The sequence below is a fragment of the Gorilla gorilla genome, chromosome 14, assembly GCF_029281585.2.
Source record: "Gorilla gorilla gorilla isolate KB3781 chromosome 14, NHGRI_mGorGor1-v2.1_pri, whole genome shotgun sequence".
Classification (NCBI taxonomy): Eukaryota; Metazoa; Chordata; class Mammalia; order Primates; family Hominidae; genus Gorilla; species Gorilla gorilla.
Window position 1 is genome coordinate 30,080,004 of NC_073238.2, and position 72,089 is coordinate 30,152,092.

At 41.0% G+C, this 72,089-nt stretch overlaps 3 protein-coding genes across 3 annotated transcripts; all 3 read left to right on the forward strand.

Annotated features, from left to right (window-relative positions):
* Positions 1-9,431: 9,431 nt before the first annotated feature.
* On the forward strand, positions 9,432-40,199 carry LOC134756975 (protein fem-1 homolog A-like). The gene is given in 5 exon segments (XM_063697290.1): positions 9,432-9,459; positions 14,944-15,060; positions 35,744-36,112; positions 36,115-36,645; positions 36,648-40,199. Coding segments are annotated over 5 exon segments (2,241 nt in total). The 3' UTR covers positions 37,844-40,199.
* Positions 40,200-49,020: 8,821 nt separating this feature from the next.
* LOC129527234 (telomeric repeat-binding factor 1-like) lies at positions 49,021-51,042 on the forward strand. The gene has a single exon (XM_055364149.2). It carries the CDS (start codon positions 49,539-49,541, stop codon positions 50,748-50,750), a length of 1,212 nt encoding a protein of 403 aa, XP_055220124.2. The 5' UTR covers positions 49,021-49,538; the 3' UTR covers positions 50,751-51,042.
* Positions 51,043-66,218: 15,176 nt separating this feature from the next.
* LOC134756976 (ribosome biogenesis protein SLX9 homolog) lies at positions 66,219-66,955 on the forward strand. Its single transcript, XM_063697291.1, has one exon. The coding sequence runs from the start codon at positions 66,219-66,221 to the stop codon at positions 66,828-66,830; it is 612 nt and encodes a 203-aa protein (XP_063553361.1). The 3' UTR covers positions 66,831-66,955.
* The last annotated feature ends 5,134 nt before the right edge of the window (positions 66,956-72,089 follow it).

Consider the following 72,089-nt stretch of genomic DNA (forward strand, 5'->3'; position numbering starts at 1 on the left):
GTGTGGCTTGGCTTTTCACTCTCTAAATGGTGTCTTTTGATGAACAGAAATTGTTAATTGTATGAAAGTTTATTTTATCAATTATGGTTAGTTATGGTTATGTACAATTTGGAAAATCATTGCCTATCCCAACATTATAAAAATAATGTCCTACATTCTTTTTTAAGAGGTTACATTATTTTACATGTCTCAGCAGGGTCTCAGATCTAGTTGATGTGATTTTTTTCAAATCACAAACTCACTTTTGTATAGGGTTTGAGGAGGGGTCAAAATAAATTTTTCCTCATAGATATCCAGTTGATCCAGCACCTTTTATTGAAAAGGCCATTCCTCACACTAAATTGTAGTAGTGCTTTTGTCAAAAATCAGGTGACTGTATATAGAAAGGTCTGTTTCTGATCTGTTTTCTTATTCTAGGCGTCCATGCTTGTTCTAATACCTTACTATTTGATTTACTTTAGCTTTATACCAAGTTTTGATATTTAATCATGTAAATCCTCAACCTTTGTTCTTTTTCAAAGTTATCTTGGCTATTAAATTCTTGGTATTTCTAAATATAGTTTTAAAACAGTGTCAGACAATGCTTTTTTATTATTTAAAGATGAGATACTCAGTGCCTGAACACAATGACAAATTCTATGATCTTCTGAAACTAACCTCTGGGTGTGGGAATTTGAAGGTTAGTGGATAGAAGATGGCCAAATAGGAACAGCTCCGATCTGCAGCTCCCAGTGAGACCAACACAGAAAACAGGTGATTTCTGCATTTCCAAATGAGGTACCTGGTTCATCATCATTGGCACTGGTTGGACAGTGGGTGCAGCCCACAGAGGGCGAGTTGAAGCAGGGCAGTGTGTCACCTCATCCAGAAAATGCAATGGGTCAGGAGATTTCCTTTACCTATCCAAGGGAAGCTGTTACAGACTGTACCTGGAAAAATGGTACACTTCTGCCCAAATACTGTGCTTTTCCCATGGTCTTAGCAACCAGCCAACCAGGAGATTCCCTCCCATGTCTGGCTCAGTGGATCCCATGCCCATGGAGCCTTGCTCACTGCTAGTACAGCAATCTGAGATTGACCTGAGAGGCTGCAGCCTGGTGGAGGGAGGGGGGTCTGCTATTGCTGAGGCTTTAGTGGGTAAAGAAAGCAGCCAGAAAGCTTGAACTGGGTGGAGCCCACCACACCTCAACAATGCCTACTGCCTCTATAGGCTCCACCTCTTTGGACACGGCATAGCTGAACAAAAGGCAGCAGACAACTTCTGCAGACTTAAACATCCCTGTCTGACAGCTCTGAAGAGAGAAGTGGTTCTCCCAGCATGGTGTTGGAACTCTGAGAATGGACAGACTGCCTCCTTAAGGGGGCCCCGAACCCCGTGTATCCTGACTGGGAGACATCTCCCAGTAGGGGCCTACAGACACCTCATAGAGGTGGGTGCCCCTCTGTGATGAAGCTTCCAGAGGAAGGATCAGGCAGCAATACTTGCTGTTCTGCAGCCTCTGTTGGTGATACCCAGGCAAACAGGGTCTGGAGTGGACCTCCAGCAAACTCCAACAGACATGCAGCTGAGAGGCCTGTTAGAAGGAAAACTAACAAACAGAAAGGAATAGCATCAACATCAACAAAAAGACATCCACATCAAAACCCCATCTGTAGGTCGCCAACATCAAAGACCAAAGGTAGATAAAATCACAAAGATGGGGAGAAACCAGAGCAGAAAAGATGAAAATTCCAAAAACCTAAGCACTTCTTCTTGTCCAAAGGATCGCAGCTCCTCACCAGCAACAGAACAAAACTGGACAGAGAATGACTTTGATGAGTTGACAGAAGTAGGCTTCAGAAGGTCAGTAATAACAAACTTCTCTGAGCTAAAGGAGCATGTTCTAACCCAGTGGAAGGAAGCTAAAACTCTTGAAAACAGGTTAGATGAATGGCTAACTAGAATAAATAGTGTAAAGAAGACCTTAAATGACCTGATGGAGATGAAAACCACAGCATGAGAACTTTATGATGCATGCACAAGCTTCAATAGCTGATTCAATCAAGTGGAAGAAAGGATATCAGTGATTGAAGATCAAATTAATGAAATAAAGTGAGAAGACAAGATTAGAGAAAAAAGAGTAAAAAGAAATGAACAAAGCCTCCAAAAAATATGGGGCTATGTGAATAGACCAAATCTACATTTGATTGGTGTACCTGAAAGTGACAGGGAGAATGGAACCAAGTTAGAAAACATTCTTCAGGATGTTATCCAGGAGAATTTCCCCAACCTGGCAAGGCAGGCCAACATCCAAATTCAGGAAATACAGAGAATACAACAAAGATACTCCACGAGAAGAGCAACTCCAAGACATGTAATTGTCAGATTCACCAAGGTTGAAATGAAGGAAAAAATGTTAAGGGCAGCCAGAGAGAAAGGTCGGGTTACCCACAAAGAGAAAACCATCAGACTAACGGCGGATCTCTCAGCAGAAACCCTACAGGCCAGAAAAGAGTGGGGGCCAATATTCAACATTCTTAAAGAAAAGAATTTCCAACCCGGAATTTCATATCCAGCCAAACTACGCATCATAAGTGAAGGAGAAATAAAATCCTTTACATACAAGCAAATGCTGAGAGATTTTGTCACCATCAGGCCTGCCTTACAAGAGCTCCTGAAGGAAGCAATAAACATGGAAATGAACAACCGGTACCAGCCACTGCAAAAACATGCCAAATTGCAAAGGCCATCGACACTATGAAGAAATTACATCAACTAAGGGGCAAAGTAACCAGCAAACATAATAATGACAGGATCAAATTCACACATAACACTATTAAATGTAAATGGGCAAAATGCCCCAATTAAAAGACATAGACTTGCAAATTGGATGAACAGTCAAAACCATCAGTGTGCTGTATTCAGGAGGCCCATCTCCCAGGCAGAGACACACATAGGCTCAAAATAAAGGGATGGAGGAAGATCTACCAAGCAAATGGAAAGCAAAAAAAGCAGGGGTTGCCATCCTAATCTCTGATAAAACAGACTTTAAACCAACAAAGATCAAAAGAGACAAAGAAGGTCATTACATAATGGTAAAGGGATCAATTGAACGAGAAGAGCTAACTATTCTAAATATATATGCACCTAATACAGGAGAACCCAGATTCATAAAGCAAGTCCTTAGAGACCTACAAAGAGACTTAGACTCCGATGCAATAATAGTGGGAGACTTCAACACCCCACTCTCAATAGTAGATCAATGAGACAGAAGCTTAGCAAGGATATCCAGGACGTGAACTCAGCTCTGCACCACATGGACCTAAATAGATATCTACAGAATTCTCCACCCCAACTCAGTAGAATATATATTCTTCTCAGCACCACGTCACACTTATTCTAAAATTGACCACATAATTGGAGGTGAAACATTCATCAGCAAATGTAAAAGTACAGAATTCACAACAAACTGTCTCTCAGACCACAGTGCCATCAAATTAGAACGCAGGATTAAGGAACTCACTCAAAACTGCACAATGACATGGAAACTGAAGAACCTGTTCCTTAGTGACTACTGGATAAAAAATGAAATGAAGGCAGAAATAAAGATGTTCTTTGAAACAACATACCAGAATCTCTGGGACACATGTAAAGCACTGTGTAGAGGGAAATTTATAGTAGTAAATGCCCACAAGAGAAAGCAGGAAAGATCTAAAATCAACAGCCTAACATCAAAATTAAAAGAACTGGAGAAGCCAGAGTAAACAAATTCAAAAGCTAGCAGAAGCCAAGAAATAACTAAGATCAGAGCAGAACTGAAGGAGATGGAGACACAAAAAACCATTCCAAAAATCAATGAATCCAGGAGGTGATTTTATGAAAAGATCAACAAAATAGATAGACTGCTAGCAAGACTAATGAAGAAAAGAGAGAAGAATCAAATATGCTCAATAAAAATGATAAAGGGGATATCACCACCAATCTCACAGAAATATAAACTACCATCAGAGAATACTACAAACACCTCTATGCAAATAAACTAGAAAATCTAGAAGAAATGGATACATTCCTGGACATACACACCCTCCCAAGACAGAACTAGGAAGAAGTTGAATCTCTGAATGGACCAATAACAGGTTCTGAAATTGAGGCAATAATTAATAGCATACAAACCAAAAAAAGTCCGGGACCAGATGGATTCACAGCCGAATTCTACCAGAGGTACAAAGAGGAGCTGGTACCATGCCTTCTGAAACTATTCCAATCAACAGAAAAAGAGGGAATCCTCCCTAACTCATTTTATGAGGCCAACATCATCCTGATACCAAAGCCTGGCAGAGACACAACAAAAAAGAGAAATTTAGACCAATATCCCTGATGAACATCAATGCAAAAATCCTCAATAAAATACCGGCAAACCAAATCCAGCAGCACATCAAAAAGCTTATCCACCATGATCAAGTGGGCTTCATCCCTGGGATGCAAGGCTGGTTCAACATACACAAATTAATAAATGTAATCCAGCATATAAACAGAACCAATGACAAAAACCACATGATTATCTCAATAGATGCAGAAAAGGCCTTCGACAAAATTCAACAGCACTTCATGCTAAAAACTCTCAGTGAACTAGGTACTGATGGAATGTATCTCAAAATAATAAGAGATATTTAAAACAAACCCACAGCCAACACCATATCGAATGGGCAAAAACTGGAAGCATTCCCTTTGAAAACCACCACAAGACAGGGATGCCCTCTCTCACCACTCCTGTTCAACATAGTGTTGGAAGTTCTGGCCAGGGCAATCAGGCAAGAGAAAGAAATAAAGGGTATTCAATTAGGAAATGAGGAAGTCCAATTGTCCCTATTTGCAGATGACATGATTGTATATTTAGAAAACTCCATTGTCTCAGTCCAAAATCTCCTTAAGCTGATAAGCAACTTCAGCAAAGTCTCAGGATACAAAATCAATGTGCTAAAATCATAAGCATTCCTATAATGTTGCCAGAAGTCAGGGACTCCAAACAGAGGGACCAGCTGGAGCCGCAGCAGAGGAACATAAATTGTGAAGATTTCATGGACATTTATCAGTTCCCAAAATTAATACTTTTATAATTTCTAACACCTGTCTATACTGCAATCTCTGAACATAAATTGTGATAATTTCAGGGACATTTATCAGTTCCCATATATACTCTTTGAATTTCTTATGCCTGTCTTTACTTTAATCTCTTAATCCTGTTATCTTCCTAAGCTGAAAATGTACGTCACCTCAGGACCACTGTTGTACAAATTGATTGTAGAACATGTGTGTTTGAACAATATGAAATCTGACTGTAAAACTTGGGTGTTTGAACAACATGAAATCAGTGCACCTTGAAAACGAACAGAATAACAGCGATTTTAGGGAACAAGGGAAGACAACCAAAGGTCTGACTGCCTGCGGGGTCAGGAAGAATAGAGCCATATTTTTCTTCTTGCAGAGAGCCTATAAACAGATGTGTGAGTAGGAGAGAGATCGCTGAATTCTTTTCCCAGCAAGGAATATTAATAATTGATACCCTGGGGAAGGAATGGATTCCTGGGGGGAGGTATATGAACAGCCGCTCTGGGAGTGTCTGTCTTATGCGGTTGAGATAAGGACTGAAATACGCCCTGGTCTCCTGCAATACCCTCAGGCTTATTAGGGTGGGGAAAAGATCCCGCCCTGGTAAGTTTGAGGTCAGACCGGTTTTCTGCTCTCAAACCCTGTTTTCTGTTGTTTAAGATGTTTATCAAGACAATATGTGCACAGCTGAACATAGACCCTCATCAGTTACTCTAATTTTGCCCTTTGCCTTGTGATCTTTATTGCCCTTTAAAGCATGTGATCTTTGTGACATACTCCCTGTTCATACACACCCTCCCCTTTTAAAGTCCTTAATAAAAACCTGCTGGTTTTGTGGCTCAGGGGGACATCATGGACCTATTGTTATGTGATGTCACCCCCAGAGGCCCAGCTGTAAAATTCCTCTCTTTGTACTCTTTTTCTTTATTTCTCAGGCCAGCCGACACTTAGGGAAAATAGAACCTACATTGAAATATTGGGGGCTGGTTCCCCTGATACTATAAACCAGTAACAGACAAACAGCCAAATCATGAGTGAACTCCCATTCACAATTGTTACAAAGAGAATAAAACACCTAGGAATCCAACTTACAAGGGATGTGAAGGACCTCTTCAAGGAGAACTACAAACCACTGCTCAATGAAATAAAAGAGGACAAAAGCAAATGGAAGAACATTCCATGCTCATGGATAGGAAGAATCAATATCATGAAAATGGCCATACTGCCCAAGGTAATTTACAGATTCAATGCCATCCCCATCAAGCTACCAATGTCTTTTTTCACAGCATTGGAAAAACTACTTTAAAGTTCATATGGAACCAAAAAAGAGCCCACCTAGCCAAGACAATCCTAAGCAAACAGAACAAAGCTGGAGGCCTCACGCTACCTGACTTCAAACTATACTACAAGGCTACCGTAACCAAAACAGCATGGTACTGGTAACAAAGCAGGTATATAGACCAATGGAACAGAAAAGAGGCCTCATAAGTAACACCACACATCTACAACCATCTGATCATGGCAAACCTGACAAAAACAAGCAACAGGGAAAAGATTCCCTATTTAATAAATGGTGTTAGGAAAACTGGCTAGCCATATATAGAAAGCTGAAACTGGGTCCCTTTCTTACACCTTATACAAAAATTAACTCAAGATGGATTAAAAACTTAAATGTTAGACCTAAAAACCATAAAAACCCTAGAAGAAAACCTAGACAATACCATTCAGGACATAGGCAAGGGCAAAGACTTCATGACTAAAACACCAAAAGCAATGGCAACAAAAGCCAAAATAGACAAATGGGATCTAATTAAACTAAAGAGCTTCTACACAGCAAAAGAAACTATCATCAGAGTGAACAGGCAACCTACAGATTGGGTGAAAATTTTGCAATCTACCTGTCTGACAAAGGGCTAACATCCAGAATCTACAAAGAACTCAAACAAATTTACAAGAAAAAAACAAACCCATCAAAAAGTGGGCAAAGGATATGAACAGACACTTCTTAAAAGAAGACATTTATGCAGCCAACAGACACATGAAAAAATGCTCATCATTACTGGTCATCAGAGAAATGCAAATCAAAACCACAATGAGATACCATCTCATGCCAGTTAGAATGGCGACCATTAAAAAGTTAGGAAACAACAGATGCTGGAGAGGATGTGGAGAAATAGGAACACTTTTACACTGTTGGTGGGAGTGTAAATGAGTTTAACCATTGGGGAAGACAGTGTGGTGATTCCTCAAGGATCCAGAACTAGAAATACCATTTGACCCAGCAATCCCATTACTGGGTATATACCCAAAGGATTATAAATCATGCTACTGTAAAGACACATACACATGTATGTTTATTGCGGCACTCTTCACAATAGCAAAGACTTGGAACCAACCCAAATGTCCATCAGTGGTAGACTGGATTAAGAAAGTGTGGCACATATACACCATGGAATACTATGTAGTCATAAAAAAGGATGAGTTCATGTTCTTTGTAGGGACATGGATGAAGCTGGAAACCATCATTCTCAGCAAACTATCACAAGGACAGAAAACCAAACACTGCATGTTCTCACTCATAGGTGGTAATTGAACAATGAGAACACATGGACATAGGGTGGGGAACATCACACACCGGGGCCTGTTAGGGGGTGGGCAGCTGGGGGAGGGATAGCATTAGGAGAAATACCTAATGTAAATGGTGAGTTGATGGGTGCAGCAAACCAACGTGGCACATGTATACCTATTTAACAAACCTGCACATTGTGCAAATGTACCCTAGAACTTAAAGTCTAATAATAAAAAAAAGAAATTTAGTGGACAAAGTGAGTAGCTATTTTTTCTGCTTTCATCTCACTAAATCTAGTTTAATAATCAGATTGCAATAACATAATAAATTTTATAGTAAGATTGTATATAATTACCTATATATTGGAAGACAAGGGAAAAGTTATAACTGTGAGTGCTGATGAAGCTAACATTTTACCTGCATTTTGAAGTGTGAATGAACATTCAACAGGAAAAAAGGGCAGAAAAAAATGCACTTATTTCATGGAATAAGATGTAAGATATATGAAAGAAAAATGTGAGTAATGTAATAAGTAATGCTTTAAAAAAAAAGTAGGGAAGCCATTAATGTACTGTGACTGTTACATTATGTTCAAAGTGAGAACTAAAGCCATATTCAACAGAAGCCTCCCTCACTTTTATCATACTCTTCTTATATCTGTACTTTTTTTTTTTTTTTGAGACAGAGTCTCTCTCTGTCACCAAGGCTGGAGTGCGATGGCATGATCTCAGCTCACTGCAACCTCCGCCTCCTGGGGTCAAGCGATTCTCCTGCCTCAGCCTCTCGAGTAGCTGGGATTACACGCATGTGCCACCATGCCCAGCTAATTTTTTGTATTTTTAGTAGAGATGGGGTTTCACCGTGCTGGCCAGGCTGGTCTCAAATTCCTGACCTCATGACCCACCCGCCTCAGCCTCCCAAAGTGCTGGGATTACAGGCATGAGCCACCATGCCTGGTCTTAGATCTGTACTTTCTAACAGAGCAACACAACTAGCATTTCTAACAAATGCTGCAAATCTTAAAGACGATGGTGTTCAGCATAATCTAAGAATACAGAGCATAAAAACCTATTTTAGAAAAAATATTAAAAGCATAATGGTAAAATTCAACACTTATTTTTAGAACCTACTGTGTGCCAGGCACTTTAAAAAATGTTTTTAATACAAGGATGAGCAAAATTGGTGAAATCTCTGCCCCTGTGGAGTGTCCAGTCTAATGAAAAAACAGTAAGCAAGTTAAGCAAATGCATAATATAGTGTTAGGTTGTGATAAGGGCTATGTGGAAAAAATAAAGGGTGGTTGAATATAGAATGACACAATGTGTGTGTGTAGAGAGTATTGTTGGGGAGAAGGCTCAGAAGTGAAAGAAATGATGAAAGAACCACACCAATATCTGATGCAAGAGGGAGTAGCCAATCAGAAGCCTTAAGGCTGCAAGAGCTGGGAGGTTTAATAAACAGCAAGAAAAATAGTGCCAAAGTGATATAGAGTGGCAGAGGGAAAAGTAGTAAGAGATACAAAAGATAAGCAGGGCCTAGATTCCCTGTGGCCTGGGAGATAATGGTGAAGACTTATGGATTTGTTTCATGTGATGAAAATCTGTTGTAGAATTTGAGCAGGAAATGATGTGATCTGATCTACATTTTTGAAAGAATCATTCTGGCTCCTGTTTGGAAAATAGCTGGGATTGGGTTGGAAAAAAAAAAAAGTAATGGAAGTAGAGGGAACAGTCAGAAGTGACTGCAGTAATTTAGAAGAGAGATAACGGAACCATGGCCTCGGGTAGTATCTACAAAAAAGGTGAGAACTCGATTTAGGATGTGTTGTGAAGGTAAAGTTGACAGGCTTTGCCAATGGAATGGATGTGGAGTGTGTAAAACATAGGGAATCCAGGCTGATTTTTAAGTTGAGGGCCAGAGCCACTGGATAGTTAAAGATGATATTTCCACTAAGACTGGAAGTGAGGCGGAGCATCATATTTGGGGCAGGGTGGAATCAAAGTTTCTGTTTTGAGTGGTTAAATTCAGAATGCTTCTCAGATATCCCAGAGGAGGTGTTAATTTGGCAGTCAGGTATCTGAATCTGGACACAGAGGGGGAGGTCAAGGCTGGATGTGTTAGTTTAGAAATAACCAGCATTTAGGTAAGATTAAAACCTATGATATAGGATAAAATTATCTAAAGAGAGCATTTACTCAGAGAACTCTCAATATTCAGGAACACAAGCCTATCCAGACTGGCTCAGGATAAATAAAGTTTTATGTAGAAGACAAATATTTGCCCATGTAGAATCAAAGAAAAGGCACAAATAAATACAAGCCCATCATCTGTCTTGGTTACGCAGAATACATGAGGCAGTAAAGGATAAGGATTAAACTTTCAAGATGTGAATGTCTTGAATTCAGATGTCAAACAGAACTGAATTTGAATCTGTTTCTCACCAGCCAAATGAGTGTTTGGTGAAGATGACCATGATGATGATAATGACTTACATTTCTTAATGTTTCCCCTATGTGTGTAGGACTTTTAAGCTTGTTCCAGTACAGGTAGGGAAAGGAAATTCACATTAGTTTATTCACACACATAGAGAGAGGGTTGGGGTCTCTGTGTGCTGCCCAGGCTGGTCTCAAATTCCTGGGCTCAAATAATCCTCCTGCCTAGGTCTCCCAAAGTGCTGGGATTACAGGCATGATCCACTGTGCCCTGCCCTAAATATATTTTATATATAGCAGGTAATAAAACAAGAACATGAGGATTACAATTTTTAATCACAGAGGGAAAGATTTTGTGAGAATAACATAATTTCATATTCAAACAGCAAGTCTTTAACTAATTCTTTGATTAAAGTATTGACAAAACCATTTTGAAAAATGTTTCTGTGGCACTTTTACCCGTGAAGTTTTGAAAGATCTACACTTGGTAAATTTAGCATCTTTTAATTTTTCTTTCCCCTACAGTAATTACAAAATTCTGGAGGGGGAAAAAATGTAATATTCTCCAGGAATGAGAATGGAAGATAATACTTTGAGCTATACTAGACATAATCATTTTTGTACATGCACTTTCAGAAGAGGTCCCATGCTGTGGACTGAACTTCAAATGAAATACAGTAATTGTCTCTGGCATTCAATACCCATAGGCATATTTTTACAAGAACATACATTAGTATACGCCTGCTAGATACATAACAATGTGTGAGTATATTTTAAGAGAATCTTAATGTGACTAACAAATAGCAATCAAATTGTTCGCAATTTCAGGCTCAAAATTGAAAAGAAGAGGAATTTTTTTTACTAAAAAATTATATACACAGAAATAGTGATGCAGAGTTGAGCATTAATGCAAATTAGGATGAAATACAAGAAGTAATCCTTGCCAACCATCTGCCTAGCTTCTCCCCACATCTACCCTTCCCTAGCAGGGGTGAGCTATTTTACCTCCTGGGGAGATGGGAAATGACAGAGAGTGAGAGGCTAATCAGAAGTTTCAAGCACCCCCTTCTCTAAAAGCAGGAGGCTGTTGGTGAGTACTGGAATTTTGTTTTTCTAATTTGGTCTTGAGGTCTCTGTAAAATGGCTATGAATTCTAACCCTGCACTGAAAGGGCTCCAGTATTTGGGTCATGGATGTCTACAGTGACTTCTTTATCCTGGTGGATGGCCTAATGCCTAAGTGTTGCCTAGTGCCTAAGCGTCCAACCCATGACCAGGTGTCCCACTCACGGGAAACATGCTTATACCAGCAGGCACTCTCATGGCTCTTGTCTGACCTATGTCCAGTTTATTTCTACTAAGATATCCATTGTCTAGGAGAGCTTTCCCTTGGAAAGAAGCTAGGTTCAGGTATGTCAGTCAGGTGAGATGCAGAGGAGGCGATGCAACAAAAACCACACAATAATAGGAGGAGTTTATTACTTACAGATTAGAGAAAAGGGCAGCACTCCTTGCAGAGCTGATGGGAAAGCGGAGCCATTCGAGACATACATGCTCTACCAGAACCACAAAGTGCAGAGCAAAAGAGAGAGTGAGGGACCTGTGTGCTAAAGCTTTTATTGGAGTCCAGGGTATTATTAGGTGGGTTTCCATGGGAGTTCTAATTTGCAAGTTTAAAGCAAGCTGTTGCAAGTCCTATGTGGCCATGCTGTTACTGAGAGGTTGTTGCTGCAGCATATCTGTACAGTCTATGGGGGATGGAGGAGTCAGTGGGGTAAGCCAATAGGTGGTACCTAACTGTCCCTTAGGGAAGGTGGTCAACAGCAGACAACTGTATAAGGGAGATATCTGGATTGACCATATTAAGGAACTGGGATGAAATAGAGAACTGGAAATTGTGCCAAGGGTGACTAAACCATGTTTCTTGTATGAGAAAGTCCAACTTATATTCAAAATGAATGCCAAGGCGATATAAAATTACAGGAATTCACTACCATGCACCCCCATGCTCCTGAATTTTCAAGTCCAGACTCCCTATATGTAGCTGATAATATGGGTGCCAAGTAATCTGGAAATTCCTGGAATTTCTGCAGCTAATTGGAAATCCCAGCCCATTTCATTCAAGGTAATCTGTCTTTGGGTCCAAAGTCAGTATTTTATGACACTTAGGTGCTCTTATCAAAGATGTGTGTATGAAATGGCTTAAGGAGAAAATAGACACACAACAGTTTGCCTTTGCCCTGTAGAGCTCTCAGGTAGGTCCAGCCCATCCTGGGACTTGGAGTGATTTCAGATACTCTGAATGCCTCTGGTTCCCAAACTGCCATGGGCTTGCTGGTGGAACAAAAACAGACCTTGATACCCTTACTATGAATTATATGTATGATTGGCTAACTGAAAGCAAAACCATAATGGAACATGACTGCAGACACGTATATATTCTCCAGGGGGTCCATGTTTTGTTGGGGCAAACATATCTCACCAGGTGAATGGCCTCAATGGCTGAAGGCAGCATGAACCCTAAACTCTTAGATACTTGGATAATTCATTGGGAACAACAACAGACAGAGTTGAAGCTAGTCTTTAAGAATATTCCCTACAAGCCAGCACAGACAAAAATCTTTCAGGTATAAAATTCTCTTCTTTCTTACTGTAGTGTATCTTTGGCAACATGGGTACACAGACTATGGAAAGCTTTAGAATGTAAGTTACATTTTAGTAGCTCTGTTGGTGGAATATATATGTGTCCAAAGAGCTTTCTTAATTGGATGTGGGCTTACCCTGTTCTACTTTAGTCCACATTCCTTGTTATTAAACTTTTTATTGCTGCAGCATATTCTCTAAATATAATTTACTCCTGATAATAATTAACATTACAGAAGAAAGCTATAAATATAAGGTGATAATATAACATAAAATATATATTTATATGTCATATATTACATAGTAAATAAAATACATGTTAAATCAAAATAAAATAGTATTATAGGCTAAAATATATATGTACACATAAACATTTAGTGTAAATGTGCATATAAAAGGAGAAAAAACGAAATACATTAAGGTGATAATACTGTAGGTAGGTAGGGAGATTGTGGTAGTTTACTTTTTCACATATTCCAAAATATTTAATTACTATTTTATAACTTACATAAATTGTAGAATAACTTCTCTTGTTTAGTAACAGCATAGAGAGGGGTAAAACTGGCAGAAATGGATATGTTTGATCAATGTTGATCCTTCAAACTACAGTGATCCACTTCTGAGAACAGGGACTCACATTTAATGAGGGAGTAAGCCACCTTCTTACAGAGCATGAGATTCAGCTTCTCCTGTCATGAGATGGGGTCAGGCTCTGGGCCAGGAGAGCAATGGCCAGCTTTGGAAGCTATATCTCAGGTCACATTCAAAAGCACACATTTCCAATTCTTTTCCCAACGCTGCTTTTGTCACATTAGAATGAAATTTGCCCTCTGTGTTGAAATATTCTATAAAAAACACAGTCTTGCCTAAGTTAAAATTTAAAGTTAGCTTGTCTGACAGCTGGGATGTAAAGAGACAGTGAAAGGATTCTGACTTTTGGCATTGTCAGCAGTTTCCCTTGAGAATGGAGCCATGTCTTTCTGCAACCTGCAGCTCTCGCTTTCCTGCTGTGACTGAGCCAGTGGGATCGTCGGCCAGGAGAGGGCGCCTCACTCAGTGAGACATAAATCCAACAGCACCCTATGAGGGCACTAGGAAGGTGAAACTCAATCCTCACCTACACTTGCTCTGCTCTCTGCCGTTTCAGCATTCCACCTTAGGGCGTCAGGCTTAACTTTGCAGGTGTTAAATCTCCGTGTGTCCATGAAACACTTGAAGTACTATTTCAGCAGCTTGGAGAAATCCCAAACACAAGTCAGGAAGTTATCTCCGTCAGAGGCTTGCCGCCTCACCCCTGCATGGCTCTCAGAGAAAGCTTCCATTCTGTGAGACACATTCCAATCATCGCACTGTGGCTAAAAGGCTAAATATAGGAGAGACATTTGCCCAGATATAGCAAAGCCGATGTTGGTTTGCCTAGGCAATTTGATAAATGATGATTGTGTGCAAGTGTTGGCTAAATAGACCATAGACTACATATTAAGATAACTTATGACGTCTGCTGGAGAGAATGGGAAAGTGGGTGTGTGTGGATGTTTGGCACTGCCTGGGGCTATGGCTATAAGAACCTGAGTCTAGGATTTGCCATAGAATATTCTGTGAGCAAAAAAGACACCTACTTCTCAGTTATAATCCTCATAAGAATTTTTATATTTTTTAAGCTGTGCAATCCACAGCTGTGTAACTGAGAAAAATCACTTAACCTGTCTGAACCTAGGTTTCCTCAAATATATTCAGTCTGCACTCCCAGGACCTCACTTTAAGAGAAACCTGAATCTCTTGAGCACGAGCATTTGGATGGGTGTTATTCCCTTCCTGCACACCTTCTGTGCTTCAAAGAGAGAACTTATGTAACCTTTTTCCTCATGTATCCCTGCTTTGAAACCTGTAAATTTCTATCTTTCTCTGCCCCTTTCTGACTTCTTTTATTATTATTTTCAACCTCATCGATTTCTTCAAACTACTTTCCATCCACTAAATATTTCTAATGAGCCCTGTACATTTTTCTGTACCACTGTGGAAAAAAAGTAAAATAATTTCTGTCTTAACAAAGGATTGCTGCACCCATCTAGCATTAAAAGGAAGAAGAAAAAGCGGGACACATTGAAAACAATAAGCATTGATTTCTCTGGCTCTACCTACAGACCTGCTACTGTGAGGCTTTTAATCCATCTTCACCGCTGCTTTCTTCCCTTGCTTTGTCTTTTAAAGTTTCAGGGGACTGTCACAAACAGGGTCTTACTGAGGGCCTCCTGCTGCTGCTCTGTGGCCTTGATGAGCCCGTGGGGCTGGTTCCTGCGGCTCCTCCTGGCCAGTTGTCCACTGCAGGTGCCATGGATCCAAGAATTACCTCTGCTGGGCACCTCCCTCCCACACAATGACACCCTGCTTCCAGGACATGCTGAGTCCTATCTCAAGGCATTCTTGGTCTTCCCTCAATGTTCCAGAGTAATATTATTTTATCTAGAACATTCCTGTGTTGAAGCTCAGTAAATGTAAGCACAAGTAGGCAAAAGTGTATTGCTTTGGGTGGTAAACTTTCTCCATGCTCTCCCTGGACCCCTTCTTATCCACTTTACCAGCCATGTGAATGCATCCTATAGCTTCTCTGTGCTTTGTTCCAAATGGCCTGCCCCTGTGACCTTCTTCAGAGGCTGACCATGGGCCAGTCCATCCCTCCCAGAGAGAGCCTGGAATGCCTGGTAGTGTAGTTCTAGGGAAGCCTATAGCCAATGACTGTGCAAGATTCTGAAAGCCTGACTCCCTTTCCTCAAAATGGGGCAAATTCTGACATAATTTATGGTCTAGAGCTCCCCAAAGATCTGGCTAAGGCCAAGGAGTTGGCTAAAATTGTGCCTTTCTCTGTTCTTCATTTCCTTTTCTCTTGCATTCTTCTCCTGGCCCTTAATAAATACCTTGTTCATGATCTGTGTCTCAGAGTCGGCTTCTGGAGGTCCAGCCTTAGGTATTTGGTTAGGAGTGCAAGGATGATTTTTGGAGGCAGATTCTGAGGGTGGGATTCTAGAGTTAAGTCACCAGCTAAGTGGCAATAAATACCCCATCACAGGGGGTATGTGGAACCCAGAGGGGCCCTGACACACTAGAGCATTGCAGTTGCTAAAACTTTTACCTGGAGCGAATTAAGATGATGTTATGGGTTGAATTATGTAACCTCAAAAGATGTTGAATTTCACCCCCAGTACCTGGGAATGTGATATTACTGGGAAATAAGATATTTTCAGATAATCCAACTAGAATGAGATCATTAGGGTGGGCCCTAATTCAATATCACTGTTGACCTCACAAAAAAAGTGAAATTTGAACATGGAGACATACATGCTTAGAGGAAATATGGTGTGAAGACACAGGGCATCCATAAGAACAATTTGAGGCCAACAGGGAGGTCATGGAACAGATTCTTCCCTACGGTTCTCAGAACCAACCTTGCCGACACCTTGATTTTGGACTTCTAGTCTCCAGAACTGTGAGACAATAAATTCCTCATGTTCTATGCCACCCAATTTATTGTATTTTGTTATAGAAGCCCTAGGAAACTAATACAGAAGGGATTCTGACAGAACAGGTATGCTAGATTGTGCAATTTTCTTTGGCTTTTGATGGTACAAGGTAAATGGTCATTACAAAGGCTGTGGATGGGTTCCATGATAAATAGGCTCCAGTTGGTCAGCATAAGGCAAAGTGAGAAAGTCAGAAAGTCCCTTGGCAGCTCTTAAACAAACCCCCTTTTTCTATAGCCAAGGGAGACCATGCTGAAGACCAGGCCAGGACCAACTATAAGAACAGTGGACCTTTGGTGGCTCATGCCTGTAATCCCGGCACTTTGGGAGGCCGAGGCAGATGGATCACCTGAGGTCGGGAGTTCGAGACCAGCCTGAGCAACATGGAGAAACCCCATCTCTACTAAAAATACAAAATTAGCCAGGCATGGTGGCATGTGCCTGTAATCCCAGTTACTCAGGAGGCTGAGGCAGGAGAATCACTTGAACCCGGGAGGCAGAGGTTGCAGAGAGCTGAGATCATGCCATTGCACTCCAGCCTGGGCAACAAGAGCAAGACTCCATCTCAAAACAAACAAACAAAATGAAACAAAACAAAAACAAAACAGTGGACCTTCAGGGACGCCCAGTTTACATCCTCAGCAATCCCATGCAACAGTCAGGACCTTGGTAAGGAAGAAATGGCTTCTTAAGACTTGGAATCAGAAAATGTGAATAGATGTCATTGATAAATGTGAAACTGCAGCTGTCGCTGAATCCTCTGGTCCTGCAGGATGGGCCCACATCTTCTTTCTAGAGGGCAGAACTCTCTTGCTTGAAGATTGGAAGCAAGTGTACAAATGTAAGCAGAGAAGCCTAACAAGAGATTAATTTTATGGCTTATATCTTTATTACAACTTAAATCCAATATGTTTATTAGACCTTACAGTTCTGTCTGAGAGAAAAGAGGGATATGTTAAAGTCCTCACTCCACAAGATTTGTAACCATAGGCATAAAACCTTTAAAGGATATACTTTATGGCGGTGCATTCCAAATTTACACATAAAACAGATTTCTGCTATTGCATTCCAAATTCAGACATAAAACAGATTTCCAACTTCTTTCACCTGTTGGGCTGGTCCCATGTCATATACTCAATGTGCAGTACTCACTTCTTTGAGCCTCAGTAACATGTGAGTAGAAATGGGATCATTGTAATAAATCTACTTGCATCAATATATGTTCCTTGTCTCATAACAGCCATTTCTCCCCAACCTTAATTAAATATTTCTGAGGGGTAACTAAAGAATACTGGATTGCTGTTGGTTTCAGATGAAATCTGTGCAGAGTCTGTGCCATGAAGGGCTCTGTCTATATTTTGGTTACAAAAGTTATCTTATTTTGGCAGGGTGCGATGGCTCATACTTATAATCCCAGCATTTTGGGAGGCAGAGGTAGGAGAACTGCTTGAGCCCAAGAGTTTGAGACCAGCCTAGGTAACATAGCGAGATCCCATTTCTACAAAAAAAAAATTAATTAAAAAATTTTATAAATTTGTAAAGCTCTTTGTGCATATATTGTCTGATGTCATATTCTCCTCAAGCAGCCCCTGAGATGAGGAGTCATGTGGGAGTAATTTATTGAGAAGGTGATCTCCAAGGAAGACAGGGAAGGAGAAGGGAAAGAAGGATATGGAAAAGAGAACCCAAGAAAGTGTGTGATTTTGTCAAAGTCCAGCTTCAGCCTCATCCAACTTGAGGCCAGGGAGTCAGATTGTCAGACACTTGGACCAGTCAGTCAGTCATTGCCTAAGAACTGCACAGAGGGTTAAAACTCCCCATTCTCCCAGCTCCATGCAGAGATCCTTAAAGACAGTCCCAGTTGCGGCCGGGTGTGGTGGCTCATGCCTGTTATCCCAGCACTTTGGAAGGCTGAGGCAGGCGGATCAAGAGGTCAGGAGTTTGAGACCAGCCTGGCCAATATAGTGAAACCTCATCTCTACTAAAAATACAAAAATTAGCCAGGTTCGGTGGCAGGTGCCTGTAATCCCAGCTACCCAGGAGGCTGAAGCAGGAGGATTGCTTGAACCCAGGAGGCAGAGGTTGCAGTAAGCTGAGATCATGCCACTGCATTCCAGCTTGGGTGACAGAGGAAGACTCAGTCTCAAAAAAAAAAAAGCCTCAGTTGCAGGCCTTCGGAAGCAAAGCACAAAGCAGCTGGAATAGGCTTACAGAAAGAGCACAAGAATGCGGGGTATCTGTGTGTGCTGTCAACAGTGCTCACTATTACTGTGAATGAATATCTGTGTCCCCCCAAAATTCATATATTGAAGCCTAACCCCCAAGTTGATGATATTTGGAGGTGGGGCCTTGGGGAGGTGATTAGGTCATGAGTGTGAAGCCCTCATAGGTGTGATTCCTGCCCTTGTAAGAAAAGATGATCTCTCTCTCCACCATCTAAGGATACAAGAAGACAGCATCTGCAAACCAGGAAGGCGGTCTTCACCAGTCACAGAGTCTGCTGACACCCTGACCCTGGACTATCCTAGGCTCCAGAACTCCAGAAATCAATCTCTGTTGTTTAAATCACTCAGTCTTTGGTATCTTGTTATAGCAGCCCAAACTGACTAAGACAATTATACATGTCAAAATCCTTTCTAATCTGTGGATCTGGGCTTTGCAATTTTGCATGTCTCACAGCCAGCAGAGGATTCTATTATTAATGGTAATCCATGTCAAATTTAATACTATAAGAATTTTTCATAAAATCAATTTGTTTTTAACCTTTTGGCTATCAAACTAGTTGTGATTTGAAATCCAAGACAATTAAATCTTTGTAAAATGTGGGTCTTTTTGTAAGATGACTTTAGCCACAGAGAAAATGTAAAATTTTAGGAAGCGTAAGACATGTAGTTAGCACCGAGATTACTATGTGAGGCCTAATGTCATCTATGTGTAAGGCAATCATCAGTGTTACATTTCATTAGAAAGATGGCTTTTAAAAAACAACTAGCACCAAGGTGGGCAGATCACCTGAGGTCAGGAGTTCGAGACCAGCTTGCCCAACATGGTGAAACCCCATCTCTATTAAAAATATAAAAAATTAGCCAGGTGTGGTGGCAGATGCCTGTAATCCCAGCTACTTGGGAGGCTGAGGCAGGAGACTCGCTTGAACCCAGAAGGCAGAGGTTGCAGTGAGCCGAGATTGCTCAACTGTACTCCAGCCTGGGTGACAAGAGTGAAACTCCGTTAAAAAAAAGAAAAAAGAAAAAAGAAAACTAGCCAGCTTCACAATGGAGGCAGTTCCATAATTTGTTGGGATTTTGGAATGGCAGTGAGCTACATATCTTTTCTTTCATGTTCTAACATATAGAAAACAAACTAAGTCTTTGTATATTAGCTAACTCAGCAGAACAGTCTGTGGGAGATTATATTGATCTTGAATACACAGTGCACACGTATTGGATATTGATGCATAATTTGGGTCTAATTTCATCTCGTATCTAAATACCTGTAAACATTTAGAATGGTTTAAATGTACAGGCTCAGAATGACTTTAATAGGGCCTTTAAAATTTATATTTATATATTTAAATAAGTGCTGATGGCACTGTTGTTTATAATATTAGGTTTCTTGCTGACCTCTCAGAATTTTCCTTAGAGCCTGAGACAGGCTGACTGGTTGGTTCCCTATCTTAAGATTGTCTGAAGGAAAAGGATAAAAGCCCCTCAACTCAAGCTTTAGCTTGTCTAACTCTCAGCCAATCAGCAATAAAAGACCAAGGAAGCTATTAATTGCAAATTTCTATTTCAGGGGGCTAGGGGCTTTCCCAGAGTCCCATACATGGAGTCAGATTTAAACTCCAACCTAAAGTTATCTTTTCCTCATTTTAACACTAAAGTTCATGCCCAGGGGTGGAGACTTAAAATGCTAATGCTACATGAAATGTATGAAGAAACATGTTGAGCCATTGTGCAGGTGCTAGCAAAACTCCCCCTATACATTCCCTGAGGGAACCCTTCCCTATGGAAAGACCCTATACCTAACCAAACCACACAGTATCTTCAGGGAACAGCCCACTCCTTTTTGCTCTCTCATGGCTGGCTCCCTGAGAGGTAATAAACTCTCTTCATTGCTGCCTCTGGTGAACTCTCTTGATTTCTATCCTGGGAAATCACAAGATCCCAGGGCACTGGTAAGAAGCTTATCACAGATTCTTTGAATTTCTTCAATGGTTCTGAAACAGGAGTGTTCCCTTGACCCCTTTGCGGGACTTGTGACATGAGCGACTTGTTTACTTGTTTACCATGCTTGAATCCCTTATGGAAGGAAGCACATGAGTGGATGGGTGTGGGAACCAGAGCAAATGAATGTGGAACTGGCCTGTGGCTCCTCTCCGGTGGGAGCAAGCTTTGTGTGGGTTCTGCAGCAGTGTCAAAGTGTGTTACAATGGTCTTTTAGCTCTGCGGTCTGGGAGGGGCTGTCTGTGACCCCCAGAGCCCCAGAGGGCATGTGTTACAATCAGTGCTCCTTTAACATTTGCTGTCTGTGGATGGCTAAGTGTTAACCAGCTCAGTGGATGGTCAGGGTGACAGCCTTTTACACTTTGCTGTCTTGGTACCTGAGTTCTGATCCAGCGTCCAGGAAGAATCAGGTCACATGAACAAATTGAAGGTGGTGAATGTGGAGGACTTTATTGAGTGGTAAAAGTGGGCCTCAGTGGGAAAGGGAGCTGGAAAGGGGATGGAGCGGGAAGATAAGCTTCCCCTGGAGCCTGGGTGTCTCCAGCTGAACTCCTCTCTGACCATAGTCCCTGACCTCCAGCTGCTGCTTCTCATCTCAATATCCAGACACTTCTCTCTTCTGTGTGTGTGTCCACTGAGTCTGGGGCTTGGGGTTCTTATGGGCACAGGATAGGGGGTGGTGTGGGGTGGGCCAAAAGGCAACAATCAGGTGGGAAACAGGGATAGTTCTCACTTTGGGCTGCGGGTCCAGGCATGTGGGTGGAGCCCTTGCCAAAGATCCTGCCCTCTTCTACCAGTATTTGCCTGCCTTCTGTCCATTTCAGTTCGAGACAGTTTGTGCAATTTGGAAACAGCCAGATCTAAACAGTGTAAAATCTGGATAGTCAGGCAGAATAAGGCTGGAAAAAATATATAATTATATAGAATAAAGCTGAAAAAATTCACTGAGTAATACTCTGTGTGTGTACCTACATGCACATGTAACAAAGTGATAATTTCTATTTCCTTAGATGTTTCAAAATGTATCTTGAACATATGACGAATATTTAATGTTTTCTGGGTGACTACATTGAAGCCCACCACTCACTTGGGACAGAAAAGTCATTTTTTGGTGTGTGATTATACTTGCTATCTTATGGTCACAACTTTTAATACTACATAGAAGCATTAATATTTTTTATTTTTCCTTTAGATCCTTCACTGAATTCAACCCAGTCTGCTCAACAGTTCACCAAGGGTCTTGCTATCTCCAATTTCAGGATATGCTTTCCATCACCAATACCCAGGTTAATGGACACTCCTCAACCCTTTGTCAGTCCCTGCCCAGCATTGCCTTTGAGACTGAATTCTGGACGGCCTTTCCATGTTCTCTTTTCTGTAAAAAGGAGACTTTTTATTTCTGGCAGCACTTGCCTAGGAGATAGCAAAGTTAAATGTTGTGTTTCATCACAATCAGTCTCAACTAACTAAAACTAATTAAACACTAGGGATTTTGAGTAACCCACCTACCCTCACTAGACCCTTTCTGGATCTAACTGAAGATGTTCATGATCAAGAAGCAAGAGGCTGTTTCAGCTCTCATGTACAGATCTCAGCCTTGTATGAAAGGTAGTTCTCAGTGCTTAATTAGCACCAGCAGCATGGCCCTACACTTCATAGCATTTAAAACCTTCAGTTTTGCCCTTAGGTCCACCTATGCAGTTGTCCCCTAATAAGCTCAGCTCAGCTCCAGGCCACCCCTGGCTCTGTGGCCCATGGTTTTTGTATTATTCTTTGTCATCTCTAATTAGCCTCTTCTGCCTCACCACTACTTAATTATTTATCCTTTTCAGAACTTCTGGCATGTATTGCACTATATTTTACTTTTAAAATATGTTGCCAGTGTTCTCAGTTTGTCATTTATATGACATGTTCCATGACAAAGTACATCCCTAATACAAAGCCTTAAGCAATCTCATTAAGGACAGATTGCTGATATCTAATTTCTTTTCCCATTCGTAGAGGCAGTGGTCTTCAAAGTGTGGCCTCCAGACAGCAATATCAATATCACCTGGGAATTTGCTAGAAATGTAAATTCTCAAGTCCCAGCTCAAACTCAATGAATCAGAAACTCTGGGTGTGGGGCCCAGCAGTCCTTCAGGTGTTTCTAACCACATATTCAAATTTGACAATTGCTTACTCAGGGTCTCACCCCTGGTAGTGTCTTAATAAATGCCTGTTAGGTTGACTCTGATAAGTCTTTCTCTCAAGCCATCTTAAAAAGCATGGAATCCAAAAATTCCAGAAAGAAATGAGGAAAAATGTTACAAAGAATGAAGTAGGGATTTTAGGTTTACGAGCAATTAGAGGGAACCGAGTCTTCACAAAGAAACACAATATCCTGATTTCCTATCTCATGCTTGATTTTCCTACATTGTCTCACCTCAGCTGCATGATTCCATGTATCTCACTAACCCTTCTATTTGCCTTCTGTAAGGTTACATGTGGATTCTGAGAAAAATCTTTTTCAACATTCTATCTCTTATTCCCATTTCAGTCTATGTCTTCACAGAAAATTATCACCGCAAAGCTGAGCGGTTTCTGGAGAATCTTGGCTCATTCACTGAATTCTTTGGGAAGGGCTGGTTCCCTTTGCACATCTTCACTAAACTTGGACCTTTTTGATGACTCTCATTTTCTATCACCACCATAGTCTTTAGATGTCCAGTGGAGCAGGGAAACTGCTGGTTTCCTGCACAGGTTGCTCGGGGCAAAGATGGAAGTTGGAAGTAAGGAAAAGCATGGAGTTGGAATTGGATGCTGAATGCTGAAGCAAAAGAGTACTCAATGTCTCTGTGGTTTTGCTTTGTGCTGGGCCTTCCTAAACCTTGTGAACACCTGATAAATGTTCATTTGATTATGTCAAGCTCTTTGGAGCAGTGGCTTTCAATCCTGATTAGGATATCAGAATCCTTTGGAAGAATTTTTTAAAAATCTATGGGCATGGAACCCATCCATCAGTATTTTTAAAAATTTCCCAGGTGGTTTCCATGAGTAGCTAAGGTTGAGAACCATGGTTTTGGATTTCCCACTTGATGATTTTAAACCATAACATCACTTTGCCTGTTTTTCTAAATATTCCTCTTTCTACAGTCAGCTTTCAAAAGTCAGACTACAACTGGATCAAAGAATTACACAAGAGAAGGGAAACTGAGCCACCCTTCAGCAACTCCAGGAACAAATCAAGGTACATATAATGATGGGGTAGTAAATGCTAATACCAGCTATCTCCTTCCCTTGTATTTGTCCCTGTTTTTGTTCCCCTCTGTCCACTCTGGCTTCCTATTCTCCCTTTGTGGCAAAATATCCACTATTCTTGAAGAAAGCGAACCAGCAAACCTGCTAATATTAAAGCTTCAGTGACCCAATAGGTAGCTACACTTTGAGGAACATTTGCATTTCCAAAGAAATTATCTGAAGACAAAAATGTCTAATTCAATGGGCTGAAATGCAAATTGTTATAATTCAGGCTAGAAAGATATCTATCCCAAGGAACTTCCTTATCATGCTCTGGGAGACAGTAGGCTGCCTCATGGAAGGCCGTTATAGATGTCCAACTAAACATTGCAAAAAACAGGTATAGAAGCATTGGCTTGGGACTGAGAAATGATTTTCATTTGGTGCAAAAGTAATTGCGATTTTTGCCCTTGAAAATGATGGTTAAAACTGCAATGACTTTTGCATCAACCTATGGATTAGTAATTGATACACAAAGACGTGACACATGAGAATACCAAGTGCACTGCTTGGCACATAGTAGACATTCAACAAATGCTTCTCGCTGACAACTTTTGCTTTCCTCCTCAATCACCCACTTTTTAGAATCCTTGAAAAAATTTTACAAATTTTTCAAATATTCAGGAAACTTAAATAACATCAGATTTAGAGAAGAATTATTGACTGTAGCCAATTTTTGGACCTATACATTTTTTAAACTATGTGATGGGAATCTCTTCATTTTTTAGAGCAACATGGATGCATATCAATTACAAACCTTGCTAAATCATCCTTTCTATCTGTGAGGCAATAAAATTCATTATCCTGGTTAGTTTGAGGATATACTTAACCCATAAACACCAACAGCAAGTATAGATTCAGACATTTGTATCTATAATTTAGACAGTTTAAAATGCAATATTAAGTAATTCAAAAATTGTTCAAAGCTCAGTACCTTTTCACACATTAATACTTTGATTATCAACTTCCTTTTAAAGAGTAAGTGAGTAGAAAAGGGTAAGTAGAAAAGAGTAGAAGAGGCCTTTCTTTCACAATTTGCCAAGACATGCATCACTTATTTACAATCAAACAAAATGCTGTTTGAGAAACAAGAAGGATGGCAAGAATGAAGCTCCTTCAAGCAAGATACCTCTGACTACCCTCTAAAGACAGATACTATGGCATGGTCATAGAATTACTGCAGGAAAAATTTGTCCACTGAGGCTGCTTCCTCCAGAGGTAAGGTTTAACTTATGGTAACTTGCTATGGATCAACAGCTCAAGATGAAGTGTGTGGCTGGCAATTTAAGTGTAAAATTAGATTTCCAGTATAATCAGTCATCTGATAGCCCATCTAAATGTATTCTGCATTTGCACATTTAATTAATTATGTCTTAATTGAAAACATTTTGCTCATAATGATTGGTTCTAATTTTATTCCAAATTAAATTAGTAGGGGAGAAATTTAGTTTGGGAATTTATTGATTTTTATATATATTAAAGAAAAAGTAAAAATAATGGATTTTCTCTTTTCTTCTTAAAAGGAAATATCTTTGTGCTCATTTAGAGGTGCAAAGGAAAACATTTAGAACTTCCCAGATGAACAAATTGCATTTCATCTGAATGAACATCTAACTTTGGAGATGGAGAGAACATTCTTTTGTATTGTTGTAGATATGCCTAGTATAATATTGGTATAATTAATTTTTCAGCTACAATGCAGATTCCTGGGTCAGTGCAAAAGACCTTGTTTATTTAGAAGTGATTATCTGAGAAAGTGGCTCATTAGTCTTAGATTCGTGGAATGCACAGTCTGGTCTGCAAATTAAAATAGCTATTTAAATTCCCTTTATGAAAATTGTGCCTGATAGGGCACTTCCATGTGCAGTGAGGTTTGTATTTGCACATCTAGAGCATCCAGGAAATCAGCGAAGTTGCGTTTTGTGTCTTTAGATATGCTACAGTTGATAAACCCTAAGATTCAGATATTAACTATTGGATAAGCTCTTGCATTTCCCATAACTTTAGCTTTGAAGCCATTCATTACCTTAATACTAAGGAAAGAATGTCAGAAAATCCAAAGAGAGAGAATTCTCAGTTATGATTTTTGGACATATAATTGGAAAGAAGTCAGATTTGGCTTTTACAATTAGTGCCATATAATGTCACACAAAGTATTTCCTGCAGTGTGCTCAAAGAGGTCAATTTGTGATTTATTTGCAAGTCATAGTTCTGAAATTACTGACTTGTGTGTGTAACAATTTAGCTTTAACTTGGGCACTTAATTTAGCATTAAATATAGCTCCTCTTCAATATTGATCCTTGCCCTGAACAAGATATCATTTCATAAACCCAATTAAACATGGTGCCTACTGTGGTTTAAATACCAAGACAGATTAAATGTATTGTCCAGTTTCACAGATCAGCAATGCTTCTCTTCCTGTATCACTAGCTCATGATAATAACATAAGGGACCAGTCTGTGCCAGTGGATGGGCCAGAATTAAAAGAGGATAAATATTGATGTCCTGCCTGAAAGAAAACTGGGCACCCAAGGTGTCAGAGAGTTGTCTGATATACTGTGACATGAATGTCCCATATATATAAATTGCAGCCTTTTTAAAATAAGGTAGAATTGTTTGTGGAAGATTAAAAACTCTTTCTAAATTGTTGAATTAAAATATTTAGTTAATAAATAAATCACTGCTATTTTCATCAATATAGGAGTTGTTTCTTCAAGTTTGTGTGTTTTCTCAATTAGAAAAAAAGTCTAATTTGTTTAAATAGTGAGAAGTCAACATTGAACTGTTGTCTACTCAATAGCCACAATTCCTTATTTCTTGTTTACAATGACCATAGATTGTTTATGTTTGTATTGTTGCAACAAGTTCACAGACAATGGATTCCTCTCCCAATCTGGGAGGATGAGCCATGGTTGGTCTAGGCCATGAATATTGTGGTAGATTGTATTGTGTGTTCACAATTCTTTGTTCTCTGGCCAGGTGCAGTGTCTCACGCCTGTAATCCTAGCACTTCGGGAAACTGAGGCGGGCAGATTGCCAGAGCTCAGGAGTTCGAGACCGGCCTGGGCAACATGGCAAAACCCCTCTCTACTAAAAATACAAAAAATTAGCTGGGTATGCTGGTGCGCACCTGTAATCCCAGCTACTTGGGAGCCTGAGGTGTGAGAATCACTTGAACCCGGAAGGCGAAGAATGCAGTGAGCCAAGATTGTGCCACTGCACTCCAGCCTGGATGACAGAGCGAGACTCTGTCTCAGAAAAAAATAATTAAAAAAGATGATTCTTGTTCCCTCCCCATCCTTACCTTTTTTTAATGAGGAAAGAGAATATTTCCCTGTATCACTGACTTTGGGCTTGGCTATGTGACTGCTCTACCCAATAGAATTTGGGTAGGTTAATAGTAATAGAAGTAACTAAGCAGAACTTTAAAGAAGCTTCTCCTCTTCAACTCTTGCTTATAAAGCATTATAAAAATCAATATATATAAAGCATTATAAAAATCAAATGCCCTAAGTAGTCTGTGTCCTTCAACATGGGTCCAGGAATGAGAGACACCTGGAGCACACCTGACTCTCATCTGTAGTCTAAGGTAGAACTGCTGCAACCAATTCGCAAAATTCATGAGCAAGGAGTAAATGCTTGCTGTTATCGGTCAGTAACTTCTTGTTATGTTTCTTAAGCATTATTGGAGCAAAAGCAAACTAATACAAATGTTAATGTAATTCCTTTGCTTGTGATTGATTTAGAGATGAATATTTGTCCTGTTTCCAGCTAATACAATGTATTTAGGAAGAATGCCAAAGGAGGGAGCTTATTAGTAGGATTTTGACCTCCAGTGAAAATGATGGCCAAATATATGAAATTTTTTCTTTCTTTGGTTTTTATTGTTCAAAGACATAATTATTTAAGTTGTGTTAGTTGTGTGTGATCTTATAACTGTGAGGAATTACATAGAATGAAAATGGAATGTGCTGTGGTGGCAGAACAGAAAGAAGTTGGGTGATTGACACCGTTGAGCTGCTGCAGGAAATCTGTTAGTCTCCATTTCCAGGGGTCTTGCTATGTAGAAAAATTGGATGACTTTATTGCTTAAGTCACTATAAGAATGTTTTCTGTTACCTGCAACCCAATGCACCCAACTAATAAAGTATGTTTCTAGAAATACACTTGCCTGCACTCATTTTTAAGACACACAGACCACATACACACGGAGAGATATTTTTAAAGGTCTTGTACTACATAAATTGTACTATTTTTTAATTTAAAAATATGGGCCAGGTGCAGTGGCTCACACCTGTAATCCCAGCACTTTGGGAGGCCAAGGCAGGTGGATCACAAGGTCAGGAGATCAAGACCACCCTGGCCAACATGGTGAAACCCCATCTCTACTAAAATACAAAAAACTAGCCGGGCATGGTGGTGTGTGCCTGTAGTCCCAGCTACTTGGGAGGCTGAGGCAGGGGAATCGCTTGAAACCTGGAGGCAGAGGTTGAAGTGAGCTGAGATCGCACCGCTGCACTCCAGCCTGGTGACAAGAGCGAGACTCTGTCTCAAAAAATAAAAAATAAAAAAAAGATAATCTGATTTTTTTACATTATAGCACATGTACAAGACTGAAATCTGTCTCATTTTTTAAAGTAACTGCCTAGTACTTTATGCATGAACATCCTTTGCCTTCAAGTTGAATTTGAGGATCAACCTCAGCTATTTTCATAAAATAAATTTAAAAATGTATAAAAAGATGAAAAATATGAGGGAAACATTAAGTGAAATGGAATTTGAATTCATAAGTTGTGATATCCATCTAAATGAGTCACCAAGAGATAAAAGATGAAAAATGAAAACAAATACTCACAGAAATAATAGAAGAAAACTTTAAAAGGTAGAGAATAAAGAAACACATGCTGTAATGTCACTACCCACTCAGTGTTAATTTAAATGGATTTGTTGAGAAGACTCCAAAAGCAGGTATAAATGTCGAGTATGTGTGTGCACATGTGTGTGTGTATGTGTGCAACCCTATATAAAATATTTTAAAATCACTTTTATTGAAATATTGCATATGCACATCTAAGAACAAATTTTAAGCTTGATGAATTTTTACATTGTTGACACAGCCATTTAACTATCAGCTAAGAGAGGAAATAAAACATAACCAGCAACTCTCACCTTGTTTTATATTCACTATCAATCCTTACTCTTTTTTTAATTTGAGACAGAGTCTCATTCTGTTGCTCAGGCTGGAGTGCAGTGGCGTGATCTCAGCTCACTGAAACTTTTACACCCTGGGTTCAAGCAATTCTCATGCCTCAGCCTCCCAAGTAGCTAGGATTACAGGCACTCACCACCATGCCCAGCTAATTTTTGTAATTTTAGTAGAGACAGGGTTTTGCCATGTTGGCCAGACTGGCCTTGAACTCCTGGCCTCAAGCAGTTTGCCCACCTCAGCCTCCTAAAGTGCTGGGATTACAGGCATGAGTTACTGTGCCTGGCCCATTCCTCTTTTCTAATACCCCAAAGGCAACCGATATCCTAATTTCTCACACAAGAGATTGGTTTTGCCTGGGTGTTGAACTTTATATAAAGGGACTATCAGTACATTATTTGCCATATTGATCTATGTTATTTTATGTAACAATAATGCATATTTATTCATTGTTCCATAGTATTCCATGTAGACAATTTATTTGCTATTTCTTCTCTTAATAGATATATTTGGGTTGGCTTCTGTTATTGTTATTATGAATATGATGCTTTAAATATTCTTTTTTTAGTAAAAATATGTGCAGATTTATAGCTGAACAGAAAAAGCTTTGTCTTTTAACCTGGATATCTGGATTTTTTTACTCTTGGTGAAGATAACTGCAATGACATTTATCACGTATGATTTAAAGTCAGGAAATGCCTCCTGGTAACCTACAGGGTCAGTTTTTCACTGATGGGTTACAACTGGCCTAATTGGTTTGATAAACCTATCTTGATTACATGCACAAGGAGACATAAAAGGCTTGCGGAGAATTTCTCCTTGAAGCCCTCCTGAAAGCATGATTCCTAGCACAGAATCTTGGTGGTTGACACTGGAGACAGAATGCACACTCTGTGTCTGTGAATACTTGGAGCCCTGGGTAGCTTTCAACATGGGATGTCTTTCAGACTCCCAGTCCATGCCCGCACTCTCTTTCACTTGCTGCACCATATCCTTTGCCTTTAAATAAAAGCCCCATGTAAATATGTTCTATGGAATGTAGTGGTTCCTTTCAAACATCCAAACAGGAAGCTTTTCAGTATGTATACATTTCTATTGAGAATACACCTAAGAATGAATTTGCTATTTGCCAGTTCATAAAAGTATATATATTTATATATTGAGCTTTAGACAAAATTTGCAAGTAAAATACAAAAAGAAATTTCTTGAACCATTAGAGAATAAATTACTGACCTGATTCCCAATTACCACCAAATATTTTGGGGTTTATTCCTTACAAACAGGTTTCTCCTACATGTTAACAACACAACTATCAGCATTGGTTGTATTCCCACTAACACCCTGTTACTCTCTAATCCTCAGACCCCATTCAAGACCCTGGCACTCTACATTAAGCTACCCGTGTGTGTAGTTACCTTCTTCACTCTACTCTGACTCCAACACCTCATGCTTGGCCACCGTCATTCTTGGATGCCATCCCTGGGCTCTGATCTACTCCCTAGATTATCATCCATTTCACATAGACACTCTTCTCATCCTTCCTGGGTTAAACCCACATGGGTGCTCACCCTACTCTGCTCAGTCAGGCTCTGACACTCCAACCTTGCTACATCACTGCGGTGATGCCCTTTTCATCTTGCTTGGGTTCTGCCACCACTTCTGTGTGGACTCCTTCTCCTGTTCTTTGGCTTTGATACCTGGCACCTTGGAGCCCTCCTATACAGATGCCCCTTTCAGTCTATTTACACCAGACAATCCCACAGTGACCTGACTCTTCTACATGCAAATCCTTTTTATCCCATTCTGTGCCACTGCCTTACATGGGTGTTATCTTCCCACTAGCCTGAGGGGTTTACACACCAGGTGATGGATAATACTTCTGTCTGGATGCTCCCTCACCTTTTTTTGATTCTGACACCCCACGTGGGTCACCTACATGCATTGAAGCCCTTACTCAGCTGTGGCTTCAATCCAAATGAGGCAGCCTTCCTCTGTAGATGGAGGAATTAACCATTTTTCCCTATTCTAAAAATTAATCATTTCCCCAAAGAGCACAGGTTTCTTTCATAGAGAAATAGTGTTTGGATACAAAGGTCTAGAGGCTAGGTGTTCTACTAGGGTGTCATTGCTTCTAGATTCTTTCACTTCACAAAGCTAAGAAATACATATGCATATACCAAGCAAAGCACACCATAAGGGTAAAATGATGACTTTTTTGAGGTTGGAGGTCACTATCTCTCCATCCTGTCTTCCTTAGAGTATTTCCTTGAAATCTTAATAGGTCCAAATAACAGATTTACGCTTTTGATTTTGCAGTGGAAGAATGGGGACTTTCTGACCCTTGGAATTGTAAACAAATGCCTCCAAAACTTACTTGGGAGTTTTTCACAAGAGGACTATCTTAGGATGTAGCCCTTTGTCTCTTGAGGAGATGAGAAGTTATTCTTACTTCTGCTTTGCTAAATAAATTATGTGAAAGTCTGCCTAGACATTTTAGTCACTTTTGTAGTACCTACGTGCATAGAAATCTGACCATGTTCATGTAGTAATAAACTGTGTTCTCTTTTCTATGTTGGTTCAGAGAGGTCTTTGTCAGTGTTATTTTATTTCCAACAAACACAAGGTCTATATTTCTGTATTGTTACTTTCTAGAGATGGATGACTTTGGATGGTCAAATATTGATAGAAAGGCACTAGTGAAACATAATTCAGAAAAAACACATTTACAGATTTGGTGACAAGAAATGAAGAAATTTTTCATGTTAAGCTCCAATTATCTCGGAAAGGTAGAAGGAAAGTCATTAGTTGAGAGTATACATGGCATTGGAGTTGGAAGTTTTGAGAAAAGTGGAGGCTTATAAAATTAAAATAGTTGTTTCCAATAAGATGAAATAGAACTGATTAAAGAACAAAGGAGACATGATTGCCAAGGAGTCTCTCAGATTAGTTCACGTTGATCACTGTAGTCTATTGTTTCACATTAACTCATTCCAAAGCAAGCTGCATATTGGATTCACCTGGGATCTTTTAAGATATACCGATTCCTGGGTGCCACCTGCAGAGATTCTGTTGTAATCACTCAGGAGTCTGACATCAGCATCCAGATTTCAAAAGTTCCCCAAGTGATTCTAAAGCGTCCTGAAGATCAAGAACCATTGACCCAGATAGAATGTTCATCACCTTTATTGTTTTCCACAAAAACCTACCCATGTAAAGCATTTGTGAGGATAGAAAAGTTTACTGAAAATTAGAAATTGAGAGTTGAATTGGCAAACAAATTTAGTCAAATTAAATTCTGAGTTTTAATGCTTTCCTATGGCCAATCCAAGAGTGTGGAACTTTCCTTGGGCCTTCACCCCATTGTCTCCAAACTCCAATCATTTCACTAACTCTTCTCCACCTTCCCAGTCTCTGCTTTCTGAATGCCACTTCCTAGTCTACCTGACTCTGGGAACTATCAGTTGGAGCAAAAGTAATTGCACTTTTTGCCATTAAAATTGATGTCAAAAACCACAAATTACTTTTGCACCAGCCTAATAAAACTTCTCACTCCATAACTCAGAGTGATTCAGCCCTCACTAACAACCTGGTGTTCTCCATTTTCCTTTAGCATGGACTATAGCTATTCATCACTTTTGAGAATTTTTAAGAGGCAACATTCTTGAATGTGATCTGGTTTATAGAACCAGGATAAAAGGTCAATGTTGACTCCAAAGTTTCCCAGGCCCAGGATCTCCTCAGAAATATGTGGCAGAGACAGACCTGCAGGATAAAGACAAGATATGCAGTCTTTTCTCATTCACTCCATTGATAGCTAGTAACAGCCGACCATATCTCAGTTCAATGAAGGAAAAAAGATAGACAAATAGATACAGTAGAGTGTAGACTATATAATGGTTTAGTATACATAGGAAGTACACAAGTACAGTAACATCTGGACAAACTAGAGGATGGGAGAAGAAGGGAATTGAGAGAGCATTGCAAGAAGTGAAGAACCCAGGGTTTGAGCTAGCCTCCTGAATCCACATGTATAGAGTTGTAGAATTGGAGTACTACAAAGAATGTCAGAAATCGTCTAATCTAGTGACCCTTTGTTACAGACTAGAAAATAGAAATCTCATAGCCTAGGAGTTGAACTGAATTGCAGAAAGTCCCATAAAAAGTCAGGGGCAGCGCCAGGATTAAATTGGAATCGGGGTTCATTGATGACTGGCCCAGCGATACTCCCTCAACAGGTAACAAATTTCTAAGGTTCTATGAGCACAGCTACGGGAGGGATTAGGCCAGCAATAGGGTCGCTGGTGGCAGTAGAGGCCTAAACCTGCATGGCTTACACCTCTGTCTGCAAAGTGACTGACTCATTCTAGCCCTATCTGTGCACTCTGCAGTACCTCTGCTCAGAAGGTGCCAATGGGGGAAAATGCTAGATAGATAATTTGGCTTGAGCATAGAGTGTGAGGGAAGGACACATACTGAAAATAGGAAGGAGAATGAGAAACCTGAATCAAAAACCAGCCTAACAAATATTAGGCCTTTGAATTATAAAGCAGGCATATGGTATGGCTTTAGAAAATTACAAGATCATAAAGATGAGCAAATAAGACTAGAAAATTATGACTTTGGGACCTTGTGTCTGAAGTAAATGGAGAGGCACTTTGGGGAGTGGCAGGCAATGAAAACACATCTACCACCTGAGGAGATGACTCACAGAAATTCAAAACAGCCTCTTTTTTTTAAGTCCAATGCAAATATAGTCAAGTGAGGGAGGGTACATCATTCATTCTCAACTCACTGTGTTTAGTTTCTTAAAAGATGGCTGAATTGTAAAAAAAGTTTTTGAATGGGGCAGTTCTAGTGTCAGTTGTTCTCTCTTTTCCTTTTTTACTTACCCACTACTATAAACTACCATAGATACATTCTTTACATTCAGTTAGTTAGTTTTACGTTTCCCAATTTCCACATTTGTAATTATAGCCTAGGAAGCTTCTTTGCTTGGAGAAAGATGTTCTTATATTAAAACAGAAAACTCTTCCCAAGCATCCACTAGTTCATCCAGTAAGCAATTTCATCATTACACACCAGAGGTCAGTATTGGATTATTAATTTACATGAGTGATTAATTTTTACTTTCCCAGTAATAAAGATGAGAAACAAAATACCAAAGATTATTACTATATTAGAGCTTTGGTGTTAGTTCCTTAAGCAAGTATCATCTGTGCAGGCATGCACAGATCATGAATGGCTTAACAAAAATACAAAAGAAAAAGAAAAAAGCCATCACAATGAAGGTGGCCTTTGTTCTTTAGGAAGACATTCATAACTCATTCCAGGCATATTAATTATGCAACTTTTACACAAAAGTTACTTTATATTGAGAAATGTTCACAACTAGCAGTATTAACAGACATGCTGGCAGTGAATTAAAAAGATAACAATAGTTTTTAGAGCCTCATTCAAATCTGCATATCTACAATAGTGTATCAATTTGGGATGGCCAAAGTTATAGATAATTTGGATAAATAAAATAAGGGCTCAGCAGTAAAATAATGACTATCTCCAGAAGCTTTAAGATTAAATGAAAAGAAGAAAAGACTAAAAGCAGATCAAGCTATCATGCTGACTACAGACATGGTAAAGGCTTTCCACAGAAAGAGAAAATAGATTAGTCTTGTTTTACTCTGGTCAACAAAGGGTAGAATTATAGAAATGGAGATTGCAGCTGCATATAGATAGAATTGTTAAGACTCATAGCTATTCCAACATCTTTGCTTAGGGGGCCATAGGGAGTGCCAACATCGAGTATCAGAACAAACTAGATGAATGCCAAAATCTGTTATATTCTAAGGTTATATGAGAAAGTGATTTTGATGCCAAAGAGTAAATATTCCACAAATTCCAAACCTCCTTCCAGGCATATATATTTGGGTGGCACCTGCTTTAAGAAGTCTCCCTTAATCTGAGAACACAGTTTGCTTGTGCTTCTAATACTTTGACCATATATTGTCCTTTGTCATCTTTTGACCATATTGTACATTTACGTATTATTTAGCTTTGTGTGGTTATGTCTTATCTAAAACCAAGATTCTTCTTTTAGGAATACATGTTATTTTATCCTCTATGACACCTAGCACAATACAATGAAGTTAGTAGATACTCAGATAATATCTGTAGTCTGAACCTATTTCCTTATCTAAAAAGTAAGGAATAAAAGCAACCACTTTACCTGCCTCACTGAGCTGTTTTGAAGATCAGATGAAATAATGTGCGTGAAAGCACTTTGAAAAGTATAAAATGTTATACAAATGTAAGGCATTCTAATTTCAGAGGGAGGTTTTTCTCAGTTATAACCTCCATGTCAGCTTGAATAAAGGAACATTTTTTAAAACTTAATCTGAAAAGAAACTTGTCCCTTCTGGGCACAAATTATAAAACTCCCCAAAAAATGTTTGTATATATTTTTGTTTGTTTGTTCCTAAATAGTATAATGAGCTATGGTCTTTCAGGGAAAATGTTGCTCTGATACTAGTTCACAATGTAGAAAATTGCCCTTATGTACTTTCAGGAAAGAATTGCAAACAAATGAGCTATTTTCTCTTCTCGAGTAAAGGGACTTCCCAAGCATGGGTGGCAGCTGTTCAAGTCCATCTGGTCAAGAATTCACTAAGATCATAATGTGAAAGTTGCTCAAGTGCAGATTTGCATGACAGCCTGCAAATGTTCCTTTGGAGACGAAATGGTTTCTCAGGTCAACAATCTGCATATTTAAAAGTCTCTAGGACACCCTAAGATGGCGGCGAGGGAGACGGTGAAGGTTGGCTCCCGCCTGTCTGGGCTCTGATCCTCCGTCTCCCCCTCCCCCTGCGGCCGGCTCATGGCCTGGCGGAGGCCCGAACCAAAGACCTCCGCACCGCCGTGTGCAACGCCGCCCGTGACGGCAAGCTGCAGCTGCTCCAGAAGCTGCTCAGCGGCCGGAGCCGGGAGGAACTGGACGAGCTGACTGGCTAGGTGGCCGGCGGGGGGACGCCGCTGCTCATCGCCGCCTGCTACGGCCACCTGGACGTGGTGGAGTACCTGGTGGACTGGTGCGGCGCGAGCGTGGAGGCCGGTGGCTCGGTGCACTTCGATGGCGAGACCATGGAGGGTGCGCCGCCACTGTGGGCGCTGGCCACCTGGACGTGGTGCGGAGCCTGCTGCGCCGCGGGGCCTCGGTGAACCGCACCACGCGCACCAACTCCACGCCTCTCCGCGCCGCCTGCTTCCAGGGTCTCCTGGAGGTGGTGCGCTACCTGGTCGGCGAGCACCAGGCCAACCTGGAGGTGGCCAACAGGCACGGCCACACGTGCCTCATGATCTCGTGCTACAAGGGCCACCGTGAGATCGCCCGCTACCTGCTGGAGCAGGGCGCCCAGGTGAACTGGCGCAGCGCCAATGGCAACTTGGCCCTGCACAACTGTGCCGAGACCAGCAGCCTGCAGATCCTGCAGCTGCTGCTGGGGTGCAAGGCCAGCATGGAACGTGATAGCTACGGCATGACCCCGTTGCTCCCGGCCAGCGTGACGGGCCACACCAACATCGTGGAGTACCTCATCCAGGAGCAGCCCAGCCAGGAGCAGGTCACAGGGGTAGAGGCTCAGCCTGGGCTGCCCCAAGAAGGCTCCTCCACCAGCCAGGGGTGTAGGCAGCCTCAGGGGCTCCGTGCTGCATCTTCTCCCCTGAGGTACTGAACGGGGAATCTTACCAAAGCTGCTGTCCCACCAGCCGGGAAGCTGCCGTGGAAGCCTTGGAATTGCTGGGATCTACGTATGTGGATAAGAAACGAGATCTGCTTGGGGCCCTTAAACACTGGAGGCGGGCCATGGAGCTGCATCACCAGGGGGGTGAGTACCTGCCCAAACTGGAGCCCCCACAGCTGGTCCTGGCCTATGACTATTCCAGGAAGGTCAACACCACCGAGGAGCTGGAGGCGCTGATCAACTACCCCGATGAGATGCGTATGCAGGCCCTGTTGATCCGGGAGCGCATCCTCAGTCCCTCGCACCCCGACAGTTCCTATTGTATCCGTTACAGGGGCGCCGTGTACGCCGACTCGGGCAATATCGAGTGCTACATCCGCTTGTGGAAGTACGCTCTGGACATGCAACAGAGCAACCTGGAGCCTCTGAGCCCCATGACCACCAGCAGCTTCCTCTCCTTCGCCGAACTCTTCTCCTACGTGCTGCAGGACCGGGCTGCCAAAGGCAGCCTGGGCACCCAGATCGGCTTTGCAGACTTCATGGGGGTCCTCACCAAAGGGGTCCGGGAAGTGGAATGGGCCCTGCAGCTTCTCAGGGAGCCTAGAGACTCGGCCCAGTTCAACAAGGCGCTGGCCATCATCCTCCACCTGCTCTACCTGCTGGAGAAAGTGGAGTGCACCCCCAGCCAGGAGCACCTGAAGCACCAGACCATCTACCGCCTGCTCAAGTGCGCACCCAGGGGCAAGAACGGCTTCACCCCTCTGCACGTGGCTGTGGACAAGGACACCACAAACGTGGGCCGCTACTCCGTGGGCAGATTCCCCTCCTTGCACGTGGTCAAAGTGCTGTTCGACTGCGGGGCCGATCGGGACAGCAGGGATTTTGACAACAACCCGCTACACATAGCAGCCCAGAACAACTGCCCGGCCATCGTGAATGCCCTGATTGAAGCAGGGGCCCACATGGACGCCACCAACGCCTTCAAGAAGACGGCCTACGAGCTGCTGGAAGACAAGCTGCTGGCCAGGGGTACCATGCAGCCCTTCAACTATGTGACCCTGCAGTGCCTTGCAGCCCAGGCCCTGGATAAGAACAAGATCCCTTACAAGGGCTTCATCCCGGAAGATCTGAAGGCATTCATCGAACTGCACTGACCTGCCCAGAACACCTGCACCCTCACCTCTCCCCTCTCCTGCTGAGACGGGGGAAATCAGGCTGGGGTATAGCAGATACTCGTTCTTGCCTCCTTCAGGCACCAATCAGGAGAAGGTTTCTGCCTCCCATCCCCTTTACCTGAAGACAGGGTCTGAGGTGTTAGCGAGCCTTTGGTGCTAGAAGCCTTCAGGGTCACATGCTAAGAGGACAGTCTTTCTCTGGGAGCCCACTGACTCAGAAATTCTGAGTTAGGAAAAGACACAAGACCTTCCCCACATCCTGTCTGCCTGGGTTACAGAGGCCTTTGCCTTGTTACCTAGAGGTGGAGGGACTGAAGCCATTGCGTTCCTTCCCTGCTAGAAACACAGGAAGAAGTTGAGGACGGTCTGCCTTCCCTTGTCCTTTTACATGGCCAGGTAACTCCCCCTGCTGAATACAGTGTTAGGACTGGGGGCTCCCGAGATGAGAGTTTGAAAGTCAGGGAATGAAACCACCTCTCATTTCTTCCAGCATGATCACGACCTGCTCCTGTGCCACCGTAGTCCCTGGCAGACAGGCAGGGCTCTGCTCAGGGCAGCCTGCCACTTGCATAGCTTTTGGTTAGTTTGGTGTTCTGTTTATTTAATAAGTGGGCAGGTTGCAAGCATTGCACAGAAATTGTGAGATTTTACTGCCTTTTTTTTTTAAAGAAAGTTGTTTGTTGGACTCCATAAGTGAATTTCAAACAGTGAGGATTTTGTAGTGCCTGAGATGGCTGAGGCCACAGGGAGTGAGCTGTATGTGTGAGGAAGTTGGTGAGCGAGATAAAAGTCCATGGTGTCGACCCCTAAAACATGGGTGACCGTACATTTTTATACATCTCCACTCTACGGCCTTTTACAGGCTTTCCAATTGTACAGGCCTTTCCAATTTTCCATTCTCACTGGAAAGAGAACTGTGCTTCCAAACAGAAATCAGGAGTGACCACAAAGCCTGACAACACTTTGCCACCCAGCAAGAACTGGCACAATTGGTTTGGGTCTGCATTGCCATAGTGCCCGAGTTAAAACTACAGGCCACTCCACCTTGCAAACCTCACGTGGCCTCTGATTTCATTGTGGGTGCATCCACAGGTGGCGCTAGCTCTTTTTTCAGCTGCTCCGAGGATTGGGACCCAAGTCATCATGAGAAAGGCCCAGGTACAGTCTTAATGTGAAAAATCCACTAGCTAAGTCGTTGAGTGCCAAGACCAGCCTTCTAGCCAAGGTTTGGACAAAGTCTCAAGTTCCCATGACTCAGGGTAAGGTGCTGGGGCTGCCAGAGGACCTGCCCCAGCAAGATTTTTCTCAAGAGTGAGACTCCATCAGCCCGGGCAGACGGGAGCAGGTTCTTGGCCTATGTAGACAGCAGCAAACAGCAGAAGGGAAGCCATTCTCACTACATCCTCCCTGCAGTAGCCACAGCCAGGCCCTTAGGAGGAGCAGCAACCGGGGGTGTCCAGAAACATCCTGTCCCTGGATGGAAACTAGGTCTTGTTTGGATTTTTTTTTCTTTTTTTTGCCGTGTTAGTTAGGAAATTATTTATTAATTTACAAGACAGGTTTTATCTCAGCCAAGGAGGGAAATGACATCCCTGTCCCTCCCAAAGCACAGAGCAGAGAAATGAGGCTGTTTACATCGTGAGTCTCCACGCTGGTGTTTAAGTCATTAAAAAGATATTTGAAAAAAAAGTCTCTAAATACAGGTTTATGGAATAATTCATAACAGCTTTAAGGAACTATCATGGTACACTGGGAAAGTCACTGATATTGCAGGATAGATTTCTTCTGTTGGCTGGTGAGCATTTGTTTATAGTCGGCCTTGACTCTACCACAATTTTAGAAGTAGTTCTTTTATTTCTTTAAAAGCAACATTTTGGGACAAAATATTGTGAACACATAAGGAATACGACTATATTTGTGAAACCCCTTGTTAATTTCCAAGTGATATTTTAAATCTTGAATAAGACATGTACGCTCATAAATAAAGAGGAAAAAGAAATAATTAAATCAATGTTCCTAAGAGCTTCTCAGAAAATAAGAAAGAGATAAGTGATAGAACTATAATCTACAATCTACCCTAACAGTATATTTGCATCACTTCTTAAACTTTGTTTAGTATTTTAACACGCTATTTCTTATTATATGTGAAGAATGCTGTGAGGTAGCATGTCAATGTTTTGCAGATTAATAAACTGATGTTAAAAGAGGTTAAGTGACTGATTTTGTACTTTCATTATCTCAAAAGTGCAACTAAAACTGCACTTAGGATTGCCACTCCTGTCGGGGGCCATGGCTTTGGTCCTATTTTCTGCAAGTCTCTGGATGACGTCTGTCCACCCACTGTCTCTGAGTGCTCTCCTCACCTCAGCCTTCCTCCCTTATTTTAGTCCAACAACTGTCACCACTCTTCAGAATCCTCATGAAACTTCAGGAAAATCGACTGGGTAGGGCTTGTTTCAGAATTATCATCCAGCATTCTAGGGTTGATTTAGAATTCAGAGAAAGAAGCAAAAGCACTTATCAAAGTGTCTGTTCTAGAGGTAAGCTCAGAGGCACCATGGCAATCCCCACATTTCCCCAGGATGTCTTCAGAAATACCTGATACTGTCATCTCAGGCCCAGATATCATCCCCCAGCTGAAGGCCGTGGGCAACATTCACATCTCAGAGTAAAGAGTGTTTTAGAAGTCCATGGGCAATCACCAGTCACGCAGGGAGTTCCAGGGGCCAGCCAGTTGTTCCTTTCATGAGTTAGGAGGCAGTAAGGACATCACGGTGATCATTTCCACTGAAAACACAAATTTAAGTCCACTCTGCTACTCAGCAGTTAATGCTGACTTCTGAAAATTATGAAGCATTTATCACTATGGTCTCCTTCTAGGTTTATCAGTGCAGTCAGCTCAGAAAACTTTCATTCCTTCGGTATATCCAGCTCCAGCTAATCAGGTAGGGAACAATGAAAACAGGCTGACATTTGATTCAGAGGTTCTGGAAAGAAAGTGGACCTGGCAACAAAGTGACTGCACTTACAACCCCCCAACCTAATGTCATCAGGATCCAGGGTAGACCATCTGGGGCCACCAGGGAGAGAAGACAGTTTCAGAGGCTGTCTATCATAAGCAGCTCTGATTAACATCTTAGGACCACAAGACAAATTATCATTGGTATTTGAAGGCAAAAGGTCATGGATGATCTGGCCCTGGGTGAGTACCTGGGTCTAACTCACAATTCTCAGAAAGGCCCTCTGGGTCCATTCCCGATATATTAACAAAATGCCTGAAACACAGTGGGGTTTGAGCAAATGATAGAATGAATGTTTATGGAAGGACGATTGTCTGACCTCTTCTACTATACACTTTTGAGAAAGGTTCTCAGAATGTATGGTTAAAGTATTGTATAGGTTGAGCATTCCTAATCCAAAAATCTGAAATTCACATTTTTTGAATGCTGACACAATGTTCAAAGGTCATACTCAAAAGGAAATGCTCATTAAAGCTTTTTAGATTTCAGATTTTTGAATTTGGGGTGTCAACCAGTAAGTTTAATGCAAATGTTGAAAAATTTTTTAAAAATCCAAAACGCATCTTGTCCCAAGAATTTTGGATAAGGAATACTCAACCTGTATTTCAATTGTTTGCTTGTTTGCTCTGTCTTCAAAAATGAGCCAGGTGTGGTGGCTCATGCCTGTACTCCCAGCACTTTGGGAGGCTGAGGTGGGCGGATCACTCGAGGAGTTGGAGACCTGCCTGGCCAACATGGCAAAACTCTGTCTCTACTAAAAGTTAAAAAAAACACTTAGTCTGGCATGGTGGCAGGCTAATTTTGTAATCCCAGCTACTCAGGAGGCTGAGGCAGGGAAATAGCTTGAGCCCAGGAGACAGAGGTTCCCGTGAGCCACGATTATGTCAGTACACTCCAGCCTGGGTGAGAGAGTGAAACTCTGTCTCAAAAAAAAAAAAAGAATGAGTTTCTTCAAGAGAGAAATTGTACCTTGTTCATGTCCATCACTCCCATGCATAACACGGCTCCATAAGAACTCAGTCCTTATGAAACTCCATGCAGTAAGGACTCAGTTTTTTCTGAATGAACAGACCAAGTAAGAGCAATTACTTATTGTCATGTAGCTCAGATGAGAAAGGGCTGGGATTTGAGAAAAGGCTTTATTACTGAATAGGATCTGGATGGATGGATTCCATCACAGATGTAAAGCAAGACTACAGTAGTGTGTCCAACAAGATCGAGTGATAGCAGGTTGTAGTGCAGGTAAGTAGATATCCATGAAGGGTTGCAAATGAAGTGTTGACCTGTCCAAACAGACGGATGCAGTACAAGACAATTTATCCTTACAAGAAAGATAGCAAATTGGAATTAGGAATATTTGTCATTTCAGAGGAGGGTCCAAGACAATGGTCCAGGATCCAGGATTGGGGAACCCCTTCCTGAGGACGATGACAGGTAACAAAAAAGGATCAAGCTGAAGCTCAGAAATCAGACTTGGGTGCCGGGAGAGGAGACTAAGGAACAGACTGAGATCCACTTACCAGACCCAGGGTATTGTCTCTGCATAAGCTCAGAGACAAAGAAAAATGATGAAACCACAGCTGGCAGACACGTAGTCATGTAAATCTCCTTAGCATCATTGCAGGATTTGTGCTGAAAGTCAAGGCAATGGTGAAGCTGCAGGAGGGCTGTAGGTGCTCATAGCTCAGGAAGGAAGGGTCTTATAGAGACTAGAAACTAAGTCTGAGCTAAAACATTTGCTATCTTGGATTTCTTTGGGGATGTTCATTCTACTAACAAACCAATACCAATTTAATTTCCTGATGTTTATTTTGGGAGGTTTACAAGAATTAATTTCCTTGGAACTGATTTTTTTAAACATCCATTATAGAAAATTCTTTGTCTCACTTGTGAACACCTCTGAAAAAGAAGTATTATGTATAAAAGTTGGTACCTGTTGAACTATTAGAGTTGTGGGGAAAAGCCTTTACAGGGTTCACAAGAAAAAGCCTTCTCCAACTATGACTTACAGATGTACTCTTAAAATAATGACTTGACATATTTATATGTATATCGTTAGTTTAATATCTTACCTAATTGTCCAACAAACTAATTCAATGTTGTTTGCAATGCATTAAATGGACAAAAGATAAACTGGGTAATAGAGAATCCAGAGAGCCTAGTGGCCCATGAAATCACTGGATTTGCAAATTTATTTTCTCTTCAGCGCTGTGCACTATCTCAGAACAAAATCTGTTGGCAAAGCACTTTATTGGCAACCAATGGGTTAGAATATAGAGACATTAGGAATGCCACATGCGCTCCAACCAATGCTCCATCCAGGCCAGCCTAGTGCCAAAGCAACACGAGAGGATTTTGGAGAGCAAGGTTGCCCGATGTGGTATCAGTTTGTACTGTTGGAATTATTTCAAATATCTTCCCAAAATCATTTTGTGAACTAACATGTAACTCTAACCTATCATTTCAGACAAATCTCTTGATTTTTTCCCACAGCTCTCCCTCTTTGTGTTAGAGTTCCATAAATGGAATGCCCAATATGTGAAGAGAAAATTAACATTCCCCTTTTTCTACTTGCAGACTTCCAAACATTTCCTGAAACCTTAAACCCTTACTGATTCTTTAAACTGTCCCCATTCCACTTTTCTCTGCAGCAAGTAGCTCTCAATGAACTACTAGAAATGCACATTCTCAGGCCTCACCCAAGATCTGCTGAATCAGAAGCTCTGGGTTGGAACCCAACAACCTGCATTTTAACAAGACTTCCAGATGACTCTGAAGCATGGTGCATACTGACAACTAATACAATGCATTATGGTAAATTTGCCCACTCACCCTCTGGCAAAAATGACATCTAATTGCATTTACTTTTTAGTTTGATGAGTACTTATCTCGGTATCTTTTAATTCACCTGATGTTTCTGTTGGTAACAAAATCAACAAAAATGTTGTAAATTTGGTACACTGAAATGCAAAATAAGAGTAAAGGAGAGGACACTGGTAGCGAAATCAACAACTATAAAGCAGTTTGGGGCAATTCAGTTTAGGGACAGGCATTATATCTCAAAAATCCAGTGAGCATCACATTATAAAAGCACAGCTCCAAAGGTGATGATTTCATGTGAGGACCCTTCAGTCACAAAGAGAGGATTAGCTCACGTTCATTATTTCCAAATTTCCCTCACCAAAGCACACATTATTAAGGCATTTTTGAGACATTTTTATCAAAATGAAAATGTGTTTGACAATGGAGCAAACTGAGATATATGAAATATTTACTTGTTTGAATATCTGAAGATACTAGAAATGCGTCCTTAATTTACTCTGTCTTATATGAAATGTAAACCAATGCTATCCATTAGCTTCTAAACATGTTCCAACTGATGCATGTTGCAACTGTTCCAGCCCTGTTGCATAGGACAAGACTCAGTTTTTTCAGAATGAGCAAACCAAGTAAGACCAATTACTTATTGTCATTGAAGTTTGTGGTTTTTATTCAAATTTTATAAGGGTACAATATAATGTGTTTAATCATCATGGTGGCCACTTTTTATACATAGCTTTTTAAAAACTTAAATGCAAACTTCACAACCTTTTCCTCATACTGAATGAGGCCTCATAACAAGCCCTCCAGATGAGTCAGTACCAGTAGAAGTCTGATTTCACATTCCATGAGTGTTTGCTGAAGGAGAATGTATGTGCCTGTGTTCTGCTGGGCATTTCTGAAGGATATTGACAAGCACAGCATATAAATCCTAGGCTAGCTGTGTCACAGATTGGCACAATGGCAGAAAGAATATCTCTGAGAATTTACATCCCGGCAGAGGCAAATCAATCAGTTAACTATGGAGTAAAACATTGTTAAATTCAATTGGAAAAAAAAGTTGAAATTTTCTCATATTCTTTGTCATCTAATATCTGTGTTTTTCTCCATTCAGTTACTCTTCTCTGGATTTCAAATAGAATTTCTAATAATAAACGTGTACCAATTCTATCATCAAGCTGTTTATGTTCTTTACATTTCTGTTCTTGATAATTATATGCTAGTCTTTGAATATGAAGATAATGCTTCTGACCCAATATTCATAATGCATGTGCCTCGAGTTTTTATTTTTTGCAAGAGAAATAAGTTTATTTTGATCTGATGCACTTTCTTTCCCAGTCTTCATGTGACCAACAGCACCAACTGCAAGACTGTCTGTCACCTGAGTGTGGCTTGCAACCAAGCACATGTGGGAATTCAGTGAAGGCCCCTGCCTTGACCTCATTATCAACAGGAACCAGCCAAAGACAGTGGTCACTCTTTATCCATGTAAATAGACACCGTAATTTATTTTCAAAAAAATCCAAAGGAAAAAATTTAAGGCCATTGTAATACCAGAAATCTGCACTGTGAGTACTTGGAAGATGACAGTTGATAAAGCTGGGAGGTTTACAATGACTAGATTGTCAGAAGGGGTTAAATGTATGTTCTAATAATAAGAGAACAAGAAAAAAGAATGCCCTGGTGATGTGTAAATTTAAAATACAGTGGTACATTTTAGGAAAACCAAAAATCAATCCGTGAACTTTGAAATGAAGGGAGATAGTTCTGAGAGAACTAGAGGAACTAGACTTGAGATCCAAGATTACAATTTACTCAATTTTTTTTATAGATACTTTAAGTATGGAAAATGTAATTTTATTCTTATAGATAGTAAGGTATAATACAGAATATAAAGTCCATTAAATTCAGGTGATTATAAATCCTGGTTTTCTTGACACTCCTATATCATGCTGATGGTTCCTGTGTGAATATTAACATTACCCCCTTCAATTCACAAGTGTCTTGCGCTGCGTGTGTGTGCGTGCACGCGTGCATGTGTAGCTTTTGGTTTTATTCTTGTTTGTTTGTTTTGCAAAAATGAAATAATAGCAAACATGTGATCCTGAAACTTTCTTCACTGAATACGTATCTTAGAATCTTTATTTTTCTTATTATTCAAAATAATTCGTTTTTAACCTACTACTTACTCATCATTAAATATAGTTATTTAATCCTCTTTTAAAACCATTTGAATTGTTTTAAATTTTGTCCTACTGCAAATAATTTCATCATATTCTTTTAACCTATAACTGCACATATGTTTTAGTATTTCTGTAGGTTAAATTTTTGGAAATGGTATCAGATCAAAAAAGTTAACATTAAAGTCATAATCAATATTCCCAAATGTAGACACATTTTTGAATCTTCAATTTAATCACTTTCATAAAATTTCAACTTTCCTTAATAATACTTCCAATTTAAACTAAGGAGCTTTAATTGTTTAGGAACACAAAGATTTCTATCAGAGGGAGGACAAAACGTGAAATATTTTGTTTCGTAATTTATTTGTTGCAAAAAACATCACTGCTGTTTGGAAATTGAGAAACTGTCCAAACAAGTACACTAGGGACAACAAATGTGAACTGCCTGTCCGCACTGAGGTTTGAGAGCCACAGGAGACTTGAGACTTCTTCTAAGACAGTTTAAAGAAGTCTCATTTATTTGTCTTTTTATACAATGTAGCAAATCAATATATTAAACAATATAAGAACACCAAGTTTTCTTACATATAAAACTAGAGTAACCTATCAAACAAAGCTGTTCCACGTAACTGAGAACTCATTAACCCTGAGGTCCTAGGACTATATGAAGTCAGTGCAATAGCAGGCGATAGCCTGTCATGTGCAACTAGGGCTGCTGGTGGGGAAAAGTACAACATCCCAGATTCGTCAGCGATGTGGCTGGATTGTTGGGTGTGAGAAATGCACCAGCCCTGACTCAGAGATGCCCTCTCTTGCTCATCTTCCTGTCATTCTGGTGCTGAACACCTGTGCCCACCCATAGTGACCTGTGACCGAGGGCATGGGCACAAACACCTTCCCTATCTCCCTGTCTTTTTTCTTTCCCTCTTTTCCCTTTATTCATTCCACTATCCTTCTTCCTCCCCCTCACAACCCCAACTCTTTTCATATCATCAACAAATGACAAGTACAGGCCCTGAGGAAGACACAGATGACTAAGACGGAGCTTCTGCCCTTGAAAAGCCCCTGATCTAGTCTGGGAGACTGACATATAATCAGAGGATCAGATAGCCTGATGAATACCATGATCATGTGCCTGACACTTTAGAGTAAAGAAAATATGGCAACTCATGTTGCTAGGAGGAATCAGGACAGCTTTGCAGAGCACCAGGCATTTATGATGTGTCTGCAAGTTCATTGTCTTTGAGTGTAGGAAACCACCATTGGAGCATATAGGCTGGACCTAGGAACCCTGGGCTCTGCACCAAACACAGGTTCCTGAATGGAAGATAGGTGACATTGTCACTGTCCTCAGTCCCTGCCCTGGCTTGCCTAGAAGGCAATAAATTAAGTTGTTATAGGTGGTGTGTACTTGTACCTAAAGATGTCACTGCTAGCTGAGGGGAAATAAGCCCCTGAAGATTGTTAGGGCAGTGAAATTATTCTTTAAGATACTGTTACGGGAAATATATGACATAATGCATTTAGCAAAGCCCATAGAACCGTACAACACAGGGACTAAATCCTAATACAAACTGTCGATGTTAGTTAATCATAATGCATGAATATTGGTTCATCAGTTGTAACAAATGTGCCACACCAACACAAAATGTTAATAATAGGAAAAACCAGAGGCTGGTGGGGAAAGAGAGTATACAGGAACCCCATATATTTTGCTCACATTTTCTGAAAAACTAAAACTGGTCTAAAAATCAAAGTCTATTAATTTTTTTAAACAACATGAAACAGTATGTCTGTCTTATATTAGTTCCCTGCCTTTGTGAAAATAAGAGCAGACTTTTGGTTTTTCTTCTTTAGGACAAGAATTATATTTTTATAATAACTCCTCCATTACTTTTGATATATCTAATTATTTCTTTAATAACTGGATCAAACACTTTAATATTAATGAAGGTAGAGCTGATAGGATATCCTGGTAGATTGGAAGAGACAGTGAGAGAAACAGAGGCATAAAGGATGATGCTGAAGTTTTTGGCTTGAGCAAGAAGAAGCAGGGCTGGTACTAGGGTGAGATGTTGAGGGCATAAACTTTAAGGAGGCCCTTGCATAGCCATGCAAAAGCAAGGTCAGCACTTCCTTGATGCTCTGAATGCCTTAAAGATTGTGCCTAAGTGGTTAGCTTACTTCACTCTTGTCCTAGTCCTGACTGGATCAATGGTATCACCATCCACTGAGTTGGGGCAGGCTGAGCAGAAGCAAATTTGGGGAGGCTGGATTGAATATAGAAGCTTGGTTCCGGACATGTTGACTTTGAGATGGCCATTGAACATTCAAGTGGAGACATCCGGTCGTCAGCTGGATCTCTGAGTCTGTATCTTAGGAAAAAGACTGAGACTAAAGTTATGTATTTAGAAGTTATCACAAGACTAGATGAACTCATGAAGAAAGTGAATGTGAATGGATAGTTAGATAGATAAGGGAAGAGTTTCAAGGCCTGAGCCATGAAATACTTCTATTTGTCAGAAAGAAAAAGAGGAGCCAGCAAGGAACCTTGAAAAAGAGCAGGCAATAAGAGAAGGAACACTGGCAGTGTATATTCCTGGAAGATAAGACAATGCTTCAAGGAGTAGAGAGTAATAAATTGTGTTTCATGCTGCTAGAGTTGAGTTAGACAAAGCTTGAAACTAGAACTTTGGTGTTAGCAGCATTGAGGTCATCGACGATGTTGACTAAAACAGTTTTGGTGGAGGGAGGATAACAGAAGCCTGAACAGAGTGCACTGAAGAGAGAAGAAGAGAGGAGAGAAATTTGATTCTGCATATACATAAAACTCTTTCAAGGTCTTCTTTTAGAAAGAGGAAGGAAGATAGAGAGAAAGACAGACAGACAGAGTGAGAGAGATGAGAGAGAAGCCAGAGGGCGAAGAGAGGTCCAGAATTTAATACTTTCCCAGTTTTTCCAACTTGCATCTCAACCCCTTATGTCTGGGTTTTAGCAGTGGATGCTTTGAGATTCTAATATTTATCTCCTCAGAAGGCGAGATGCAGAAGAGGAGATAGGAAATTGAGATAACTACTTTCTTCTGATGGGTGGGAAAAATTCTATATGAGAATTTTTCTACCAAGACACATGTGAAAGGAAGTGGCAACATGTGGCAATTCATCTAAGATCAGCAACTTTTTTCTCTGTTTGAATTTGTTCATTTGGAAGGTATTTGTCTAGCTCTGCAACAGAATCATTACTTGCTCTACCAACTTTTCTAAAGTCTCACATGCTGATGCCAGTTAAGAAAGAATACATTTTAGTCTGTCAACTTTTGCTTACAAAAGAGGATCTAAAAGTGTGTTCCAAGGTAATTTGAACAGACTCTTTCAAGATGGTGCATATTTTAGTAGGTCCACAGAACAGTAAATATAACTTGATAATCACCCCAAACATTTCTTGAATTGGAAAATCGAATTGGCAGGTTTGCATAATAAAGGGCTAAAATTATGAACCACACAAGATTTGCCTGAAACTTGATTGTTCAGGCTCACAATTCTCTACTGAATACTCTTGTGCTTGCTTTTGTATTTATCCATTTTCATGTAACTGCTTAGAGCAGACATTTCTTTTTTAAATCTTTTTTCATAAAAATAAATTTTAATAAATATGCCGGCGGATGGTAGTGATGCCGACCCTACCGAGGAGCAGATGGCAGAAACAGAGAGAAACGATGAGGAGCAGTTCGAATGCCAGGAACGGCTCAAGTGCCAGGTGCAGGTGGGGGCCCCCGAGGAGGAAGAGGAGGACGCGGGCCTGGTGGCCGAGGCCGAGGCCGTGGCTGCCGGCTGGATGCTCGATTTCCTCTCCCTCTCTCTTTGCCGAGCTTTTCGCGACGGCCGATCCAAGGACTTCTGCAGGACCCGCAACAGCGCAGAGGCTATTATTCACGGACTATCCAGTCCAACAGCTTACCAGTTGAGAATGATATACGTATGTCAGCTTTTGACAAGAATTGCAGCAGGAAAAACCCTTGATGCACAGTTTGAAAATGATGAACGAATTACACCCTTGGAATCAGCCCTGATGATTTGGGGTTCAATTGAAAAGGAACATGACAAACTTCAAGAAGAAATACAGAATTTAATTAAAATTCAGGCTATAGCTGTTTGTATGGAAAATGGCAACTTTAAAGAAGCAGAAGAAGTCTTTGAAAGAATATTTGGTGATCCAAATTCTTATATGCCTCTCAAAAGCAAATTGCTTGTGATAATCTCTCAGAAAGATACATTTCATTCCTTTTTTCAACACTTCAGCTACAACCACATGATGGAGAAAATTAAGAGTTTTGTGAATTATGTGCTAAGTGAAAAATCATCAACCTTTCTAATGAAGGCAGCAGCAAAAGTAGTAGAAAGTAAAAGAACAAGAACAATAACTTCTCAAGATAAACCTAATGGTAATTATTTTGAAATGGAAACTGAAGCTAATCTGGATACAAGAAAAATGTCTCACAAGAATCTTTTCTTATCTAAGTTGCAACATGGAACCCAGCAACAAGACCTTAATAAGAAAGAAAGAAGAGTAGGAACTCCTCAAAGTACAAAAAAGAAAAAAGAAAGCAGAAGAGCCACTGAAAGCAGAATACCTGTTTCAAAGAGGCAACCAGTAACTCCTGAAAAACATCGAGCTAGAAAAAGACAGTCATGGCTTTGGGAAGAAGACAGGAATTTGAGATCTGGCATGAGGAAATATGGAGAGGGAAACTGGTCTAAAATACTACTGCATTATAAATTCAACAACCGGACAAGTGTCATGTTAAAAGACAGATGGAGGACCGTGAAGAAACTAAAACTGATTTGCTCAGATAGCGAAGACTGATTGTGTTTGTAAAAGCTTTATGAAAGGACAGTTAAGTATTTTGATCACTGCATTTTGTTTGAAACTTGTCATTGATGTATTTTAAAACTCCTGTTTAAAGCATTACAGTATTTTTCTGTGACCATCAATTAATATGAGGGTTTGTGCTATAAGAGTTAAAGCATATGCTATCATTGTATTAAGAACTTTATTTTGATAAAATGTAAATTTGTTGAACCCTGCCACATTTAGTATCCCCACCCCCAAAACCTGTTCCAATGAAAAAATTAAAACCTGTTACGAAAAAAAAAAATCAGTTAACCTATTTTGCGTCTGTAGGCTGACCTCAACCCTGTAACATAACCCATTAAAATGAATTTTCTTTTTTTTTTAAAACAGAGTTTCTCTCTGTCACCCAAGCTGGAATGCAATGGCACTATTTCAGCTCACTGCAACCTCTGCCTCCCGGGTTCAAGCGATTCTCCTGCCTCAGCCTCCTGAGTAGCTGGGATTATAGGCACACACCACCATGCCCAGCTAATTTTTGTATTTTTAGTAGAGGCGGGGTTTCACCATACTGGTCAGGATGGTCTCGAACTCCTGACTTCATGATCCACCCACCTCGGCCTCCCAAAGTGCTGAGATGACAGACGTAAGCCACTGTGTCCTGCCTAAAATGAATTTTCTAGACGATCGAATAACAGTAGTCCTTTGATAGGAGATAATGACTTGGTTTATGGCCTTAATATACTACTTAATTACTTAAGATGTTTATTAATAGAATGATAAATGTACAGAGTAACCTATAAGTGTGACATACTTTTGCTTTCAGTAGTTTCATGTAAAGAAAAAAACTTGAAAATAGTAATACCTGAGGACCCATGGGAATGATAGACACTAGGGAGGTAGGGAGGGGAGCGGGAGCAAGAGCTGAAAAACTACCTACTGGGGACTCTGCTCGCTACCTGGGTGACAGGATCATCCGTACCCCAAACCTCAACATCACACAGTACACCCAGCTAACAAACCTGCCCATGTGTTCCCTGAATCTAAAAAAGAATCAAAATAATTGTTTTAAAAAAGAAAAAGACAATAGAATTACCCACGGGACAAAATTTGTACTATTAGCAAGAATCATTTGTGTCTCATTTAGAAACAATTTGACTTTTGTTCCAGTGTTTAAACTTTGACAAAAATGGTTTTGAATAGATCTTTATAACCTGATGCCATAAATACAAGATTCTCTGATACCTTCATTTAATGTATCAATATTGGGCCTAAAAGAGTATTCTATAAAGCTTAAATTGGTATTAACTATGACCATCTTGATGTCTATGATAGATAATAAACAAGGTCATACATACCTAACTAAACAATTTTGGTTTTTCACCAACATTTTATTTAAAAGATTTAGACTAATTGAATTATTTAGCATTTCGAGTCATGTGCTTTATTTAGCAAGTGAGTAAAAATATTGGAATATTGAAGTATTTGCATAAAAAATCAAATGGTAGTGTTTTGTGATCTCTATTGTATTTCCTATTAAGGTTTCATATATTACTTTCCCATTGTTCCTGAATTTGAAACATGGATGAGTACCATAAAAAATAAATAAATAAATATGCCAAACTCACTCCAATAGCATCCATCATATCATATGTATTATATAAATACATATTTTACCATTATAATTGACAAACCAGCAATTATGAGCTTGATTTTTGTGGATGCATTAGGATCAGTGTTTCTTCATAAGATATAATATTTTGTAATTTCTTATTCTTTACTGCTTGCTACGTTGTAAAACGTTTATAAAATGAGTTGCTTTTGGGGTGTGAAATGAGCAATCATCAGAGGAAAAGCATTAAGGACAAGAAAGTGGAGTGAGGATCATGAAGCACGTGCATTTCTTTCTCAAGGTCGTGGGTAAATTTCAGCTCCATGGAAAATCTTGAGAAAGAATCCAGCAAGAATGAGATCATGAAATGTTAGCTTTCCCCAAGTAGAAATTCCATAATAGAACTATAAAATTGCTGCTTACAAATTTTTTCTTCTAAATTCTACTTGAAATTAGGGAATTGAAAGGGCCAGGAGGGACCTTGGAATTCATCTAGTCTGAACTCATTATACATAGGAAAAGCTAAGCTGAGCCATTCTGCAAGTCACACTAATGTGATATAGAAAATACTAGAACCTAAGGTTCTGAATTACTGTTTCAGGTGTTCATCTGCTACAACAAACATTTATCAAACACCTAGTAGGTATAAGAGATCATTTAAACCCACCCCAAAGGACACAAAGTTGAGAAAAGCACTCTTTGCCTTTGCAGAAATCACAATCTATTATCAAAGCATATGATAGAAATTTCAATATCTAAAACACAAGATCTACTGTGTTAAGTGCCATGAGAATGATATAAGAGTTTAAGAAGGGAGAGATACAACAAAGTTTGGGCAAGCCAGTATGTTTCTTGAAGGAATAGTACTTAATTTGTGATGTGAAGATAAAATCTCAGTAAAGAAAAATGGGGAAGAAGATGGTAAGCCTGGCAGAAGGAATATTATTAGCAAGTGCAGGAAAATATACTCTAATCAAAAAGAGCAAGTAGCCTAATGTGACTGGATTTCAATTTCCCTTTACATTTTTCTATCATGTTATTTCATGCCCATAAATTATGGCAATAGTCTAAATGAACATGAATATCAGACCAAATTGCCTTGTCTTATGTAGTAACCCACTCAAGTTTCTAAGCAGAAAATAACCTGACCCCCATTCTCTGAGATTTGAGAAAAAAATTGGGTATCCTTCACTAAAGTTTGGAATGCATTTTGGAAGGAAAGAGGAAAACAGAATGAATATGTCCTGACCATGTGTATTACTCATTTGCTCTGAAAGCCATACCCTGCCCCTTTTTCTGCTCAGCTCTGAATGTTAGTCTCACAATTAGATTTAGCTAAGTGAAGGCAGAGGAGCGGGCATCCAAAGGGTGGGAGGGAAGGAGAAGCCAGACTATTTCTTCTCACTCTCTGTACTTGAGGTAGCATCTCTTCCCTGGTTTCGGTTCCTGTTGTGCAGTCTTTGCCATGCTTCCAGCCTGGCAGCCTTGGCATTTCCTAAGCAGTTCCTTCTCCACGATTCCAGGTCCTACTGAGGCCCCAACTCAGAGAATCCCGTAGCGCCACCACCTCCCTTTGAGCTCCATTTCTGATATCACAGAGACTTTCTGTTGTTGCTAACCTCTGGGTGCTTCACATTTCCTTATTAACCTTTCCACTCTTCCAAAATAGGATATTAAAGAGCATATTACAGAAATGTTAAAAAGCATAACTGCCTTTAGATACCATTAAACAAAGGGCCTCAAACAAAGTCACCATGGACCTGCCTCTTTCTCCCTATTCCTGGACTCTTCTGTGCTCTTTTTGCATTGTCTTTGCTGTCAGGCTAGTTCTTTCTGTATAATTGGAAAGATGACTGTTGCTTGGCCCAAGTCTACATCCAAATGAAAAAGAGATTATCTATTTTCCAGAAACCCTGTATTAAATCTCAAATTTGAATTTGATTGATTAGCTAGAGGGTAGGGTGATGAAGTTCTCTGGTCCTGGTCATCGGAGAGGGGTAAATATTATTTCAGCCTCATTCAAGTTTTATGGAGCTAGGCATAGCATTTACTCAAAAGAAGGGATACTGGGCAAACAACAGTCATCTAATACAGAGAGATGCTGAAAATTATCTATTTATTCCTCCATATCCACTCTTCATCCTTTTCTAACCTGATTTTGTGCAAAGGAAGCTCACCTCCTTGGCCACTCTCTTCCTTTGTCCTCTGACTTTATGTCAAGTGCAGCCAATGGAGCACATTGCCATGGGATTGAAAAGCAAGAGGAAAGAGCCTTAGTGGGGTTTATTCCACCCCCACCTGGCCAGGCAGTGATGTGTCAGTGGCAGTGGCAGTGGCAGCATCCCTCAATGAAGCAGCTCTTGCTGGGTAGTATCTCCCATGTGCAGGTTCCCCAGTGCTCTGATAAGAGCTCCCACCTCCCCCATCCCTACAGGACTGATGGTAGGAATGGCCTTCACCACCTCTAGTCCCTGGGTGCCTCACTGCTTCTAGTGGGTTCCTTAGCTTTGTCCATACCCTGAATGAACTCTTGATTAAACCCTCTTCAGTTATCCTTTTTTTAGCATGCCAACTGATCCAGCCAGGACCTGGTACTTACGGGTTAAATAATTATTGCCACTTTCTAGCTGACAAAGCCAAGCTTAAACATTTTCAGAAACTTACTAAAGACCACACAATGAGGAGGAGGCGGGTTTGGGACTGAAATTTTGGTTTATTTGCCTTCAAAATCTGGATCTTAAAAGAACAATTTCTCCCCCTTTGACAGACATAAACCCAAGAGCATCTGTGCCATTGTCATGTGCCTTGTCTGTCTACCTTCTACATACATCCGAGTATGATGGGCCAGGCAGACAGGGATTTTGGCTTCCTTAGTAAAATTGGCTCTTAAGTTAAAAAGAAAAACAAAATAAGATGGAGAATCCCCTCTCTTACATTCACAACTTCATGGCTGATTCCAGTTTGCTTTTTGATAATATACACATTCCATTTCTTATAGTCTGTGAGTAAATGGGCCTTTCATAAGCCCATCCAAAGGGTAGCTTATAATTTTCTTGCTGTCCCCTCTCCTTGCACTTTTCTTAAAGTGAATTGCTAGTTAATGCCTGAGAGAGTAAAATTCCTGATCCAATTTTTTCACAAAATGTATAGTTTTATGTGGAAGAAAATAGGAGTCTGGAAGATACTCAGTCTCAATGAACTTTACTCCTCTGAGGAAGGTTAGCAATGGGGATAGGAGTCAGTAGAGGCACCCTCATTAGTCACCAGCTCTGATTGTAAACAGTGGGATCATTGCTTTTAATTCTTTACCAAAGAACTTTCTCTGGCACCAGATTCGTGTAAGTAGAATTCAGAAATGTAAGTGGATAAAGCTCATTGTCCAAGGCTCCCAAGGACCAAAAAAGAAGGTGCAAAAAATGCTTAAAATTAGCCAAGTAACTCTGACCTGGAGTGCTGAAGTTCATTCCCTTTCTACATCATTTCCATAATATCTCCATATCCAAATGGTATCCCAGAATACATGAAGGAATTAGGAAGTCTAAGAAGTTAAATGGAAAATAATAGCATGGGTAAAGTGCAATTAATGCCATAGGCAGGAAAGGCAAATACACTGATTTAGCTGAGATTTAACACAACTTTGGAATTCAGCTTGGCAAAGCAAGAGGGGACATTGGAAAAGCCATACCTTGCTAAGAGAGAAAGCAGCTTTCTATTCTGAAGCAGCTATATATGTGCAGTCATAGAAGGCCCAAACTACGAGAGAAATGAGCAGTCTGGTTTATCGGAAGAATCCAAGGCAAGAAGGCTTTTACATGTAGCTAAATCACTGATCTTGAGAGGTCAAGGATGATAGAAACCTTATTTAATGACAAGGTAACAAAAACAGAAATAATACTTTTTAAATTATTTTTAAAATCTTACTTGTGATGCATACTAATGTCCTAGAGTTGTGTGAGCTTTTCTCCAGAAGTACAGATTCACAAAGCATTATTTATTTATTTATTTATTTATTTATTTATTTATTTATTATACTTTAAGTTCTGGGATACATGTGCAGAATGTGCAGGTTTGTTACATAGGTATACACATGCCATGGTGGTTTGCTGCACCCGTCAACACATCATCTATGTTAGGTATTTCTCCTAATGCCATCACTCTCCTAGCCCCTCACCCCATAATAGGCCCCATTGTGTGATGTTCCCCTCCTTGTGTCCATGTGATCTCATTGTTCAGTTCCCACTTGTGAGTGAGAATATGTGATACTTAGTTTTTTGTTCCTGTGTTAGTTTGCTTAGAATGATGGTTTCCAGCTTCATCCATGATTATTTTGAGAAAAGTTTAGAGTAAAACAAAGGATAGACCAAGGGCCTCTGTGGTCAGAGTTTGTGCTCTGAAAGGGGGTCCCTTTCTCCATGGTGCTAGGCAGTCATGGTGATACACAGACAAAACAGAAATGATCTCCCTATTTTCTTCAACAAAGTTCCAATTACTCCCAGCATCTTCACAATGGGTGAGAATGAACCTCTGTTGAGTGCAACATGCTCCGTGGTTTGTGTTTCTTTACTTTTTTGTTTTGCTGCAAGGTTGCAGGCTCCTTTGTAGTCTACGAACACCTTGAGAGCAGGGATGGCCTTTATTCATCATTGTTCTTATTCCTTAGCTCAAGGCCTGGACACATAGCAGGCATTTAATAAAGTGAGTTCTGTTAACCTTATCTTTAAATGTTGATGTTGTTTTCTTTTCAGGGGAAAAACTTATTTAGGTCACACACATACACACATACCACATGCAGTCACACTCCAGAAAAGTAAATCCAACACATACACACACACAAAGAACAACTGATGTAAAAAATAGTAATGGTAAATTGAAGGCAATAAAACATTTATTTTTATACTAAAATTAAAAAATAAGATATGAAGAAAGCTGAGCATAAAAGATTGACATATACAGAAGCTACAAGAAAACAGACCCACAAAGCATTATTTCATGTCTTCATGTATTGATTTTTTTTCTCTAACATGGGGAATGAGGTAGGATTTCCATTGCCTCCCACTTTCTGTTGGCTGCTGATGGCTACATTTCCTTTTCTGAGAATCTCACATGTTGACCACAGATATTGTTGTCACTAAATAAACCACAGGCACCATTAATCAAATAGGAATTCATGAAAGGGAAAGAGGTATAGTGGGTTGAATAATTTTTCCCTAAATTTATATGCATCTGTGTCTTAGTTCATTTGAGCTGCTATAACAAAAATACCATAGACTAGGTAATTTATAAACAAAAGAAAATTTATTGCTCATAGTTCTGGAGGCTGGGAAGTGCAAGATCAAGATGACTTCCTATTCAGTGTTTGGTGGGGGTTTACTCACTGCTTCATAGATGGTGTCTTCTTGCTGCATCCTCACATGGCAGAAAGGTTGACCAAGGCCCTTAAAGCCTCTTTTATAGGGTATTAATCCAATTCATGAGGAATCTGTGTTCATGGCTTAATCACTCCCCCCCTCCCAAAAAAAGCCACATCTCTTAACACTCTCATATTGGGGATTAAGTTTCAACATATGGGCTGGGCATGGTGGCTCATGCCTGTAATCCCAGCACTTTGGGAGGCTGAAGTGGGTGAATCACCTGAGGTCAGGAGTTCGAGACCAGCCTGGCCAACTTGGTGAAACCCTGTCTCTACGAAAAGTACTGGGCGTGGTGGCACGCACCTGTAATCCCAGCTACTAGGGAGGCTGAGGCAGGAGAACCGCTTGAACCCAGGAAGTGGAGGTTGCAGTGAGCTGAGATGGTGCCACTGCACTAAAGCCCAGGTAACAGAGCAAGACTCTGTCTCAAAAAAAAAAAAGTTTCAACATATGAATTTTGGGGGTACACAAACATTCAGAGCATTCCAACCTGGAACATCAGAATGTGACCTTATTTGAAAAGAGAATCTTTGTAGATATATTTGGGATATAAAAAGGATTCTGGGATAAAACCATCCTGGATTTACAGTGCATACAAAAATCTAGTGTAATGTCTGGCGTCTGTATGAGAAGAGGGAAAAATACAGAGACACAGGGTATAAGGCCATTTGTAACCTCTGGCAGAGATTGGAGTTATCCTGCCACAGACCAAGAAATGCAAAGGCCCAGAAGATGAAAGAGGCAAGGAAGGATTGCAACCTTCCAAGGAAGGGTGTCCCTGCTAACACCTTGATTTTGGACTTCTGACCTTCACAACAGTGAGAGAATACATTCTTGTTGTTTAAGCCACCCAGTTTGTGGTACTTTGTTACAGTGGCCTCACGAAACTAATACAGGAGGTTTTTTGTTTAGCATATTAAAGGATATTGACTTGAGTAGGAGCTCAGATTTCACAGAGAGATAGTTGGATGAGGTCTATGTATTAACACCACATTGAATATAAACTCTATAAGTGGGAAGCACTGTTTCCAGGAAGAGCAAATACCACATTCCAACCATATTGATGGTTGTTGAGTCAGGGCCCTCTTATTCTATGAGATTCCTGTCGAAACTACCTTATCAGCAACTGTCTGGCTGAGAGCAAGAATAATCTTTAGCCTCTTTTATACACAGATTTTATGTAGTTAATTAAATAAATGTTAATTTAAATTAATAAAAATCATACTAAAGCAATTTCTAAAAATATATTTATCAGCCACTTTTTTTTAAGTCTTCAATAGAATAATGAAATCCATGAAAAATCCTCAGGTTTTCAGAGTTTCATCTTGATATCTTAGCATTCTGTCAAACTACAGGCTGAGGGAGAAACATTCTGCAGCTTCCCTTGGAAAACCCACTTTGGATCCACCTTTCCACAGAGGCATTTTTCAGGATTTCTGTGTCTAGATTTCTCTCTGGGAAAACCAGGGATAAAACATCAGACACATTACTTGCAGCCCAGGGAATGTTCAGCTGGCATACATGACTAGACCAGTGGTAGAAGGCATGCAGGACTTAGGATTTCACATTTCTTTACATTTGACCTTTACATTTCTAACAAGAAAGGCATTGTTTATTAATGTCTTCATTTTACACAGGAAAAAAAAATGAAGATCGGGATAGTTAAGGCAGTAATTTTCCTATGTTTTTCACTCTTTTGAGGAATGGGCTGGCCCTGGGAGATGGGATGCAGTGAGAAGGAAGAAAAGGCAGCCTAGCTTTTATCTCATCAAAGTCAAAAGTCTTATGGACACACCTTTGCAATACCTCCCCTGGAAGTGACTTAAGTGTTATGTGTTTCCATATGCCCTTATTTTAGTAATTTTTCCACGGGAAAACAAACCCATGACTCAGTAAAATTTGACGAAGTAAATCGCCTAAAATTTCACAACAAAACTCCCCCTAAATGGCGGTGGGAAGCCACAGTTAGAAACAAATTTTGGCCTACTATTTTTCAACTAATTTTTAAAATAGTGGTAAAATACACATAACATAAAATTCACCATCTTAACCATTTTTAAGTGTGCAGTTCAATAGTGTTAAGTGAATTACATTGTTGTGTAATCAATGTCCAGAACTTTTCCATCTGTCACAACTGAAACTCTATCCCCATTAAACAACTCCTCATTTTCCCCTCTCCTCAGCTCCTGGCAACCATAATTCTACTTTCCATTTCTATGCATTTTATTACTTTAGACACTTCATGTAAGTGGACTCATAGTATTTGTCTTTTTGTGGCTTGCTTATTTTACTTAGCATGTCTGCAAGATGCATCCACATTGTAGTATTGTGTCAGAGTTTCATTCCCATTTAAGGCTGAATAATATATATATATTATTATATATATAATATATATATTATATTATATATATTATATTATATATATATTATATATTATATTATATATATATTATGTTTATATATATAATATATATTATTATATATATATAATATATATAATAATATATATTATATATAAAATAATATATATAATAATATATATTATTATATATAAAATAATATATATAATAACATATATAATATATATATATATATACATACATACAAATTTTGTTTCCATTCATCTGTAGATGAACACTTGGGTAGTTTCTAATCTTGACTATTGTAAGTAATGCTGCTATGAACATAGGTGTACACTCTACCTACTACTTTTAATCACAATTTAAACCCTTCCATTTTGAGAAAAGTTGTAAAATAACAGAATATGTTTTATTTAGAAAATTAATCATTTTTATTCTCAGATATGAGAACAACACAAATAAAGTATTTTTATTTGAAGTTCATAAAATGCCATTGCATAATTTATTTTTACATAAAAATACTTTCTGGGTTGAGCATGGTGACTCATACCTATAATCCCAACACTTTGGGAGGCTGAGGTGGGAAGATCACTTGAGGCCAAGAGATCAAGACCAACCTGGGCAAGAGAGTGAGACCCTATCTCTACAAAAACTTTAAAAAATTAACCAGGCATGGTGGTGGATGCCTGTAGACCCAGATACTCAGGAGGCAGAGGTGGGAGGATAGTTTGAGGCCAGGAGTTCAAGGCTGCAATGAGCTATAATCATGCTACCGGGCTCCAGCCTGGGCAATGGAGTGAGAACCTGTCTCAGGAAGAAGGAAAAGAGAAGGAAGGAAGGAAAAAGAGAAAGAAAAAAGAGAAAGAGAAAAGAAAGAAAGGAAGAAAGGAAGGAAGGAAGGAAGAAGGGAGAAAGAAAGAAAGAAAGAAAGAAAGAAAGAAAGAAAGAAAGAAAGAAAGAAAAAAGAAAGAGGGAGGGAGGGAGGAAGGAAGGAAAGAAAGAAAGAAAGAAAGAAAGAGAGAAAGAAAAGGAGAAAGAAAGAAAGGAAAGAAAGAGAGAAAGAGAAAGAAGAAAGAAAGAAAGACAAAATTTCAGAGTACGTTGCTGCTTTGAATTGAGTTGTGCATTGGGAAGCATCAGTCTCCCAGGGAGGGACAGAGAGCTGATAAGGTAGCATGCATTCTCCCAAATCTGTCCCACCCAGGGAATAATGTGCTAGATTTTTCTGACATGCTTCTGGAGGGAAAAGTGCCTCGCAGAATCATTTCCCATTACTAAATTCACCTGGTTTATTACATCTCATGAATGAAATTTTTCAATTAAGTCTTCCCCTTGTTTTTGTTGTGTTGTGACTAGTTTAGGATGACTCTTCTACTTAGAGATGGTATCTTAGTCCATTTAGGCTGTTACAGAAATTTTTATTACAAAAATACCATAAACTGGGTAGGTTATAAACAACATAAATTTATTTCTTACAGTACTAGAGGCTTGGAAAGCTGAGATTAAGTCACTATCAGAATCAGTAACTGGTGAGGCCATTTCCTGGTTCACAGACGATGGCTGTCTTCTCACTGTGTCTTCTCCTACAATTGATTTCTCCTGCAGTGGATCTCCTGCATGTCTTTGATAAGAACACTAATCTCATTCACCAATTCATGAATCACTAATCACTTATGAAAGGCTCCATCTCCTAATGCCATCATATTGGGAATTAGAATTTCAACATAGGAATTTTGGGGGAATATTAGTCTATTGTTGATGGTTTGATGACCTAATTCTCATGGTGGTTTTAACCCATGCTCCCTTTTAATAAACATAAAATGTTGTAAAATTATATACTTTTTCTCATAGACAACTCCCCCCCTTCCTCATACTTTATCCTCTTTAAAATTGCTGATATACTTAGAAGATGGTTTAGTTTCTAGGCATTTCTGCAGACTGATTAGGTAGAGCTTTTATTTTTCTTTGGCCAAATATTATATTTCTTTTCTTTTTTTTTTTTTTTTTTTTGAGACGGAATTTCCCTTTTGTTGCCCAGGCTGGAGTGCAATGGCCCAATTTCAGCTCACTGCAATCCACCTCCCAGGTTCAAGCAATTCTCCTGCCTCAGCCTCCTGAGTAGCTGGGATTACAGGCATGAGCCACGATGACCGGCTAATTTTGTATTTTTAGTAGAGACGGGGTTTCTCCATGTTGGTCAGGCTGGTCTTGAACTCCTGACCTCAGGTGATCCGCCTGCCTCAGCCTCCCAAAGTGCTGGGATTACAGGCATAAGCCACCGCGCCCGGCCCTATATTTACTTTCAAGTATATGCATTCTACTTTGATCTTCCTAATTCTGATCCTCTCTCCATTACCTCTTCCCCAAAAACCTTCTAAGGATCATGTCATTTTAATTAGGAAGTTATTTGGCTACCTTCAAAATATGATTTTTCTTTATAAATATTGGACTAATAACTCCAATTTGTGCACACAACATCTGAAGAATGTTATGAACATGTGTGAACTCTGTAAGGCTCCCAGTCCAACTTTTTTTTTGAAATGGAGTTTTGCTCTTGTCACCCAGGCTGGAGTGCAATGGTGTGATCTTGGCACACTGCAACCTCCGCCTCCTGGGTTCAAGTGATTCTCCTACCTCAGTCTCCTGAGTAGCTGGGATTACAGGCACTTGCCACCATGCCCAGCTAATTTTTGTATTTTTAGTAGAGACGGGGTTTCACCATGTTGGCCAGGGTTGTCTCAATCTCTTAACCTCATGATCTGCCCGCCTTGGCCTCCCAAAGTGCTGGGATTACAGGCGTGTGCCACTGCGCCCAGTCCCGGTCCAACTTTTATTTCATTTTCATCTTTCCTAATCCAGCCTTGTGTTGGAAGCTTCTTCAGACTAAACCAAGAAAACCTTAGGTCTTCATGTTCATATGGGGACTTTAATGTTGATATGGCATTTGTACACTTTAAAATATTTACACATATGTTAACCTTGTGGTGATTCTCTGAGGCATGAGAGATACTATTTTCCTTGTTTTATAGAAGAGAAAACTTGAATTACAGAGAGGTGAAGTGACCGCCCTGAGGGCTTCCCCAGCTAGCAAATTCAGGATAGGCTGAGCTGGATTCCAGGTTCTCTGGCTTCCAGTCTGGTACTCTTCCTGCTATTCCATGCTGTGTTTTCTGATTGAAAAATCATAAGTCTGGTATTTCTCAGCTTGGTCAAATCTGTTTAAAGATCACTTAGCCCACTTTTGTCTGAGTCCATATGAACCAAGTGATCCTTTAATCTGTCTTACTGAGTAAATGCACCCTTCCTGAAGTAAGTGAGTACCCTATGGAGTTAGGTGCTGAGCTGAGCTGCAGTCCTGGGTTATTTATTGCCAATTTGGCATCACCAACTCTCCCTTCTAAGGGTTCCTCTGTCTTTCATAAAAGTTGGGAGCTATATTTGCAGAACGCCCTTCCCATATGGTTATAGGTTGGTTTACCAAGAAGTCCCTTCCCTTGCTGAAGATTTGGAAGGCTGAAACGAATGACAGGCTAAAGGGGGTTAGAGGCAGAAATGTGGACAGCCATGAGATTCTAAGAGGCTCCACCAGAAAGCCACTCCCTTCATCACTGCAGACTGTGATGGTTGAAGAGAAATATCTAGAAGTTCAAGGACAATGGACAATGAACAGGAAACTATTCAGCTGGGAGCTGAGCTGAGGTTGTCCACCGTGGCTTCGTTGACCTCAGCTTCCCCTAGTCTTCCAATGGTTGTATAGGCTTTTTGACATCTGTATTAAACCTTTTTAATTTGGATTATCTAGAGCAATCAGTTTTTCTTGACTAAACCCTGACTGATAGAATCATTCCCATGCTAAGTGCTAACATTTTGATTATGACTTTTATTCTTATTGCTAGAGTATAATTTCAAAAGATATAATTAGGACACTGATGCAAATATAATATGAATATATGGCAAGGATTTTGTTCAACTCATTAGTTAGGTGGGGAAACAATTAGATATTAAGACCAGTTCAAACAATATTTGAGGAGCTAGGTATTTATAGACCATTTAATTTTAAAATGTTAAGATATTTGGGTTATATATAAAACTTGTTAATATCTTACAGAGCAATGCATAATAACATTTGGGGTTATATTTTCCACCAAATCATATGCCTTTCCATGGGACAAAAATCAACATGTTAAAGTAAAACTTCTGGGACCTTCAATAGATATTTTTTAAATTAGCATCATCATCATCATCATTTGCTATACACTTGATAGGTTATAGACACTACAGTAACATGTTCTCAAACATGTAATTGTCCTTTCAACAATTCTGTGAGGTGGATTTTGTCATCTCCATTTTAGAGATTTGGAAACTGAGCCCAGTGAACCCACCTGACCTCCTCAAGGTCATGGACTGAGTTAGAGCTAGGGTTTAAATCCAGATTTGTCTCACACTGAGGCCTGTGATTTCCTCCTAGTTCACTATCACCTAATTAATTCAGATGCTCCTGACTCTCTCTGCGTTAATTAATAAAATCAGCCTGGAGAATAACAAAGTTGAAAACTAAGCAAAGGAACACAACTGAATACAAAATGCTATTACAAAAGATTAACGGCTTTGAAAAGTAAAAGCAGTATGAACTATGCCATGTAAACCTTAGGGGGATAAGGGCCTTAGATTATTCAAAAGATAAATATATTTGGAAATTTTTTTAAAATTTTTTTTTTTAATTATACTTTAAGTTCTATGGTACATGTGCACAACATGCGGGTTTGTTACATAGGTATACATGTGCCATGTTGGTTTGCTGCACCCATTAACTTGCCATTTACCTTAGGTATTTCTCCTAATGCTCTCCCTCCCCCCGCCCCCACCCCACAACAGGCCCTATGGTGTGATGTTCCCTGCCCTGTGTCCAAGTGTTCTCATTTGGAAAAATTTTAACAACCGAGATCAAAAATCCAAAGTTGCCATTTCCACCAGATTATTTTTTCACGGTCTGTGATGTGCCAAGTATAAAGAATAGGAGTAACATAAATGCAGGCCCCAACCAAGCAGAGTCTCTCAAACTTGAATAGAGCACGGGACCTACTTAGTAGAGTGAGTGAGGGAGAGAGAGTTCCCAAACTCTGAGCCCATGCCCTCTCATCCAAAAGTTTAGAGAGCACAGCTTGCGAGATTCATGGTCAAAATAGGCCTGATCATTTTTGGTGCTAGAATAAGATAAATTGTGCCTTTCAATTAACATTTTTCTGTTTGCAACATTCTTACTTCATCCTCAGCCAGTGTAAAAATCAAAGTTTTATTGTAGATTAAAGAAAATAAATGAAAACATGGACAAAAAAGATAAGTGAATTAATATGAGTTGTGGTTAAGGGCATAGACTCTGGAGTCAGAATGTCTGTGTTCAAATCCTGACTCTACTGTGTCCTGTGAAACTTTGGGTTGGTCACTCAACCTGTCTGTGCCTCAGTGTTGTAAATGTCCAGTGGGTTTACCTTGGCCACTGCCTAGACAGAGCCAATTAATCAAGACGGGAATTGCAATGGAGAAAGAGTGAATTCACACAGAGCCAGCTGTACAGGAGACTGGAGATTCATTATTTCTCAAATCCATCTCCCAGAGCTTTCAGAGATTTTAAGGATAATTTGGTGCATGGAGGAAGGCCAGTGAGTCCAGAGTGCTGATTGGTTAGGTCAGAGATAAAATCATAGGGAATTGAAGTTGTCCTCTTTCACTGAGTCAGTTCCTGGGTGGGGGCCACAAGATCAGATGAGCCAGTTTATCGATCTGAGTGTTTCAATAAACTGGGTGCCAGCTGATCCATCAAGTGCAGGGTCTCAAAATAACTCAAGCACTGATCTTAGGAGCAGTTTAGGGAGGATTAGAATCTTGTAGCCTCCAGCTGCATGACTCCTAAACGATAATTTCTAATTTTGTAGCTAATTTGTTAGTCTTACAAAGGCAGTCTAGTCCCCAGGCAAGAAGGAGGTTTGTTTTGAGAAAGGGGTGTTAATATCTTTGTTTTACACTATAAAGTAAGTTCCTCCCAAAGTTAGTTCACCCTACACCCAGGAATGAACAAGGACAGCTTGGAGGTAAAAAGCAGATGGAGTTGGTTAGGTCAGATCTCTTTCTCAGTTATAAGTTTGCAATAGCTGTTTCATTGTCTTCATCTATAAAAACAGGGCTAATAAGAATTATACCTCCGTTCATCAACACCAACATCTTTGCCAGGACCAAGATAGACCCCAGCGCCTTGGTGCAGACGCTGGAGCTGGATGTCAGGAGCGTAACTTCCATCAGGAGAGGTGCAGAGGCCAAGACCATTTTGCCCAAGAAGGAGAAAATGAAGCTGAGGCGTGAGCAATGCTTGCAGAAAATCGAAGCCATAAAACTGGCTGAGCAGAAGCACAGGGAGGAGCGGAGGCGGAGGGCCACGGTGGTGGTGGGGGACCTGCACCCGCTCAGGGATGCCCTGCCCGAGCTGCTGGGGCTCGAGGCTGGCAGCTGGCGCCAAGCCTGCAGCAGGGAGAGCAACAAGCCCCGGCCCTCAGAGCTCAGTCGGATGAGCACAGCCCAGAGACAGCACCTTCTCGAGGAAGGAAGGACCCGGTTTCAGGAGCTGCTGGGCAGTCCGGCCTACAGAGCCAGCCCCCTGGTGGCCATCGGGCAGACGCTGGCCCGGCAGATGCAGCTGGAAGATGGCGGCCAGCTCTGACCAGGGCAGCGGGCATGCCACAACTCCTCAGGACACATGTGTGGGCCAAGTAGAGAGCGCCGGCCCCTCAAGTACCATGGCCTGAGCCTGGTGGACACCCTTCCTTCTGGTCGGTTGTGGGGCTCAATAAATGGCTCTGTGAACTTCCCCTGCACCCCCAGGGCCGTTCCCATGAGCTGCTCCCTGATTCACAGGGCTGGGCCCACCCTGGGACAGCTGCCCCCGCTCTCCTCAGGACAACAAGCCACATCCCTCCACTGGGGGCCCCAGCCCCCAAGCAGTCAGGGTGGACCTTGCACAGGGTTTGTGGGGACTGCAGTTGTGGAGGCCCCAAGTCCATCCCTGAGCAGGCACTGGTGCCCCCAAGATAGCCTCCTGGCTGTGTTGGGAAGGAATTGTGCCTGGGTGTGGCCCCAGCTGTGCCACCAGCTGCCCTGATTTGCTTCAGCCTCAGTTCCTGCTGTGGCCCTGGTGGGATCCAGGAGCACTGAGGCCTGCAGGGGCTGCCGTGGGGGCTGGCTCGGGGCCCTCCCCACCTGGGGGTCTGTTTCCCTTTCAGTCTCCCCTGCCACCCTCAGTGACCAGGGACACAGATGGCCCTGGCAAGGCCCTCGGCCTGCTCCTCACCTGTTGTTTGCACCCTCTGGGCTGCACCCCCCTATCCCACCCATTCCCCTCACCCTACCCAGCTGCTCCAAACCCAGGCAGCCCATTGCATTGCTCTGGGGGTGGAGAGCAGAGGGTCCTTCTGCAGGGAGGAGATGTGGAGTGGGCCCAGCCCTGAAGCTCTTGCTGACCCGGAAGTGAGAGAGGTCCTTCTTTGTTGCTGGAAGCCCTGGGATTTGGGGGTTGGTTTTTGGACTGTGAATCAGTGACTGATCAGTCCTTGTTTTCAAGTTGTGGAAAGCAAGGGGGTGGTGCGTCCCCAGGACCCTGAGGCCCAGCTTGGCTCCCCCTGCCTGAGCTTCCCCCATCCCAGTGCTCTGCGGGGCCTCGCTGGCCCATGTCCTGCAGCAGGACTGGGCAGGCTGGGTATGGTGGTGCACCCCACTGGGGGTGTCTGGGAAGTGCAGAGCAGGACCACTCTCAGCTCCCAGGCGGGGGCCCAGCACCCTGAGCCTTCCCAGGCTGCCTGGGGTGGGGGTGGTCCCAGGGACTCCGGGGCCTCCTGGCTCCAGGGCATGTGGGTGGCCCCTGTGCACAGCCCCAATGGTCTGACCTCCCCTGGCCCTGCTGCCTGCTTAGGGTTCGTAGCTCCAGCAGCCCAGCCAAGTCTGCCTGGCGAGTGGGTGGCCGAGGCGAGTTGGAGCCTGCATCCCTTCTGTCCAGTGTCCTGGCCCTTCCCTGACACGAGCAGACACGGCATCCACAGAGACAGCTTGGACACCCTCCAAGGCCCCGGCCGATGGGACAGACAGGCGTACAGGATCCACAGGTAGCAGATCCCACACTCTCTTGGCCAGGGCTGGCTTGGCTGCCCAGCCTCAGCTCCTTAGAGAACAGGCTTCTCGCTTCAGAGGAGCTGGTCACAAACCAGTGCTTGTGACAAAATCATTTTGTGGTAGAGCAAGTGTTGGGAACAATATCTGTGGGATGCACGCAGGGCAGTGTGGTGGGGAGGTGGGCGGGGGTGGCTTCCACTTTCTCCAGCCTCCTAATCCCACGGTCTGGGTTTCCTGTGAAAAACCTGGCCACGCGCAGTGGCGCACACCTGTAATCCCAGCACTTTGGGAGGCCAAGGCAGGCATATCACTTGAGGCCAGGAGTTCAAGACCAGCCAACATAGTGAGACCCCATCTTGACAAAAAAATACAAAAATTAGCCAGGCGTGGTGGTGTGTGCCTGTAGTCCTAGCTACTGGTGAGGCTGAGGTGGGAGGATTGCTTGAGCCTAGGAGGTCATGGCTATAGAGAGCCAAGATTGCGCCACGGCACTCCAGCCTGGGTGACAGAGTGATCCTTGTCTCTAAAAAATAAAAATTTAAAAATGCCAAAAAAAAAAAAAAGTATTATACCTCATAGATTTCTATGAGAATGAAATGAGCTAAGAGTCATAAAATGTTTGAAAAACTAGCTGGCTTAAATAAGTACTCTTAGTTTTTAAATATCTGTTAATGAAGTATTAGTTAGCTTTTTTTTTTTTTTTTTTTGGTAATAAGCTTGGATGTTGACCCTAAGGAATCTTTTGCACTTAATGTAGAGTTTGCATATAAAAATCCAGCCTGTACATTTTGAGAAAAGGGATATCACACACTTGATTAGCTCTGTGTGGTCTTTGTATCAGAAATATAAACACCAGCTGTTGTAAGAGATAAAGCCTGACATCTCAGTGGCTTAACAAAAAGAGATGTTTATTTTTCATAATGTAAAATTCAATCTGCAACAAGGATTAGGGTGAGAGTGTGATCTATGGTTGTATTAGTCTGCTCAGGCTGCCATAACAAAATACCATAGACTGTTTGGCTTAAAAAACAAAGCATTTTTAAATCACAGTTCTGGAGGCTAGAAATTCAAGATTAAGATGCTGTCAGGGTGGGTGTCTAGTGAGGGCTGTTTTCCTCGCTATCAGGGGAACCAGCACTCAGTATTTCAACATAGGTTCTTTCTATTTTCCCTAAGTGTTGGCTGGTCTGAGAAATAAAGAGAAAGAGTACAAAGAGAGAAATTTTACAGCTGGGCCTCCGGGGGTGTCATCACATATTGGTAGGACTGCGATGGCAACCACGAGCTGCAAAACCAGCAAGTTTTTATTAGGGATTTTAAAAGGGGAGGGGTTGTACAGAGAGTAGGTCACAAGGATCACATGCTTCAAAGGGCAATACATATCACAAGGCAAAGGCAAAATTAGAATTACTGATGAAGGTCTATGTCCCACTGTGCTTGCATTGTCTTGATAAACATCTTAGCAGGAAACAGGGTTCGAGAGCAGACAACTGGTCTGACTAGAATTTACCAGGCTGGAATTTTCCAATCCTAGTAAGCCCGAGGGTACTGCAGGAGACCAGGGCATATTTCAGCCCTTATCTCAACCGCATAAGACAGACACTCCCAGAGCAGCCATCTACAGACCTACCCCCAGGAATGCATTCCTTCTCCAGGGTTATCAATTATTAATATTCCTTTCTGGAAAAAGAATTCAGTGATATTTCTCCTACTCACACACCCGTCTATAGGATCTCTGCAAGAAGAAAAATATGGCTCTATTCTGCCTGACCCTGCAGGCAGTCAGACCTTATGGTTGTCTTCCCTTGTTCCCTGAAAATCTCTGTTACTCTGTTCTTTTTCAGGGTGCACTGATTTCATGTTGTTCAAACACACATATTTTACAATCAGTTTATACAATAGTGGTCTTGAGGTGACGTACATTCTCAGCTTACAAAGATAACAGGATTAAGAGATTAAAGTAAAGACAGGCATAAGAAACTACAAGAGTATTGATTGGGGAACTGATAAATGTCCATGAAATCTTCACAATTTATGTTCAGAGACTGCAGTAAAGACAGGTGTAAGAAATTATAAAAGTATTAATTTGGGGAAACTGATAAATGTCCATGAGATCGTCACAATTTATGTTCTTCTGCCTTGGCTGCAGCCAGTCCCTTGGTTCGGGGTCCCTGACTTCCCACAACACCTCGCTCACAGATGGCCTCCTTCTCACTATGCCCTCACATCTTCTTTCCTCTGTGCTCTCAATGCTGGGCAGGGGGAGAGAGAGCATGCTCTGGTCTTTCTTCTACTTATAATGAGAAGAGGAGAGAAGGGTCTACATAGTCTTTCAGAGATCGAGGCTGAAAGAAGATCCACCATTTTCAGCATGGAGCTTCTGGGATCTCCCTGAGTGTCAATATTCATCAGCAAGTGAAGAGAAAGAATTGTACACAGGAGGGTAAGTGGCCAAGGTGAATAATCACTTCTGCCCACTTCCCACAGGCTGAATGCAGTTGCATGCCACCTAACTGCAAGGGAGACTGGGAAACACTGCCTACAGTGTGGAAATAAATAAATCTTGTGAATAACTAGCTATTGAATAGTTCTGTTGAATCTTCCTCACAGTCTTTGGACCTCCTAGACATAAGGGGAAAAAAAGTGCACCTTTTCTTAACTCTTCCAGAGTGTTCTCTAGTTCATGCTACTTCAAGTTCTTTCCCCAAACTTTTCTCACCTATGTTTTCCTATGGGGCTATCTGACTCAGGAAGTTCATGGGCAATGTGTTCCCATAAAGAAGAAGGAGTGTAGGGCCACCTTCAGCTTATGTTTTAGCTCTAGAGGATGAGGGAAGAGCCAATGTGTGTCAGTTTGAGGATGGATGTACAGTGAGTAGTGAGGGGCTTTTTCCACCTTGAATGCTTGAGAGCTCTTGAGCCCCTCCCACTGCACATTCAGAGTCACCAGATTTGTGCATGATATCTCTGCTTATACAAGAAAAGAGTCCCTGTGATTGCTCCATATTTTCTGTCATGGTAAGAATGAAGAGCAAGAGAGCTAGGATAAGGCCCTAGAAAAAGGCAATGGCAAAGCTCAGATAAATGCCTTTCACCCCTGCCACTATCTTTCCAGAAAACCCCATGTAAACCTTGAGCACACTGCAAAGTCATTGGACAGGTTTCTCTCCAGCAAGAAAGCCCCATGCCCCCTGCCAGTTCACTGGGGCCTCTCAGGCACCATTCTCAACATGAGCTATTGGTTGGGTCTGGTATGTAAGGGAGCTGCCAGTGCCACTGAAGTCACGTGATAATTGTGGTCTTCTGGCCAGGAAGCAGCTGATCTAGCTTGGGGACAGGGCGGGCAGGATGTGCCATTGATTCCCTTGTGAGAAATTCCTAAGAACCTACTCTCCATCTGCAGTTAATTCTCCCAGGAGAATTAAGAGATTTTTTTTTTTCTCTTCTCTAAAGGGAACAAATAAAGGCCCAATTATTTTTCCAGCAGTCTGAGTTTAGAGTCTACAAATTCTAATTTTTTGTTTCCTGGAAAGAGTAAAATTCCATTGCCATTTGTTTTCTTCTTTAAAATCCCCTTTACTGCACTTTCAAAGTAAGCTTTCCTCATAGCCCTGAAGAGCCTTTGTCTTTAGGTTGTAAGTAAAAACATGTTTCCCCCTTTGACTCAGTTGGTTGAGATATAGTGTACTGAAATGCACCCAGCAGGCCATTGCCAAAGTTGTGGTTTTTCAATTTATGTTTGAGACAAAAGAGTCCAAGGAGAATTCCACTTGTGTAGGTTGCATAAGAGCCGACAAACAAAGCTGAACTGGATAAG

Bases quoted from the DNA above. Each gene is read 5' to 3' on its own strand.
- LOC129527234 (XM_055364149.2), top strand. From the start codon at position 49,539: ATGCCGGCGGATGGTAGTGATGCCGACCCTACCGAGGAGCAGATGGCA.
- LOC134756976 (XM_063697291.1), top strand. From the start codon at position 66,219: ATGGAGTTGGTTAGGTCAGATCTCTTTCTCAGTTATAAGTTTGCAATA.